Source organism: Manihot esculenta, chromosome 9, assembly GCF_001659605.2.
Source record: "Manihot esculenta cultivar AM560-2 chromosome 9, M.esculenta_v8, whole genome shotgun sequence".
NCBI classification, from domain to species: Eukaryota; Viridiplantae; Streptophyta; class Magnoliopsida; order Malpighiales; family Euphorbiaceae; genus Manihot; species Manihot esculenta.
In genome coordinates, this window is record NC_035169.2 from 3,973,151 (window position 1) to 4,045,239 (window position 72,089).

General features: G+C 31.1%; 6 protein-coding genes across 8 annotated transcripts; 2 read left to right on the forward strand and 4 right to left on the reverse strand.

Annotated features, from left to right (window-relative positions):
- Positions 1 to 2,918: 2,918 nt before the first annotated feature.
- LOC110622839 (CCAAT/enhancer-binding protein zeta) lies at positions 2,919 to 12,447 on the reverse strand. Its single transcript, XM_021767518.2, has 16 exons — positions 11,616 to 12,447; positions 10,680 to 10,755; positions 9,843 to 9,962; positions 8,823 to 8,898; positions 8,377 to 8,445; positions 8,164 to 8,244; positions 8,005 to 8,076; positions 7,396 to 7,488; positions 7,007 to 7,162; positions 6,640 to 6,723; positions 6,376 to 6,519; positions 5,482 to 5,571; positions 4,977 to 5,059; positions 4,501 to 4,872; positions 4,028 to 4,250; positions 2,919 to 3,885 (listed from the first exon to the last, which is right to left on the reverse strand). Exons 1-16 carry the CDS (start codon positions 12,403 to 12,405, stop codon positions 3,238 to 3,240), a joined length of 3,177 nt encoding a protein of 1,058 aa, XP_021623210.1. The 5' UTR covers positions 12,406 to 12,447; the 3' UTR covers positions 2,919 to 3,237.
- Positions 12,448 to 17,915: 5,468 nt separating this feature from the next.
- LOC110623536 (UDP-glycosyltransferase 79B6) lies at positions 17,916 to 19,527 on the reverse strand. Its single transcript, XM_021768520.2, has one exon. It carries the CDS (start codon positions 19,467 to 19,469, stop codon positions 18,081 to 18,083), a length of 1,389 nt encoding a protein of 462 aa, XP_021624212.2. The 5' UTR covers positions 19,470 to 19,527; the 3' UTR covers positions 17,916 to 18,080.
- A 6,558-nt stretch (positions 19,528 to 26,085) lies between these two features.
- LOC110623543 (UDP-glycosyltransferase 79B3) lies at positions 26,086 to 27,606 on the reverse strand. Its single transcript, XM_021768527.2, has one exon. The coding sequence runs from the start codon at positions 27,507 to 27,509 to the stop codon at positions 26,121 to 26,123; it is 1,389 nt and encodes a 462-aa protein (XP_021624219.1). The 5' UTR covers positions 27,510 to 27,606; the 3' UTR covers positions 26,086 to 26,120.
- A 10,144-nt stretch (positions 27,607 to 37,750) lies between these two features.
- Positions 37,751 to 38,313, forward strand: LOC122724517 (calcium-transporting ATPase 3, endoplasmic reticulum-type-like). The gene is made up of 3 exons (XM_043959688.1): positions 37,751 to 37,910; positions 38,013 to 38,118; positions 38,231 to 38,313. Exons 1-3 carry the CDS (start codon positions 37,843 to 37,845, stop codon positions 38,288 to 38,290), a joined length of 234 nt encoding a protein of 77 aa, XP_043815623.1. The 5' UTR covers positions 37,751 to 37,842; the 3' UTR covers positions 38,291 to 38,313.
- A 14,020-nt stretch (positions 38,314 to 52,333) lies between these two features.
- Positions 52,334 to 65,335, forward strand: LOC110623693 (calcium-transporting ATPase 4, plasma membrane-type). Of its 2 annotated transcripts, XM_021768708.1 has the most exons (7): positions 52,334 to 52,666; positions 56,331 to 56,385; positions 56,478 to 58,435; positions 58,521 to 58,679; positions 61,089 to 61,260; positions 61,358 to 61,656; positions 64,780 to 65,335. In XM_021768708.1, exons 1-7 carry the CDS (start codon positions 52,496 to 52,498, stop codon positions 65,080 to 65,082), a joined length of 3,117 nt encoding a protein of 1,038 aa, XP_021624400.1. In that variant the 5' UTR covers positions 52,334 to 52,495; the 3' UTR covers positions 65,083 to 65,335. The 2 variants fall into 2 exon arrangements, with proteins under 2 accessions (XP_021624400.1, XP_021624401.1); XM_021768709.2 differs by lacking the exons at positions 52,334 to 52,666; positions 56,331 to 56,385 and having other exon boundaries at positions 56,478 to 56,637; positions 56,817 to 58,435.
- Positions 65,336 to 65,666: 331 nt separating this feature from the next.
- On the reverse strand, positions 65,667 to 69,382 carry LOC110621924 (glycerol-3-phosphate dehydrogenase [NAD(+)] GPDHC1, cytosolic). 2 transcript variants are annotated; one of them, XM_021766224.2, is made up of 6 exons: positions 69,208 to 69,382; positions 67,941 to 68,595; positions 66,955 to 67,176; positions 66,550 to 66,797; positions 66,208 to 66,347; positions 65,667 to 65,949 (listed from the first exon to the last, which is right to left on the reverse strand). In XM_021766224.2, the coding sequence occupies exons 2-6, from the start codon at positions 68,593 to 68,595 to the stop codon at positions 65,826 to 65,828; spliced, it is 1,389 nt and encodes a 462-aa protein (XP_021621916.1). In that variant the 5' UTR covers positions 69,208 to 69,382; the 3' UTR covers positions 65,667 to 65,825. The 2 variants fall into 2 exon arrangements, with proteins under 2 accessions (XP_021621916.1, XP_021621915.1); XM_021766223.2 differs by having other exon boundaries at positions 67,941 to 69,108; positions 69,208 to 69,373.
- Between the last annotated feature and the right edge of the window lie 2,707 nt (positions 69,383 to 72,089).

Below are 72,089 nucleotides of genomic sequence, written 5' to 3' on the forward strand. Positions count from 1 at the left end.
ATGACATGGTTATATCTTCTGTAAGGTGGTAATCTTTGAGGTTCATAAAAAACTGAGTGATATTGTTGCATCAACTCTTGTAATTCTGCATTCTCACGAGTAATAGCAGCCCAGATAGTAGCAAAGTCCTTATCCTGAAACTCTTTCTATTGACCTGAAGTCTACTAAATACAGAAAATTGGAGTCTCCAAATCTATCCCATTTCTTTTAAACAAGTTCTCAGAATACCACAATCCGGATTGCAGGATTTCTTTTCCAATACCATGCAACAATACTGGTTTCTGCTTCCTAGTAATGGTAATTGCTAAAGCCTCAAAAGCCAAACAAAACAGGTTTATAAGTTTTCAACTAATCTATACCTAATATCATACTAAATCCTCATAAATCTAGTGTTTTTCCACATCAACTGGAACTCATGCTCCTGCATTTTCCACTTGAAACCAGGGCATTTATGATCATAGCTAGCTTCCTCCCATCAGCCACTGTGACAACAGTAGGAACAGTCACCAAATCCAATCTCATTGCCACCCTCTTATCCAGAAAATGGTTCACTACCATTGTTAATTAGGATTATAAACTATCTATTTTTATGAAACCCCAATATCCTAATTGTGTCCACCCCAAAGCTGCCTTCCAGAGCATGTATAGACAGTGTTGCTTTCCCAACATCCTCCTCTATTTCAGCTCCCTTCACTTCATACCACTCATCATCTGCCCCCTTCTCCCTCCTTTTCTCCTAAACTGGTTGCATTTAAGGTCTTAGGTTTGCATTGATATCCAGGAAAATATTTATTCCCACATCTAAAATAAGGTTTAGGTGGGTTTTTGACTAGTAAATGGGAAGTTTTAAATGTTGTGGTTGTGTTTGTAGAAGCTGAATTGGTTGCACTAGAGGTGGCTAAATTACTGCTGCTTACTGGAGGCCCTTTAAAATTGGATAAATTAAGTTTCTAGTCTGAATTATAGGTTTTAGAAGAGTATTAATATGGCTGGTTTGGTTTATTATAAGTGTTAGTGGAATTGGATTGGGCTGTTTGGTTAGTGACAGTGCTTTTGAAGTGAGACTTCCCTTCAATTTACGTTTACTCTTATAATTTGGCTATATTCACAACCTGAGAAAGGGACATAAGTTTCGTCATCTTCATCATGAGTCTCAAAAAGGAAATAGGATTCACCCAATTTCGATATTAATCCCTCCAATCTAATCCTCGTATCCTCAAACTCATCCTGGTATTCCTCTACAGAATTATCTTGCATTAATTTCATAAACCCCTCAAATATATCTTTGAATCCTTCCTTTCCAAATCTATTATAGATTTCCCTCTCAAATCCATCCCCATTAGGTTTCCTTTCTTTTATTCTAGTTATGAAACCATGCATGAGCTTTATCTATGCAGAATATACTTGCTAACTAAACTAGTTAAATAAATATATATATATATATAAATTAACTCATAAATTTATAAATATGAACGTTTAAATTTTAACGATTTAAATATATATAAATTTTAAGAGTATAATTAAATTATATAGAGCTGAACTTTAAAAAATTTAAATTTGGCTCATGAAAATATACGTAGAGTTTGAATTTATTTCTCTTGTAATATTAATATCAGACTACTTAATGAAGATATATTAATATCAGACTACTTAACGAAGATATTAATATCAGACTGCTTAACGAAAATATTAATATTAGACTACTATGAGTCTAAAATTAAGTTTATGAGTCTTAATAAACTGAATATCACAAAGTAAATGAGCTTAAAAATTAAGTTTAAATTAGATTCATTTAGAAATTCAATTAAGTTTGATTGAAATTTTATTGAATTAAATCTCGAATAATTCACGATGAACTTAGTTCATCATGGCAGAAATTTTTTTTTTAACCTTTAGTTTATCAATTTGTGATATAAATGTAAGAAATATAACTTTTAAACGTATCTTAATAATATATAAATATATATAGTTGATTAAAAATTACAATATTTATATATTTAGAGGCTAAATACATAATGTCTTTGGATGTCTATGCAAAAAATCAGTTGTCATTTTAATTTTCCCATTATTAATTTTTAGTATTAACATTTATAAAAGTATAATTACTTAACTATGAACTTTATAATATATTATTATTAAGCTTTTAAACTTTATAAAATTTAACTATTTATCCTTTAAAAATTTAAATTATATGTAATTTATGTCTTTGAATAAGAGTTAAATAATTACATTTTTATAAAAATTAAGCATTAAAAATTAATAATGAAAAATATCAAGATGTTAATTAATTTTTATGCAAATATCATGAATTAAATTACATATTCAACCTATTTAATTATATAAGATAAATCAAATTTTTTAATAATAATAATATATTAGTATCAGGATAAGTTGCGAGTCAGGTTCAGGATAAACTTCTTGTTTATGGAAAACACTCGTGCAATAACATCAACACTTTAATATTTATATATATATATATATAAAATTTCATTATGACTCGAGTAAATTCTTTTCTGTTGTAACTAGAGTGATTACTTTTCTATTTTACTTAGGGCAAAATATTATGGAAAAATCATTGTAATAGAAAAATTTATTAATTAATTTTTTAATTTTAAAAAAATTTACAAGTCACGTTAATTTTATCATTAAATATTTTATTATTTAAAAACTAAAATTTTTAAATCTTTACAATTGGGGGATTAATTTGTAGATTTTTTATAATATTTACTATAAATAAATTTTGTGCAAAATATTATTTGTAAAACAATCGGAACCTAAGATTTTATAATTACAATTCTATCTACTAAATAAATATCAGAGAAATTAATATTGGTGTTGGGTTGTAAATTTGTAATAGATCATTTTTAAAGGAAAAAGTTGTACAAATGGTAGTTCAAAAAAAAAAAGTTAGAGAAAGGAAAATGAAGACGTAAATTCAATTTGGAAAAAGAAATAATAATATTCAAACATTTCAACCTTTTACAATTAATATCCAAACCTTTTCTTTAGCTTAATTCAATTCCTTGGGTGGCTAAAAGCCAAATGCAAAACTTTCTAAAAGAACAAGACAAGATAACAATATATCTTTTAACATCACTTCAGCAGCCATTAGCTAACCTGAAAACCTAAGATTGTATAAATCAAATTTCTTAGAGCACTTCATTCAATGCTCATTCCCCACTAAACCAGGGGGAGGATTGTTGTAAACTGACCTTCATGAGATTGTGAACAAGGCACTCACTCTGATGACTTTCTCTTCTTACGTGATTTCAGCTTTTTCTTTTTCATTGATTTCTTCTGGGGACCTTCTTCATTTATCAAATGCTCGTATTCTTCCAGACTTGCAAATGGTGACGCACCAGCCTTCCCACCAGATTTTCGTTTTCTTTTCCTGTTATTGAATTTATCGTCTTCATCACTATCATCATCTACATCCCCTATGTCAACAGCTTCAATGTCGTCTTCACTGTTATCGCCATCAGCAATGCCATCAGAATCTTCTTCCCTAGCAATATCCGAAGGGGCATCCATTTCCACATCACTGGCATTTCCAATCAAGTCGTCGTCATCTTCATTGGCGACTTGATCTAAATCATCATAGTCATACTCCCCATCAGCATCAAAAGAAAGATTAGCAGAATCCAACAGATTCTCAATCTCTTCATTATCACTCTCATCAGCACCACCTACTTCATCACCATCACCCACATCAAAAAGCTCTTCAGCAGCCTCTTCTTCAGCTGCCTTTTTCTTCTTCTTCTTCTTTGGCTTTGTGCTATTCATTTTGTTTGTATAAAACTTATGAAAAACAAGATCTTCAGGAGGTACATCCACTTCAGCCAATGACAGAATCTCTGGTCCAATTAGATGATTGTTCATGTCGAGCTGAGGAAACAGAATATCAGTTCGCAATTAAAATAAAAGGGATCATAATTTAGCACTGGTAATTAAAATATCCTTCAAAAACAAATAAAAAAGCCAAAATCTGTAAATTACACATAAAAAGTAAAGCAGGGTTGAAACTAACCTTCTTGGCTGGTTCAATTTGGGAGCCACCATGCCATGCCGTCTGCTTTGGCTTCTTTTCCATGAACTTGTCCAGAAAAGCAGTGAGTGATAGATCATTTAATGGGTTACCATTATAAACTATATTGGCCCCAGAAAGAAGAGTCCTAGCCATGGTAGCAACAGATGGGTGCACGTGAGAAGCAAGTACCATGAGCTCCCACCAGCTAGCACGGTCTGCATTACTGTTGATTCACAAGATGCTAATTTAGAGGGGGAAAAAGAACAGAATATTCTATTATGTAAGCAACATAGAAGATAAATTGGTAGCCTCCAGCCACCCAACTATCAGGTATATTCTATACTTCTAAAAAAAAACAAATGACAAGAGAATTCGCTTCTCATTATTTTTTACTCCATTAAAATCCACGACTAGCATCTTAGAGAAACAATGCAACCATTTAAAGCAAAGCATTACTGAAAACCCAAACATACCAGTAAGATGGCTCTCTGTGCCGAGGATTGTATCCTCCAGGTAGGGAAGAACCAGTGGAGCATGTCTGAGACTGGTTACAATTATAAGTTGATAGAGGTTTGGATTCTTCAAATTCTTTTGAACCATCTTCTACAAGCAGTTCAGCTTCATCATCATCGCTGTCGTCATCGTCATCATCTGAGCTAGGGACAGGAGAATCATCTTCACTCTCTGAAGAATCATTTGCTGGATCGGATTTATCACCACTAGGAACAAATTCAAGATCATTTTCTGCTTTAGTAGCCGAGTGAGGATCAGTGTCAGTTTCCTCCACTATGTCTTCAAAATGTTCAAGATCTTCATCAACCGATTCATTCTGCATGACCATATTCCTGCACCACAAGAGAATTTTTAATTCAAAATCACTAAATCTTTAATTACCTATAAAGGGGAGAACATACAGAGTATTGCATGTGTCAAAAGAAAACAGAATTACCATAAAGGGGGCCTTGCTTTAAGAACCTCAGAGAGGAGAAATAAGCATCCACAAGCATATTGAGGTGGCTGCTGAAGGGAAACCTGTCCAAGAATCTTTTCAGTCAATCTCTTTTTAGAAGTGTAGCCCATGGAAAAATAAATGTCCCCATACTGAAAAACACAATGCTCAAACTAGCAGTTAAAGGAAAAATACACATCCATAGGCAAATTACAATGACATATTTTGTCATTTAAATGTCTCTTCCAATAAAAATTTAAAAAGTTAAAAAAAAAAGGGTAAGTGCAATCAATTAATGAAATATTATTGACTAAATATCTTGGTGAAGATGGAACTGCAGGAAAGAAATAGCCAACATTTCAATCATATCAATCTGACATATCTGGCATCATTATCACTGGTTTTGAAAAAGAAAACTTTCTCAGCTACTGAAAAAGAAACAGGAGTTCTTTCACTTTATTTACTAAAAATAAGTCACCACTTTACATACACAGGAGTTGCTAACCTGCAATAGTCGCTTTGCAAAAGCAGCGACACGCTTCAAGTTTACATCACTTTTCATTGCCCTCAAGATTAGCCCAATAAACATTTCTGCCTGAAACACATACCATTTTACAAGGGAAATATAGTCAAATGACAAATCTAGTTCAGGTGATTGCAAATGACTCTTCTAACAGCAGATAATTGTAGACAATAGACACTTAGAAACTACACATATTATCAAAATTTAGAGGAAGCAAAGGAAGTTAGACTGTTAGAGTGAGGACGTGCAATGCTCTTTAAGCTGCCATAAATCATCAAAGGGATCCAAACAAAAGAATGTAGCGAAACACTAAGTTCAAATTGAAATTTAAAACAGGAAGACATCATGCAAGGTAGCCAATTCTCTGAGCCCCAAATAACACTTCATAGTAGATGAGCTGTCTTACGCTAAAAGAAGAAAGAGGAAGGAAACCAAACTATCTCATACACATCTCATCTGCAGAATAAAAGAAATTTGAGGGCATCCCCAATATTGCTTATTGTTTCTGGCATGCTACAAATACCAACATATCTTGAGCTGCATAAACATGAATGGAGAAAATGCTGCCACCCATCCCCACAGAATAAGCTCATTTGAAAGTTTAAATACTACCAAAAGAGTTGCAAAACTCTAAAATGATGTCAACTGATTTTTCTCTCTTCAAAAAGTCATGCAATTACATTTACAGGTATAATAGGAAAAAAAAATTGGACTAATTCATTTTCTAGGAAAAGATAAGAAACTGGTCATAAGAAAAAAGCATAAACCATTGTCAAGCACATGCAATGACATTTAGATGTATAAAAAGAAAAAACATTTGGACAGACTCATTTTCTAGGGAAAAAAGCTACAAATATAAACACAGCTAAGACTTGCCTTGGAAGAATTCATGGCAGCAGGAAGTAAAAGTTTTGAGTATAAAGCACGATAGAACCGGTCACTAACAATCTGGTTTTTGGATGATATTTTATCAAGAAGCATTAAAGCCTGAACTCCAACATTGAAATTCTTTGAATGAACCTGTACAGTCAATATAAATGTTGGCACATGCTCCGTTAGAATGGCAATGTCTGTTGATAACAAAATTACAACACTAATACTCTGTTTGCAACCTAAAATAACAAATAACAGGAATATTACCAGTCGGAAGAGCATTGGTGTTTGGACCTCAATAATGTCATCAGCCTCAGTGCTTGAAACGTAAGGAAATGCTCTATTTATACCCTGAAAAGGCCAGAAAAAGTAAGCATGCGTTTTGGACCAGAGATTTAAAAACATGTCATAGAAATAATATAATAAGTAATAACAACAAAGTCTTAATCCAAACTAGCTGAGTGTCAGCTACATGGATATTTCTTGTCATTCAACTCTTGTTTGAAACCAATTCCATACCACATAATAGAGTTAGTAATGGTAGAAAAATTGAAAAAAGAAAACATTAGCTTAGTTCAATCTTATCCCATATCCAGTAATATTTATTTTAAAAAAAGAGAAGGTTTATACTGACTGTTAAAAGGGCCGATAGAAGACGTGAATCCATTTCGACATAAGATTCTGATGAACTTTCCACTTTGAGCTCCTTGACAGGACTAGAAGCATTTGTATCTTTTGCTTTGCCGCTTTTATCCATCTTTTGACTGTTTTCGGCCTCATTAATCAGCACCTGCAATTGTGATTTGTACACATTTTGGTTTTGCAACAATATTATCAACTGGCAAGCATGATTTGAAGTTTTAGCAATGTAACCATATGTCTAGTCAGAAGTAAACCTTTATCTAATAGGAAATAGACTCTTTAAATTAAGCAAAGTTAGGCAGATACAGAGATAAAACTTGGCATATATAAACTCATTGAATGAAGCAAAAATGTAAAATAAATGCAAAAGGCCATTAATACCTTGAATAGTGCAAAGTACACATCTACTAAACGTTTTGCAGCCTTTGGACCTTCTCCTTTATGAGACAGGCGAATCTGGCTCAAAAAGTTGACCTGCACATGTAGAAAGGAAGCTCAACACAGGTCACGGTGAAAACAAGTCAAATTGAATTTTGGTAGTAGTGTAGTTTGAGTTGAAAATACATATCAAATAGGACTAAAATATCATTTTATGCATGGCCAGAGAAGCCTACCACATAAACATGCACCTCCTAAAGCATAATTTTCAGGATCGGATAGCAAAGAGAAGTGCCTGAATTTTTTTGTACAATTTTATAAATCACTCTTAAGTACACATCTAGATCCAGATGTCTATACCTATTTATTACCTAATAAAGAGAAAAGAGGTGCAAAAGTTTAGGGAAAGACTATAAACACAAGGGTAGATAATCTGCTCATCTTCCTTTCTTCTTCCCCCGTCCAGGTTCCTTTCTTTATGAGGAGAAACAATGATCAAATTAAAACAGAAAGAGTAGAACACTAAACACATATGTTGTAAATGTGTTCACATATCTATGAACTAAGAATGAATTTTCTCAGTGCCATCACAAAAGCAGGATGAGGACTTACAGCATGGTATTTTGCTCTTAGTCCCAAATGAGGTCGAAAAAGAAAAGAGTCCACTTCATCGATTACCACAGCCTGTATTAAAATATAGATAAGTTAGTCAACTAAATAAAATTCACGACAAAAATATAGAGGTTTAAGTGGCTATATTAGAAGATGTACCTTCATATTTGGGTGGTCAGACAAAAGATTTGACAAGTGGAAGTCCGCATTGGATGCACCTCTATTTTGAGGATCACCTAGCTGCAATTAATCATAATATAAGAACATGCCTGCATGTTAACTTCAAGAACCATAACAAACTCTGAATAAATAGCTTCAAGGAAAAAAGTCAGCGTTCAATTTTTAAGGGGCCTAAAGCCAACAGTAACTTACTTTGTTAACAAGGGCAGAAAGCAACCTGCGCTCCTGCTCTGATTTACTTTTCAACAATGCGTACATGGTCTGTGATCACAATCATCAAATGAATTTGTTTCAGTGTAACATTATCATGCTCACTTGACCCAAATGTAATAAAAATTTTGGACGAATTGAAAGAAAACCATCATGGTTAATATTTGCTGATGAAGAAACAAGTTCGTTAAGGGTCATAAAGTACATGAATTTACATATATGAAGATGAGAATTGAGAAGGGACCCTGACGATGAGATGGATCAGATGGATTGGCCATATCTCCCCATCTGTAATTAAAATACTTGGAAAGAGGGACTCAAATGGAAAATCATGGAAAAGCTCCATGTCTGTCTTAAGATGCATCAATTAGTGACCGACTTTTATATGAGCACAAACACACAAAGAGAACTGAATGGCAGAGACTAACCTTCAATGCCTTGTCTTTTAGTATGGGTAGCATATCTCTTGATGCTTCTTCAAGTGCAAAAACAAAACGTTCATACCTAAGATAAGTATGCAAGTTCATGTAAGAACAAGTAGGGCTACATAGTTGAGATAGAAGACATTAATAGTCAGGAAGACCAACAGAAGCATAAAATCACTTTTATGACCCACAGTTTCATAATATATGCCAGAAACCCCAACTTTATCAGATCTACATCCTAGAAAACAAGATGACGTCAATGCCTGAAAATTAAACATCAAGGAAAAAAAAAGATATATTGTTTTGATAGAAAAGCTTAAAAATATGAGTAATGCATAAGGTCTCTCTCAGATTTCAACAATTCTATTTTTCCAAAATTTACATTTCATAAATTTAAATTTCATAAATTTAAGTAATTGGAAATCATAACGACAAAAAAGTATTTTGTAATTCAATCAAACACAAAGATTTTTTTTTTTTTTTTCTTTGATGAAATAAAGTTGCCATATTCCATCCTAGGATACCAATTTTCCACGGTGTGTTTCACCCGGTTAGTGCAACAAGATTCTGCCTCACTCTAAAATCAGCATATATCCAAGGACGAAAATAGAAATATTATTTAAATGTGGACATGTAACATAAAAAGGCAATTGTGGAATTTGCTTTAAGGTGCACTTGACTTGCAAAGACAATAAGGTATTACACTACAACAATCAATAATCAACAAGGAAGCATCTTCCAAAGAGTTAGACAAAAATATATACAAATGCACCTAACTGTGTCTGGTTGATACTTTAATAGTGTAATATGTAACTTCAAATTATTAGTTAGAATGAGGAAAAGGGCACATACATACACTGAGAGATCTACATATATCATTACCATAACCTCTGACCCATATGTAACAGAATATGAATGCTTAAATGAAATTAACCAAGTAATGCAAATTCTTGTGTAATTCAGGCCACAAACAGATGATGTGCAATTAGCAATTAAATAATGAGAGCAAATAGAAAACACTACCTCTGCTTCAAGCAATCCTCCCAATACCAGAAAAGTAGGAGAGAATAGCCATCTTTTGTCTCAGGGAGATTATTTACAGGCCGCTGCAAAAGGGTCTTCAGCTTGCGATCAGGTAATAAACTGGTTATGAGGAATAATCAGTATACCACTGAATCACATAAGCAGTAAATGTATAAAGGAAAATAGATACACCACTGAGTATTATGATTTATGATCAAACATTGAACCCGCTGAAATCCATAACTAAGAAGGAACACCTTATTATAGATTGTGGCCATGTCAGATCATATATCAGGATTTCAAACAAAAATCTCACCTACTATAGTTTGTGGCCATGTCAGATTATATATCAGGGTACCACAGAAAGAGACATTTTTACCTAGACACTCAAAGAGTGACTGTTAAATCGCAAGATAGTACCAACAGTCCAAAGTATCCAAAAAATAACTAATAGTGGATACTAACACTGTTTGTAAAGAAGTATTTGTTGGAGGTAAGATATAGGTTTTTTAAGTATAGAGTTGTTTGGGAAGAAAGCTTTTTTTTCAAGGAAGTAAGGTTTTGACGGGTTTTAAACCTCTAAAAATATCACTTTTTTTCAATCCAAGAAATTGGTGGGTTAGAGAGGTTTTGATACCTTACCCTACTTTACTTAAAAACAGCCCATATTCACTCCATCTAAACACACACTGTAAGAGGCAAGGGCTATTGAACATGAACAGACCTCACAGAAAAAAATATTTTATGAAGTCACATGCAATGGTAACCGCTTAACATCCAACATGTAAAAGAGAAAGCAAAAGAACAAGATGGTAAGACTAGTATAATAATGGTAACCTTGAAATAAAAAGCTCTTTTAATGCTTCAAATCCTGTCAAAGCGTGGCGCTTTCCCACTTTTGATGTTACCATTCCTGCAACAAATATTAATTTCAATGAGGACATGGAAAAAGCATTTGCATCTGTAGTCAACAAAGTAGAAGCATTTTTAATGTAAGGACACTATGCTCCTTAACAATTATCAAGTATAAATCAAGAACAAAAAGAGATGAGGTAATGCCACCAAAATACGGTGCATGGCTGTGGTACTCACAACAAATAGAGACTTCAACATAAAGGTGATTTGAGAAATCATCGAGTAAAATAATAAACCCAATTCCTTCCCCTCATAGAAACCCCAAATTAGGGAAAGCACCTTTAATGTAACAGAGGGTCCAAACCCCAATCTCCAATCCACTTCCCCTCCATCACAAAATTGATTGAAAAAAGAGCATATACCATAAGAATCTGGCCTTACAAGATGGTACTTGAATACTTATCTAACAGCACTTCCTCTGAAAAAACCCTTTACCACGACCCAAAAGAATATAGATGGACATACCACCATAGGTAATCAAAGACCTGTATTCTGTATCCTACCTTCAATTAAACAAGGTTATTGATCATGAGGATGTATCTAAATAGCAGACAGCTCCAGAGATTTAGTAACAGCATTCTTTCGCTAAATAGGCCTATACAGAATCGATAAGCTTTTTTTCATGAATCCTTCATCCATAATTCTCGTGTATTCCTTCTCTCCATAATCTTCAACATAACCAATAAACTACCGCAAAATTTAAAGCAAATTTTGTTATTCAAAACTTCTGTATCCATGTCAAACTGTAAGAAACAAATTTCCACCATAATTGAATCACATAGTTTATGACTGACAGGATCAAGAATTTAACTGCAAATAAATAAATAAATAAAAGATTAAAAAAAGAGATTCACTTACCTATAAGTGCATCAAGTGACCTTAAATTGGCAATGGGATTATCCCCAACAAGCACAGAAAAAGCAGACACCTTATCAGCAGCTGTGCCAGACCTCTGAGTAGTTACCACCATCTTAATATCCCCACTCTGCCCTCTACTTTGCTCATAATCTTGTGAATACTGCCACATGAGCCTCTCCCCTAATTCTTTCTTCTTCTCCACCACGCCCTTCCACTCCTCCACCGCCATCTTCAACTCCAACTTGCTCTTCCCTTCACCCAATACTTTCTTCTCAAACTCCATTGCATCCTCATGCCACGCACCCAATGCACTAGCCTTTACTAAAGGCAGCTTTGGGAGGTTCTTGTACTTGTCAAATGCTCTTGTACTGCTGTTGCTTTTGTTATTATCATCGAGTGATAAAACTGGAGGCTTCGGTACTGGATTTTTCTTGGGTTTTTTGTCAAACTGCGATTTCTTCTCATTTTTGTGAGATTTATCATCCTTGTTTTTGAAATTTCTGCCCTTCTCCGAGCTCTTATGGAATTGGACCTTGGGAGCGCTTTCGTTTTCATCACCATTCAGGGTTTTATCGAGTTTGGTTCTTTGCTTTGAGGATTTTGGTTTCTTCAAAGCACCTGATTTTCGAAAATCAGCATCGTTGAAACCAGATGAGGATGGGAGAGAAGAAGAAGAGAGGCCGAGTGAGGAAGCAAAAGTGGCGACCTCAGATTTCAAGAGCTCCACATTGTTTTTCTGCCTAGCTTTGTCGTTTGATGGCTTTGAAGTTGAAGGCTTTGATATCGCCATTGTTGTCGCTGCATACGGGCAGGAAAGGTTTTGATTTTAAGTAGGGTTTTAGCTTAAAATCCAACAGAGAAGACAAGGCTAATTTTCATCCCAAGTCCCCCTACTTTGTGTATATTTTAATTTGGCCACCTAAATTCAAGTTATTTATTAAGACTACCTCGCTTTCAATTTTACTATTGTTAAAATACTTATTTAACTATTTTAGGATGAACACAAATAAATTATTTTTATCTCTTTTTCTATTTAAATATATTTTTTATTTACACTGATAAATATAGAAAAATTTACTATTTAATTTTGAAATATTATTATTATTATTATTATTAAGTTAGTTTTTATATTTTTAAAAATAAATTAAAACATCTTTATTTTTTTTAAATTTATTAAAATATTTTTATTATTTCTTTTTGTTAATAAAATAATTTTTTTTTTCATCTTTCTCTTTATAAAAGAAAAAAAAAAGAAGAACAAAGGAAAAGAAGACGATGATAATAAAAAAAATTGTCTTCTTCTCTGTTTTAAAAAAGAAAAAAAACTGAAGTAAAAGAGAAAGGAATGATTTGGTATTTTATTATATTTTTAATAGAAAAAATATATGGAAGAATAATTTCGTTAATAAAGAAAAAATATAATAACATTTTAATAAATTTTTAAAAATATAAGAATTGACTTGTTAATAATAATAATATTTAATTATTAAATTATAAATTTCTTTTAAATAAATATTAATTAAGTATTATTAAAATTTTAATAATTAATTTATTAACTTTTTAAAATTTTTGATATCTTTTTTATAGGCAGTAGGTAATAGATTTTTGAAATATTTTTATAAATTAATTTATTTTAATTTTAATATGAATTATATCTTATTAAATACTATTATAAATTTTAATATTGTTGTTATTGATTATAATAAGCAAAGGTTATGAATAATAAAATAATACAAATGAACCTACATAATTTTAAAATATTTTTTATTTTTATTCATTTATTTAAATTTGGGTAATTTTTTATAAGGGGAAAAGGAGGAGAAACTGATTGGATGAAATATGGAGGTGAATAAATAATTTTCTTTTTATTTGGAAGGGAAACAAAAGGAAGAAAAAGGAAGAGCAAGCAGTAAAACAAGGAAGGAAAGCATTCATATGTTGTGGGTGGGCTGAATATTCAATCTGATTTAGTTTAAAATCGTATTAAATTGAAGAAATAAAAAATTAAAATGTTAGTATTTATAAAAATTAAATTAAATTAATTTTAAATAGAAATTAAATTAATTTAATTCGATTCAATTTAATTTAATTGGTTAGATTTTTTAATAAAATTTTTTATTTTTTATATATTATTTTAATATTTTAAAATTTAATTAAAATATTTTAATTTTAATTATGATTTAATTTATTGATATTATTAAAAATAATATATTATTATTATTAATCAGTTCGGTTTAATTTTTTTAATTTTTTTATCAAAATCAAATTGAATCGAAATAATCTAAATTTTTAAAAACTAGATTAAAATATTGATGATCGTTATAGGTTAGAATATCGCTTTCATGTTTTTTTCTTTTAATTTAAGGTCTCCAATGATGCTTCAAGATTTTTTTTTTTTTTTTGCTGTTAATCTAGTTTTTATTTTAAGCGCTGGTGCCCTTGAAGGCCGCAGAGCGAGAGTCTTTGGACATGGGCACCATCGCCTGAGAAGCAGCAGGGCAGCAGTTTGGCATGCTACAGTGGGGAAATGGCATGCTACAGTGGGGAAATGGCATGAAAAATCTCAAGGGTCACGTCCGCCACTAATCGACCAGCCTTGAAGGCCTCCAGCGTGGCATTCATGTTCTCCCTGGACATGATAAAGTTCCTAGAAGGCTTGATTTTATCCATCAGTACAGAAGAAGTTGAAAAGACAAAAACAACTCAAGTTAAAGCTAAACAAAGGAAAAGGAAAAAGAAAAAGGCCGAAGAAAAAGGCAAAACATCAATAAACGAATATCAGCTTCCTGGCAATCTCGAAAACTAGATACGAACAGTTTGTTTTGGTCCATCAGGGTCAGCCGAGGAAGGTCATTACAACCCTAGGGAACCTCCCTCCAGGAGAGATCAATATCCCAATTGATCCCAGAGCCTTCCTTCAGCTTTACCACCACAAAAGCCTCAACCCAGCCCTTAATCGAGTCTTTGTACCCTGAGAATAGAGACAATTTCCCCAAAGAGCAAAGTAGTAGAATTCATGATTTGCCTGAACCAAACAGAAAAAAGTAGAAAACAAAGCAGCAGAAGGGGCAAAACCTAGTACAAGCTAACTGACTCAAAGGAGCACATGAAGAGGATGAAATTTGGAGAAAACATGTGAGGGGTCACTCCAAAGTGACAAAAAACCTCGATAAAGAAGGGAGAAAAGGAAAAGGTTAAACCGAAATCGCGTTGCTTGACATAGAAGATCAAGCTATGATCTTGCTGGGTCCATCAAATCCGCCGGCGGAGGAACAATAAGAACAATCCTCTCATTGCGATATGAAAATCTAATACTGTAGATGGAGGTGTCTAAGTAGTCGGGAGAAAAGAAATTGGTAAGAGTGGTAGAGGTAATAGTGGACCTCAAAGCCACGACATCGGGAATTCTAACGGCAGACATTAGGAAAAAGAAGACGTACCTTAGAGAAATTTTATAGACGAAAGGAAAGACGGAGTAGAGAAAGCATAGCGAGAAAAAGAGCCTGGAGAGAAATGGAAAATTCGAATTTGAAAAGAGTAAAGGTAAAGAAGAAACGTTTTGACAGAAGTCTCTATCTAGGGTCATGCGATCATAATTGAGATCTAGGGATTTGCCCCCTCAATAATGGAATAACTACTGAGGAGGTAAAGGGGCACTTGATGACTGCTGAGCCTCTGGCATCCGAGCTTAAGTTGAGCCCTGAAGAAAGATACGGACCCAGAGCCCTCTGGAGCCCATTAAGTAGGTCAATTCGCCAACATCATGCCCAACCCGCGCCTAAGGCAGGCTGGGCTGCCTGAAAGTTCGGACTTGCTAGAAGGGAGCCTATCTCGCATAATGTGACGGGGAACAGGAGAGCAAGCCCAGTTATGCTACGGTCCTACCACCATGCACGCCGGAAGAAAATTAAATGGTCGTCTAACGAGTGTAGGCAGGCAGGTACCGTACGTATGGCTCTGCGTGATAGGGACAGGTGACACTATAACAAGGTGGCAGTTATACGTTAGTAGAGGACAAGAGAAAAATGAATAAAAGCGGGAAACGTGACCCTCCACACTAAGCTTACACACACTCTCAGAAACCCTATTTTCTCTGGATCTCAAAACATCATAGAATAAATAGGACATTTCCCAGGGTGATAAATCCTATCTCAATCATATAAATATCTTTATATAATTTCTAATATATTCAATTCATCCCCATTTGTTACTCATGAATCAAGCAACGTGTAAAATGAATCAAAACATAAAAGTCCCTATATAATATTATTTATTGATTTCAAGTCAAAATATCACTTATACAACCATCACTTGAATAATCCATAAACACATGCTATTTTCTATATATTTCTTAAGCCGGTCCGTCCAGTGCACTTATCATTGCCCAATCATGATAAAAATATCAACCAGAAATATTTAGAGATATTATTTAAATGCAATTAGAATCTCACAATTATAATCACATTATAATTTTTTTTGTATAATAATAGTCTCATGAATTTTTTTATTTAAATTTCAATTAAATTATTATTAAAAATAAATAACTGTCTTTATAAAATTGTATTTAAATACTTAAAATACACAAAGAATAATATCTAATTACAACCAACAGATTTTTTGTACGGCATATTACTAATATGTTATTATTTTAGGAATTCAAGAGATTTATTGAATATCATAAATAGACAATATATTGCTAATTAATCTAAGTAAATACGTAATTATTTAATTTGGTTAATATAAATATTAATTAGCATATTTATTTATATTAAAAAACTAATTGATTTGATTTAAATAATTCGCTTGTAATTATTGATCAAGTTTGGATTCATCTCTCCTTGAAGCAATTAATTACTTAAATCTACACGCTTGATGGGATTATTAATTCATTAAGAATTAATTTAAGACTATTTGGATTAATTTAATCTTAAGAAAAAATTGATGAGATTTACTTGTTTGAACACTATAACCAAATAATGGACAATTAAATTAACCATCTTTTAAATTAATAATGAACCGAAAATCTCTCAATTTTAATTATCTTCAGCTGAGTTTTTTATTTGATTATTTATTTCATCATCCAATTACATTATTTTTCTTTAGTCTTTCTTAAAAATAATTTATTCAATAAAAAATCTTTTGTTTCTTTTTTTATTTTAAACGGTTCTTTTTTTCTTACTTGTTATAAAAATTAAACAATTTTAAAATTTCTGTAAAATCGACATTTATTTACACTATCTATAAAAACTATTAAATAAAAAAAAAGAATAATCAATTTTAATTATGGATTCAACGCCCATCAATATCATTGGTTATCAAATTTAATATTCAGGATATGACCATACTGTCTGACATATTCCATGTCTAAAAGTCAGAAGAATCCTCCTTGAGTAAAACACATTTTCCATTTGCAAAACCTAACTTGTCCTTAGCACTGCTACTATGAGCATTGATCTAGTCCAGGAAAGGTAATTTTCATCGATTAAAGAAGCACTAACTAGATTCATGCCTAGATTATCCAAGCTCTGCAATGTCCATTCTTGAGAGTTGCATTTTTTCTAGTCATTCTTACTTGATTCACAAGGAAGGCAATCGCCTGAGCTCTAATACCATGAACATAAACGGTTGCAAGATGGAACAGTAGATCTAACAGAACTTAGAGAGAAAGTTATTTTGGAATTTACAAAGAAAACATGACTTTTATTGATACATTTCACAGTTACTATCTCGTATATATACAGGTACAAAGCTTCTATATTACTTTAGAATGATCTATGCAAGCTAAGCTAACATCTTCCCACCAATCACAACTATCTTCAACTCCTAGTTACTCCTTCTTAACAACCATCTTCAATTGCTTATAGAACACAAAGACTGGGCTCTTCAATTGATTTGATTTAAAATATTTTTTATTCTCTTCTTAAAGAAATTCTATAGTTGTATAGAATTTCATTGGTTTTATATCAATCTTGAAATCTGCCATATTCCTAACCAACAACATAGTGGACATAATTTCTTAAAAAACAATGATCTAAGTACAAAGTATTTTCTGTTCTTATAGTTATTTGTTCTAACATTAATCATAGAAGTAAAAATATATATATATTATGGTAAAATCACTTACAAAGCCTATCCAATTGGTAGTGCAAAACTCCCATAGAAAACTACATTATATGTTAAAATAGAAAATATTTATCTAAATCGAATCTACATAGTGAAATTCACATAAAATTTTATATATTCACGTTATACATTTATATCAGAGTTCAAATCTTCACCCTCTATCTTCATTCTCATTCTCTTATAAAAAAAATTGATTTATTATACGTCATATTACATTAGCATTTTTGAAATATAAAATTGAAATAACATAAATAAATTATTAATAAATTATTATATATTACATAAAATTCACCATAATCATTCATAATATATATCTGGTAAATTTCTCCCAATGGCATGGAATCATACCATTACTTTGACAAGTTGTTGCATATCTTGTACAAATTTATCAACGTAACCACTCATCAACTCTTTGTTTATCATCTTCTCCCTCCACTTCCTGTGATTCTGTTTAAGCATTGAACCAAATTCATTGCCTTTATCCATCACTGAGTGAATGGCTTTGCTCACGTTCTCCTTGGAAAACCACCCACTTTCGTCTCTCTCCACCTCCACTGCCACCTTTAACTCTTCAGCCATGAACCTTGCGTTCAAGATTTGATCACCTAGGTGTGGCACCAATACTACTTGACAATCACTAAGCAAAGACTCCCACATCGAGCCAAACCCACAATGGTTCACAAAGCACCCTACCGATGGGTGATCTAAGATCATTAGCTGTTGTACCCAGCCACCCCAGACGACTCCTCTCCCTTTAACCCTCTCTTCGAACCCCTCCGGCAGCGCTTCTTCCACTGTTGCCGCGCCTGCTGGAGGTTTTAGGGCAACTAAAAATGGCAGACCTGTTAACTCGAACCCTAAAACCAGCTCTTGAAATTGATCCTTTTCCAGTATGATTTGGCTTCCAAACGCACAGAACAACACTGAACCTTGTTCAAACCCACTTAGCCATTTACACCACCGATCTTCTAACGGTGTCTTAGCTGGCCCCGGCAAGACAGGTCCGGTTAGAAACACTGGCTTTCCATATTGACTTCCAATGTAATCACAAAAGTTCCCTTCAGTTTCATTGCAAGTTCTTATAGCTAGTGCATCACTTTCTTTCATTGCTTTGAACATTCTTTCATAAAACGTTATTCCTTCACCAAAAGGTTGGGATACAAATAACAATGAACGCACTTCATGGGCACGAAGCACAGTAGTTGTCGATGGATAGCCAGTAGGTGGCATTAACATTTCAGACTCAGTAATGGGCCTATCTTCAGGCACATTTCGTGCCGGAACTAGTACTATTGCTATGGAGGCTGCTGAAACTACGGTGTAGTGTATGGCCTTAATGCCAAGAGCTTTTGTTATCTCCGGCACCCAGTGAGCCATATCATAGATAACAAACTTAGGTCTGGTTTCATGTATTACCTTTTCGACTTGGTTACGGGTACGATCCAGGGCTATAGCGAGCAAATGGTTTAATTCAAGGGGGATATCAGAGGCGGTCTGGGTGCCAATGGGGAGGCCGTCGACGTGAGGGACGGTGAGAGATTGCAAGGTGATGAGATGAGGATAAAGATTGAAGTGTTGCAATTGTTGTATAGCTTTGGTTGGCAGCAAAAAAGTGGTGGAGCAGCCTCTCTCTGCAAGGCTGTTGGCGAGATGGAGGAACGGCGTCATGTGACCGACGGCAAACCATGGGAACATCAACAAGTGAAGATCTGAGCTCTTGGGGTTGCTCATTTTTTTCCGTAGATTGCTTGGATTGGATTCTAGATTTTATGCAGGTTCCCTTTTCTTGGTTGGATTTATATAAAGCTCATGGATTTTGTGATTTGAAGATAAAAAGAAAATTAATTTGTCAGAGTCGGTAGAGTAGGTGGGATGAGTGAAACTCCATTAATGAAAAATTAAATATCCAAGAAACATGAGGCGAATAAATTACATATAGAGATCTACAGCTCATCTATGTTAAATATTTGGAGGTTGATTCCCACGTTGATTTGTCATGCACAAATTTCAACATAAATATTTAATTTAAAAATTATTAAACTTGTTTTTTTATGTGAAATTGATTTTATACACAGTTATTTAAAATGGATTTTACAATAATGTGACAGTTTTAATTAAATGGTTAGTGTGGAACTCTATTAATAAAGAAACTAATTAATTAATTAAGAATTTTGAATCTTAATAAGTTTATAACTAATAGATTTAATATTTACATGTTGATTCGTATTTTAAATAATTAAACACAAATTTTGATAGAAATATTTAATTTAAAATTCTTATATGAGATTGATTTTATATTGAACTTAATTACTTCGTGAAATGGTTTACAATAGTTTTAAATGAATAGGGTAAGTGAATAGTTAAATTAAAATTTCGAAATCATATAAAATAATATATTTAAATTCAATAAATATAAATTTCGTATAGAATTATATTCATAAAAAATAACATTAAAAATCTCTTATTAAATACTAAAAAATTAAATTACAAAAATAAAAGAGAAGATTTAATCAAGTGTAAAACTAATGTAAACAAATAAAAAAATATTAAAGAAAGTAGTAATCTAACATGCAACTGAGGAAATTTCGGAATGGTTGCACAATAAATATCATTAATATTCTCTCCCCGTATTAGAGGTGCCCCATGCACAGATCCTTCATAAGAAAATGAGAAGAGAAAAATCCAACAGAAACATGATTAGTTTTGCACAATTTGGCTACATAAATCAAATTTTGCATAAATTAGGAAGACACAGAACATTAGATGAGGAAAGTGGTCTATGAACTATATTGATATGTGCATAAATAGTATAAGAAATAGAAATAATTTTACCATCACCCAAGAGAATTTCATCTGGACCTCCATAATTAGAATTTCCTTGCAAAGCAAACGGATTCAAAGCCACATGATGCAATGCTCCACTGTCAAACGACCAAGGCTGATGTGTTTGAGTGGACATAGCAGTAGTAGCATTAGCTACAGGATTAGAATGCACAGTTGAAAACTGATTAAAATGGATAGTGATATTGTTCTCCATAAAAAATATAGCAAGCTTCCTATAATTAACAGTATTGTGACCTGCAATTTAACAAAATTAACAAAAATCATCTACTCTATAACCTCCATAATTACTGGTGTGATTGTGGCGATAAGAATTCCCATCATAACCTCCATGATTTATGTGAAAAGTAGAATTCTTATTTGATTGAACAAAATTCAAAGTACACTGCAAAAAGGGTTGTGCCTTGGTGGTTTGCTTATAAGTTGCATTCACAGTAGCAATGACAGGTGATAACACTTACTCTTTGTCTTTCAATAGTCTTTTAAAATCTATTAGTTTTTCAAACAATTCTGAGAAAGGAATGGGTGATTCATGAACCTTGATTGCTACAACAAAATGATTGAACTCATCTCCTAAGTGAGCAATAATATGAACAATGAGGACTTCTTCACTCATTGGATTTTGAGTGAGAGCTAATTCATTAGCAATTGATCACATTTCATTTAGAAATTCAGCCAACCAATTTGGAACCTTTAGGAGTTTGAAGTGTTGGCATAGCTAAGATTCAATGGTTTCCAAGCTTCCTTGGACAACATAGCTAAAGAAAAAAGCGGCTGAATAGCATCTGAATAACTATCTAAAATTGCACCTCGTTGAAACCAGAGAGTATAAGTTGGATTGATGGTTTTTTGTTACTGATCAAGAAATTCAGATGGTGCAGCTAGTATACATCGATAGACCCTAACAAATCCAATCCAATGAGAGTGATTAAATTTGCCCCCGGCAAATAGGAAAGTTATTCTCAAGGTAAGCTTGATCGGAAATGGGTTAGAGCATTTAACTACATAATATAAGATGTAGTTGAAGTGGTAATTACCATAGTAAACAAAGTGTGAATTGAATCAATAATCTATTCATAGCAGAAGGTTACAATTTATACAAAGAAGAAGCTAAAGATACAAAAGCGTTACAATTTATACAAAGATGAAGCTAAAGATATAAAAGCCTATTCAAGATATAGTTACGGCTAACTAAGTTTAAATTAAGGAACTTATCGACAATATAAATTTTAAATAAGATAAGAACAACAAAGACTAAGTCTTAGACTTATCTTTTATATATATTAGTCTTATTGAACACAAACAAGAATCATCTTCTTTGTCTTTTGAAAATACCTCTTATTCACTTATAAACTTAGCTTCCTTAAAGATATTACCCAGCTTCATTACTCTCATTTACTGTCCTCCTCGCCAAATCTAGTTCATTTACTCTCCCCAAATCGAGTCATCCAAGTCAAGTGTCACGATCTCATAATCCCTAAATCTTAGAATCATCAATGAGTAGATAGTTTAAACTTGTGATCATTGATTTATTGATTATAGAAGAAAGACATAATTATGGACGCAACCCAATATTGAGATAATAAACCACCTAAATATTTTTGTTTTAGTTAGTTGCTTTATTTTTGTTTTTGTGTTTTTATATGATTTTACAACCTACTATATGCATATTTTATATGTTTCAATCTTGCAAAATTTATATTACCAAATAAGAGAAATTATTGAGTATTCTAAGTGTATGTTGAAGTTTACGCTTTTATAATATACAACACACATATTTTATATTATTCAATCAGATAAATTTTATATTATCAAATAAGAGAATAAGTTGAATGTTCTAAGTGTATAATAGGTGGTATACCAAATCAATATATAATATTAGAATAAATAATTAAAAATAGGATTTGCGTTGAATATACATATTAAGAAATTAAACATTATCTTCTAAATTTTTTAAATTATTTTATATTTTAAATTTAAATTTAAATTTTTTAATTAAAAGTGAAGAAATATGTGATATTCAATTTCACGTGAATAGTAATTAACAGGCAAATAATTGACAATAAAACTACTGGAAAAACTACCGGAAAACACCGGATACCAATTCAACTATAAAGATATTTTTTCTGATTTATAATTTTTTTTTTTTTGTTTTTAAAATAGGGGAGGGGGAGTCGAACCTTAAACTTTTTAAGATTATAGGATGCACTTTCCACCAGGCTAAGCCTTAGAGTGCTGATTTATAATATTTATAATTGGAACTTTCATGCATTGAAATTAAATTCTTTCTTCGGACGATTTTAAAAGTATATTTCTCGGTATTAAATGAATAAAATGAAAATAAATAATTATAAATGATTCCCAACGAATCAAATACTCATCTTTTCCAACATTTCAAAGTTGGCACTTATTGGTGCTTGTCTTAATCGGGAAGGAAAATTAATAAATGAGTTGTCTGATAATTATCAAATGTCTAAATTTTTCATTTCAATTGATTTTGTTAGTGATAATTATCGGTGAGTGCTGGGAAGTCACCTTTCTTTCATACGGGCTGTTTTTTAAGTGTTCGCAAGTTAACTTTTTCTCGAGGGAGCCGTATTTAGTTGAGATTTAAAAAATTAATTAAATTGAATTCATTTAAAATTTTAATTTAATTTTTTATATATTTTAATTCAATTTAATTTTAATTTAATTTAATTTTAATTAAAAAATTAAAAAATTAAAAAATTGAATTGAATTAATTAATTATAATAGTATATTATTTTCAATAATTGGAAGAGATTAAATCATATTAAAATTAAAATATTTTAATTAAATTTTAAAATATTAAAAATATAGGATAAAAAATAACAAATGTTAAAATATTAAAAATTAAAATATTTTAATCAGACTGATTTAATTCGATTTAATTTTTAATTAAAATTAATTCGGTTTAATTTGTATAAATATTAAAATTTTAATTTTTAATTTATTTAATTCGATTTAATTTTAAACTGAATCGATCGAATATTTATCTCAACCTTTCTTTAGAAAAGTTACATTTAATATTTAATACTTAGCGTTAGTCTTTTTATTTTAAAATTTAATATTTAAAGTTTTTTTTATCAACAAAACAACCATATAAATTAAGATATTTATTTATAATTTAATTTATTTCTACATTTTTATAATTTTTTTCCTTAAATTTATTTTTTTAAAATAAGCTCCTTTGCTATAAATTAATCTCATGTTCATCAATTTCAATGTTATTTGAAAAAAATAATAAAATAAAAATTAAATCAGCTGTTCACATTTGCCCTAATTTAATAAAAAAAATTAAATAAATTGAAGAAAAATGTTGGACTAGAAAAGATATTTTGTGCTTGAGTAATGATGTGTGTTGCTTTTGGATTCTTGACTTAGTTTAATTGTATTTTTTACTTTTTTCTACTGAGATAGATCATCAAAAAAAGAAATATTACAACACTATGCTGTTGGCTTAGTGGTCTATTAAATATTTAAGTGATTATAAATATTAAATAAAATATAAAATTATTTACAGTTTTAATTTAATAATAAGTGTATTTAAATAAATTTAAAATATTTTAAATTTTATTTTTTAAATTTTTGATTCTATTTTAAAAAATTAAAATATAAAATAAAATAAAAATAATAATAGTATATATGATTATCGAGGTGATTGACTCTAAAAGATAAAATTCAGACGAAGGTGATAGCCTTTTGTCCCTTAGGGCAGACAAGTGCCATAAAACAAAAATGTTCTAACATTGTGTTGCCTTTGACTGACTCGGTGGGCATTGTCGTCTACTTAAGATTTATCTTTAAAAAATAATATATGTTGAGAATCTATTCAACAATTTCAATAAACAATATAATAATCCAAATTTTGGCTTCATGTAGATCTGACTATTAAATATTCATTTATCAACAAAAATCTAAAAATAACATATTATATTTGTGATTTTCAAAAAAAAAAAATTATATTGGCATTTTGAAATTTTTTATGTGAGCATATGTACGCACATGCGTAGACGAATTTAATTAAGATTAAAGTTATAATTTAAAAAAATAAATTATTTAGTCTTTAAGATCTAGCAACCCTCATTGAATAATTCATTAATTTAAAAAATTTATTAAAAATATTTTTTATATAAAATATAGTATTTATAAAAAAAATTATAATACTTCATTTGTTTATAAAAAATAATTTATATTTTAAAAATATTTTTTATATAAAATGTTATTTATAAAAAGAAATTATAAAAAAAATTATTTTTTGTTATTTGATTGTAATTTAAAAAATAAAAGATATTAATCAATTTATAATAATAAGATATTAATCAATTTCCCTAAATTCTAGAAATGGACTTTGTTCTTAAAAAAATGATATTTTTCTTATAAAAAAATACTTGATTTATTTTTTGATCAATATTTTTTAGTATTTCAAATATTAGAAATGTGGAATTCAAATATAAAAAATGATATTTCGTCTGTGTTGAGAATCTGAAATATTTACACACTTTGGCCACAATATTCTATCGGAGCCTTCATTGGACATATCAAGACATAAAGAAGATAATAGACAAGCCCTCAAGTAAATTTTTTTCCCCCACAAGCTATCTGGATACATAGTTCTTTCTTTCATTTTAAATTAAGAAAACGAAAAAGCATGAACTTGACCTAATTTTATATTGATTTTTCACAGACTTCTCCCACACCGTATTAAATTTAAATTAAATTTAATTCACTCAAAAACTAATTTAAAAGAAATAGTATCTAAAACTCTACTCCTATTCTATTTTAAATTAATGTGAAATTTAATAACTACTAAATAAATTAAATATTTGTATTTAATTAGAAATTCATCACTTTATAATTAGGAAAATTATAAGATATTCAAATTATAGCACCTAAACTCTAATAGATACTTTGATTTGAACCATTAGTGTGATTTGAACCACTAAGACTCGAGATACTAATCTATTAGTGTGATTTGAGTCATTAAGATTCGATATGCTAATCTATCGATTCAAGTACTTAGATTTTTTATCGACCTAAATCACTAAGGTAGAGAAAGTGAATAAAATTTATAAGATATGAATTCTCATCCATTAATAAAAATTTATTTTCTAGGTAATTGAAGTGTTCTTTATGTTGTATAATATAGTTGAAGTGGTAAATATATTGAGCTATGTACAATAAATAATTAATGAAAGGGATTAACTAATATATTTATTAAGAGTAATTTATTATGAGAGATTTATCTAAATCGAATCTACATGAATTTATAATATAAAATTATAGTGAGATTCACATAAAATTTTATATATTCACATTATATGTTTATATCAGAATTTAAATCTTCACTCTCTATTTTTTATTAAAAAAATTAATTTATTATATATCATATAATAACATCAGCATTTTTAAAATATAAAATCGAAATAACATAAATAATTAAATTATTAATAAATTATTATATATTACATGAAATTCACCATGATAATATATATCTGGTAAATTTCTCCCAATGGCATGGAATCATACCATTACTTTGACAAGTTGTTGCATATCTTGTACAAATTTATCAACGTAACCACTCATCAACTCTTTGTTTATCATCTTCTCCCTCCACTTCCTGTGATTCTCTTTAAGCATTGAACCAAATTCATTGCCTTTATCCATCACTGAGTGAATGGCTTTGCTCACGTTCTCCTTGGAAAACCACCCACTTTCGTCTCTCTCCACCTCCACTGCCACCTTTAACTCTTCAGCCATGAACCTTGCGTTCAAGATTTGATCGCCTAGGCGTGGCACCAATACTACTTGACAATCACTAAGCAAAGACTCCCACATCGAGCCAAACCCACAATGGTTCACAAAGCACCCTACCGATGGGTGATCTAAGATCATTAGCTGTTGTACCCAGCCACCCCAGACGACTCCTCTCCCTTTAACCCTCTCTTCGAACCCCTCCGGCAGCGCTTCTTCCACTGTTGCCGCGCCTGCTGGAGGTTTTAGGGCAACTAAAAATGGCAGACCTGTTAACTCGAACCCTAAAACCAGCTCTTGAAATTGATCCTTTTCCAGTATACTTTGGCTTCCAAACGCACAGAACAACACTGAACCTTGTTCAAACCAACTTAGCCATTTACACCACCGATCTTCTAAGGGTGTCTTAGTTGGCCCAGGCAAGACAGGTCCGGTTAGAAACACTGGCTTTCCATGTTGACTTCCAATGTAATCACAAAAGTTCCCTTCAGTTTCATTGCAAGTTCTTATAGCTAGTGCATCACTTTCTTTCATTGCTTTGAACATTCTATCATAAAACGTTATTCCTTCACCGAAAGGTTGGGATACAAATAACAATGAACGCACTTCATGGGCACGAAGCACAGTAGTTGTCGATGGATAGCCAGAAGGTGGCATTAACATTTCAGACTCAGTAATGGGCCTATCTTCAGGCACATTTCGTGCCGGAACTAGTACTATTGCTATGGAGGCTGCTGAAACTACGGTGTAGTGTATGGCCTTAATGCCAAGAGCTTTTGTTATCTCCGGCACCCAGTGAGCCATATCATAGATAACAAACTTAGGTCTGGTTTCATGTATTACCTTTTCGACTTGGTTACGGGTACAATCCAGGGCTATAGCGAGCAAATGGTTTAATTCAAGGGGGATATCAGAGGCGGTCTGGGTGCCAATGGGGAGGCCGTCGACGTGAGGGACGGTGAGAGATTGCAAGGTGATGAGATGAGGATAAAGATTGAAGTGTTGCAATTGTTGTATAGCTTCGGTTGGCAGCAAAAAAGTGGTGGAGCAGCCTCTCTCTGCAAGGCTGTTGGCGAGATGGAGGAACGGCGTCATGTGACCGACGGCAAACCATGGGAACATCACCAAGTGAAGATCTGAGCTCTTGGGGTTGCTCATTTTTTTCCGTAGATTGCTTGGATTGGATTCTAGATTTTATGCAGGTTCCCTTTTCTTGGTTGGATTTATATAAAGCTCATGGATTTTGTGATTTGAAGATAAAAAGAAAATTAATTTGTCAGAGTCGGTAGAGTAGGTGGGATGAGTGAAACTCCATTAATGAAAAATTAAATATCCAAGAAACTTTAGGCGAATAAATTACATATAGAGAGCTACAGCTCATCTATGTTAAATATATATTTGGAGGTTGATTCCCACGTTGATTTTTTTTTTTGAATAAAAAAAAATTTTATTTATCTTGTAAAATAATAATTCAAGAGATAATCAGGAATGTCAATCAAAATCTTAAATCTATCATGATGAATAGACTTTTTAGCTAATAAATGGACGGCTCTATTTTCTGAACGCCGTACTCAACAAACATAAATGTTACCATGAGACCGCATAGCATCCTTGCAATCAGAAACAACTAATCCAAACTCCGAAAAGTCATCTAGAGGAGAGCGAATAACCAAAGTTAAGGATTGTTTAAAAATTATTAAACTTGTTTTTTTATGTGAAATTGATTTTATACACAGTTATTTAAAATGGATTTTACAATAATGTGACAGTTTTAATTAAATAAATCCAATAATGTGACAGTTTTAATTAAATGGTTAGTGTGGAAATCTATTAATAAAGAAACTAATTAATTAATTAAGAATTTTGAATCTTAATAAGTTTATAACTAATAGATTTAATATTTAAATGTTGATTCGTATTCTAAATAATTAAACACAAATTTTGATAGAAATATTTAATTTAAAATTCTTATATGAGATTGATTTTATATTGAACTTACTTAGTGAAATGGTTTACAATACTGTGATAGATTTAAATGAATAGGGTAAGTGAATAGTTAAATTAAAATTTCAAAATCATACAAAATAATATATTTAAATTCGATAAATATAAATTTCGTATAAGATAAATAGGATTCTATTCATAGAAAATGACATTAAAAATCTCCTATTAAATACTAAAAAGTTAAATTACAAAAATAAAAGAGAAGATTTAATCAAAGTGTAAAACTAATGTAAAAAAATAAAAAAAAAATTAAAGAAAGTAATAATCTATAGAAGATTTATGGTATTGAGAATTCTATGTGCTTTTTGTATTTTTGTATAGAATACATTTATATAGTATATACCGGTGGTTGAGTTGGATACAAATTGTATGAATAACAAATATTATCTCAACTAACTCTAAACCTTATCATAACTCTAAATCTTATCATAACTCTAAATCTTATCACAACTCTAACCCTATCATGACTCTAAACCTTATCACAACTCTAAGTCTTATCACGCCCCCTCAATTCGTGCGTTGTAGGGACAGGACGAATTGTTAAATGTTGCATTAGAGTTTGATACCGCATTTTGGATAATGGTTTAGTCAGAATGTCAGCTAATTGATCTTTAGAGCAAATAAACTGTAATTTGACTTCATTCTTTTGCACCTTATCACGAACGAAATGAAAATCGACTTCTAAGTGTTTCGTTCGAGCATGGAAAATAGGATTGATAGAAAGATATGTTGCGCCAATATTATCACATCACAAGTTAGGAGTTTTGGTGGAATGGAAAGTAATGTCACGCAACATTGACTGAATCCAAGTTAATTCAGTGACAGCAAGACCAATAGCTCGATATTCAGCCTCTGTTGATGAACGAGCAACTGTTTGTTGTTTCTTGGAATTCCAAGATATGAGATTTGTGCCCATGAAAATAGCATAACCTGTGGTAGACTTGCGATCATCAATGTCACTCGCCCAATCAGCATCAGTATATACATTCAAATCTGTATTTGCCGATTTGGAGATGTAAAGACCATGACCAACAGTGTGCTTGAGATACCTCAATATACGCTTAACCGAACACCAATTATCCTTAGTAGGTGCATGAAGAAACTGAGAAACCTTGTGAACTGAATAACATACCTCGGGTCGGGTTAAACTCAAGTATTGCAATCCACTTACTATACTCCGATATAACATGGGATCACTCATTGGGCGGCTTTGTATAGCAGGCATCTTATCTTTTGGAGTTACTGGTGTGGAGATTCCCTTGCAGTCTCCCATCTGTGCTTTGTGAAGCAAGTCAAGGATATACTTTTGTTGAGTTAACAAAAGTCCATCAGCGGTCCAAGTTGCCTCCATACCAAGGAAATACTCCAATGTGCCCAAATCTTTCAACATGAACTCAGATTTGAGAGAGGAAATAATATGATTTAAAGTATAACTGCATGTACCGGTCATGATAATATCGTCCACATATACAAGGGTAAACAACTTGATATTGTTCTTGTCATAACAAAATAGAGAGGAATCGGCAGGAAAGACTCGAAACCCTTGATTGATTAAGGCTGAGAACAGACGTTTATACCACTGACGTAGAGCTTGACGGAGACCGTATAGTGAATGGCGTAGACGATAAACATGATCTGGTTTAGATGTATCAGTAAAACTTGGAGGCTGTTCCATGTAAACTTCATCATCCAAATCTCCATGCAGAAAAGCATTAGAAACATCTAATTGTTTCACTAACCAACCATTTGAGACGGCTAAGGACAAAATTATTCGAATAGTAGTTGGTTTGACAACCGGTGAAAAGGTTTCAAAGTAATCAATGCCGGGACGTTGATGATATCCTTTAGCAACAAGGCGAGCCTTATATCTATCAATACTGCCATCAGATTTCTGTTTAACTCTGAACACCCATTTACAACCAACTATATTCTGTGCCTTGTCCCAAGGGACGAATTCCCAAGTTCCAGTTTGAATTAAAGTATTAAGCTCTTGAATCATGGCATCACGCCAATTTGGATCTTTGACAGCTTGAGTATAGCAACTAGGTACTGAGAAAGAAGCAGTCACATTATTTAACTTTGGAGACCATGGAGTTTGCGGTTTGAGCTTGCCTGTTTGCTGTCTAGTCACCATGGAATGTGTTTTAACGTGCAAAGGAACAGGACAAAAATTTATCAGCTCGATTTGGTTAGTATTTAGTGATACGGTGCACTCAGGTGATGGGCTTGGTATGTGGGCCTGACTTGTGTCAGTTGTGGCGTCGTTTTGGGTAAGGGCTGGAGTAATGAAAGCAGCAGCATTTTGATTTCTAGGAGAGATTTGTAAGTTGCGTTTTGGAGCTGCTCCTAGGATACCAGGTTGTGTATTTGACAAAGGTGAAATGGGTGGTAATGGAATGGACGTAGGACTCACTTCAGCCACTGAGGTAGTGCCATTATCATCCAACTTCTTAAAAGGAAACTCCTGCTCAAAAAACAAGACATGGCGTGAGATAAAAAGACGACCAGAAGAAATTTCGAGACAAGTATACCCTTTATGAAGTTTACTATAGCTAAGAAAAATACAACGAGAAGACTTAGGAGCAAGTTTGTGAGATGAATAAGGTTTCAACCAAGGATAACACAATGAACCAAACACACGCAATTCATCATAAGTAGGTTTCTCATGAAATAAAATTTCATAGGGAGTGCATTTGTTATTGGATGAAGAGGGCAATCTATTTATTGTGTAGGTAGCAGTATTGAAGGCATAGGTTCAGTAATTATAAGGAACTGAAGCATGATGTAATAGAGATCGGCCTAACTCAACAATATGCCTATGCTTTCGTTCTGCATATCTATTTTGTTCAGGAGTGTGAGGACAAGAAACCCTTTGTGAAATCCCATGTTGTTTCAAGTAATTGGACAAAGACTGAAATTCTCCCCCCCCCCCAATCCGATTGAAAGTTTTTGATAGGTAGTCCAAAATATTTTTCCACTAAATACCGAAATTGAACAAAGATAGATAAGACATCAGATTTTTGTTTAAGAAAATATAACCAGCAATACTTACTAAAATGATCATAGAAAATCACATAATAACGAAAACCATCAACAGAAACAATAGGGGCAGGACCCCAAACGTCAGAACAAATGAGTTCAAGAGGCTGTTTAGCACGATAAAGAGAATCGACAAACGGTAATTTATGTAATTTACTCACATTACAAGCATGACAATGATGAAATTTATTACTAGAAACAAAAGAAATTTTATTAAATCTAAGAACATCATGAACAACTCGAAAATTTGCATGTCCTAGTCGCTCATGCCATAATGAAACTGTTGCTGGGAAAGCTTTTGGAGAGAATGACCGAACTTGCTGCAAAGGAAAGAGATAAAGGCCATTATCACTCGGGCCTTGATATAATACCTGCTTCGTGGGGATATCCTTCACAAAATATTTGTCAGGAAAAAATTTAATTGAAGTATTATTTTGTGAGGTAAAAGCAGAAACTGACATTAAATTGTTAGTGATAGCAGGTGAATAAAAGACATCATTCAAACGAAAATTATGACCATTAATAGAAGTAATTGAAGAACCACGAGATAAGACAGAAAGTGTTTTACCATTGGCAATTGTGAGAGCGGTGGCATCATTGACAGGAATAGGATGAGCTATAGTTTCCTGATTAGCTGCTAGATGATAATTTGCACTAGAGTCCACAGTCCAAACCTGAAGAGGTTCAGTTTGAGTTTTGGCTACATTGGCTTGAGGATTGGTGCGAGGTGAGGGACATTGTCTTGAAACATGTCCTGTGCTATTACAATTAAAACATGTTAAAGTAGAAGTGTCACGACCAGAAGCATAACTAGACTACTTAAAATTGCGTCCTTGGTATGATGACTGTCCACCATGCCCACGGTAACCACGACCATGCCCTCTACTGCCTCACCCAGAATTTGCATAGTGAGTAGTAGCAAGAACGACATAAATAAGAGTGAGAGAATCAAACTTCAATTGGGATTCTTCACTGAGTAGTAATGCATACAACTCGTCAAAAGTAATCTAAGTATTTTGTGCTTCTATAGCACGCGTAAAAGGACGATAATCCGAACCCAATCCTTTCAAAACATCGCACACAAGATTTTCCTCGGTAACAGATCCTTCTAATGCACAAAGCTGATCATAATACGATTTCGCTTTGCGCATGTAATTGTCAATCGAATCATTACCTCGCTGCAGATGCTTGAATTGTTTACGCAGCTGCTGAATTCGCGTTTTAGCACCGGCGGAATATATTACAGTGAGCTTGTCTCAGGCATCCTTGGCAGTGGTGCAACAAGTGATTTGATGAAGAATAGATTCAGAAATGGAACAATTGATCCAGGTACAAACGATCTGATCGTGACAGAACCAATCCATAAATGCGGGATTTGGTTCGCCAGTGGATAAAAACCAATCTGGTGTAATAACAGTACCATCGACATGAGAAGCCAATCTGTATCCATGAAGAAGAGGCATGATTTGTGCATGCCATAGCAAATAATTAGCCGAAGTGAGTTTAATGGTGAGAAATTGAGTGACGTTTGGAATCTAAATATTGGGAATAGATGATGTGGAGTCGATAGTAGTTGAAACAAGAGATTGCTCAGTGTAGGCCATTACTGGTACGAACAGAAGGAAGAACAAGATGAGAAAAATGGAAAGGAAAAGAGAAGAATTTACTGTAAAGCCTTTATAACTCTGATACCATATAGAAGATTTATGGTATTGAGAATTCTATGTGTTCTTTGTATTTCTGTATAGAATACATTTATATAGTATATACCAGTGGTTGAGTTGGATACAAATTGTATGAATAACAAATATTATCTCAACCAACTTTAAAGCTTATCGTAACTCTAAATCTTATCACAATTCTAACCTTATCATGACTCTAAACCTTATCATAATCTAATAAAAATTTAAAAAATAAACTTGAGAAAAACTAATACAAATAAATTCTAGTTTAAAATATGATTCATTTCAATGGTGAGAATTGATTATTAAAGTAAAGATAATATTTTTACTCATTTCAATAAATTCATTCTAATAAAAATAATATTTTTATTCATTTCAATAAAATTTATTTCAATAAAAACGCTCTCACAATTAATTTATCGTAAATTAATTAAGAAATAATCACTAATTAATTTTAGTCAATATACAACTAAAAAATGTATATTAGATTTAAATGTATATTAGATTTAATTTATTGAATGCCTGAAAAATTATAGAGATTTAATTTTAACCAAAATATCAAACTAAATGCTAAATTTAAGATAAATTATGCAATTACTTAGCAGATTATATTAATCGTTACTCATACTTGAATAATTCAAGTAATTACAGACTCAAATATCTAAACTAATAATATATTTACCTTACTAATAACAAAGAACTTTATTAATCAATTAACAAAATAATAATAATAATAAAAGCTGCAAATATATAAATATTGAAGGAAACAAAGTTAACGATTAAATTTAAATCTCATAATTCTTTAAAAAAATGAAAATTCAATCTATTTTCAATTAGAATTAAAAAATTCAACCACTTATAGCTGCTAGAAAGCATAAAAATCCGGAGAAAATTCGGTTAAAAATAGAGAATGAGTTGATATAAATAAAAGTGTACTTAAACAGTAAAATCATAGAAAAGTCTTACTCAAAATTCGCTTCTGAAAGAGATAAAATCTAAATTTTCCAACTAAAATAGAATGTTTATTCATTTCCTAATGAGAGAGAAGGTTTTCTAAACTTGTTGGATAACAATCTTATGATTTGAAGCTAAAAGTTTTTTAATGAGAAATCTCAAATTTTCCACATTAGTTGTATTTATGCGGCTATTTGGAGCCTTACTGTTATGTGTTCCGCATTACTTGTTCAGAGACTTAAGCAAAGTACATAATCAGTTTCTATTTTTTTGAATTTAACTATCTTTACCACCTTTCACCGTTGTATGAAATCCAAAAAATTATTCAAAATAAATAATATTTAAATTTTATTTAACTAAATATTTAATTAAAATATATGCAGAATATATTTCTTATCAATGTTATATAAATATTTATTTTCTTGATTGAATTCAGAGGCGAAGATGATAAATAAAAATAAAATATATTGAAATAGGTGGAGTAATTTTAGAATATAAACGTTGTATATACAATCTAATAATATTATAACATTTGAAATAAAAATATAAATTAAAAAAAGAAAATAAAAATTATAATTTTAAATAAATAAAAATATGACATCTTTATACATGTGAGTTTCACAATTTTTCGAGAGTAATTTTAAATACCTATTTAGATATATATACTCTTTCAATGAATAAACTATATATTAATTAAAATTATAATAAAATTTGTATTTTAATTAATTTAAAATTAATAAAATTTTATTTAATGGATGGACATATATTCTAGGAGACCACCTCGTCCGACAGCTCGATGATGACCCATGGTAGGGAAGAAAAGTGATGTGGTGTATGGAAAGATAACAACCATACACTCCCAATAAATTTGGAAAAGGTTGGATTTGTTGGCCCTCTGTTTCATGCATATAATAATACTGAAAAGGAAACAAGAAGCATAAACAAATAACAAGTAAAATTGATAGAATACCAAAGATAATTAATAAGCCGAAAATAAAGAAAGACCCGGCCTCGATCGTGAAGAATTGGACCCCAATGTTGTTGGGCTTCAATGGTTTCTATAGCAGGATTAGGGATGACAATAAGTTAGGTTTTTTTCAAGTATTCGACTGAATTTTTGTGGAATGAATTTACGGATTTAAAATAATTTCAAATTTAAATATTAATTTTCTTTCTCTCTTCTTCATGATTACTAGGGATTTTCTCTCCTTTTCTTTCCATTTTTCTGTTTCTTTCGCCATTCCTTTTTTGGGCAAATACAACACTTCAGGAATATTTTATCCTCTTTTTCTCTGTCACTTTGTTGCGCTTAGTGTTCTAAATTTAGGAGATGAGATATGGGATTTTATCTGTATTCTTAAAGGTTATTAGTTTAGCAGTTCTAAAACGAGAATAGGTTTTGTCTCTGTCCCCTCTGTTTTCATTGGGTTTTGTTTTTGTAACTTGATTGAATTCTGCAAAGCTGGAATTCCGTTGGTGGAGCTTTTCTGAGGTTGATTGTTAGTTCACAATCCTGAATCCTCCCCTCCTTCATAATGGGTTTGATCCCATTTGCAGTGCCTTGCACCCAATTGGATGTGTTTGCTCATTCATTGTGGTTTAAACAATCGTAGCAAGGGGGAAAAATGGCATCTTCTCAGGTTGAGATTGCTTCTTCTTCGCTGTTTGGCTGTATCTTGAAGGTCCTTCCATAATATTGATATTGTATCAGTGCAATTGCTTCAAAAATTTTCTTTCTCCTGTTCCGAGTCTTATTTCCTTTGTTCCAGGTCTTCTCTCATTCGAGAAAGAAAATCGTTCTCTATCTCGAGTTCTCTCTTTTGAGAAAGAAAACCTGTTCCCGAGATTTTTCTCATTTGTCCTCCGTGTTTTTTTTCTTTCGTTCTGAAAATTTTTCATCACAAAGTTTCTCTCATCAATTCTGAGTATATTTCTTTAGTTTCAAAATTTTTTCTTGCGAAGTTTCTCTAATCCATCTCGAGAGTTTTTTTTTATTATGAGTTCTTTTATTTCCATCGCAAAAGTTTTTCTTTCACTTGAAGTTTCTTTTCAAGAGTTCTTTTCTTTTTCTTTCCTTATCTTCTGCTTTTATCCATAGCTGTTGAATCATCTCCTACTAAGAACACAAATTCGAATACAAATTTGAATAGTAATTATTTCACTAATCCTTCAAATCCATATTTTCTTCATCCGAATGAAAATTTGATATTAGTTTTGGTGTCTCCAGTCCTTTCTGTTCTGATCTATCACCCTTTGAAAGCAATAAAAATAACATTACAATCCAAAAATAAGATTAGATTCATCGATGAAAGTCTAAGAAACTAGTAAAAGGCGATTCTATATTTGCTGTGTGGGATAGACGCAACACTATGGTTCTTTCATGGATAACAAGATCTCTTTCTCAGTCAATTGATCAAAGTATAATTTAGATCGATAGTGCTGCCGATGCATGGAAAGATCTACAAGATCGCTTCTTACAAGGTGACATGTTCCGAATCTCTGACTTACAAGAAGAAATTTACAATTTCAAATAAGGTGATCTATCTGTTATCGATTATTTTACTCATTTTAAAAGTCTATGGAATGAGTTAGATAATTTCAAATCTATGCCACAATGTGTCTGTTTAAATTCTTGCAATTGCGATGCTCTTAAGACTCTGAAAACGCATAAATAGAATGACTATGTCATTCGTTTCTTGAAAGGTCTTAATGATTTCTTTAGTCATGCCAGATCTCAGATTATGATGATGGATTTCTTACCATCCATCAATAAGACTTTCTCTCTTATGGTACAACAAGAGAGACAGTTGAATCTAAGGCTAATTGCTGAACTAGAGCCCTTACTGTTAAATCTTTTTAAAGTCTGCTACAGAAATCCTCTTATAGGTGAGGTGTCACAGTTTCAGATTTTAGCACTTGCTTGAAATTGTGTGACACTTAGTTTGAAATCTTTTCAAATCAAGTCAGCCTGAATAATCACCTAAGAATCAGTAATAACAAGCAATCATGTTACCCGAGATTATAAAAGCAAACAGTGAAGCTAACAAGCAACACATACTCATAAGCCTCACAAGAGTCATCGAAGAAACAATTAGACATGAGAATTCATGAACATGCTACTTATTTTATTTTAGGGGCAAAATAGTATTTATATATTATCAGCAATACTATTGTTACAATAATTCTCACCTAGGGGTGAGCACTGTTCGGTTCAAACCGAAATAACCGACCGAACCGATTTAATTTAATAATTTAGTTCGGTTTTAAAATAAAATCGGTTCGATTCGGTTTTAATTTTTAAAAATTTCGGATTGATCGGTTCGGTTCGGTTTTAGAGTCAAAATAGTTCGGTCGAACCGAACCGACCGATTTTAATCTTAAACGCAGCGTTTTATTAGGGTTATATCAATTCACTTTCCATCCCACGTCCTTCTTCACGCGGCGTATACCTTCACCCCTATCTCTCAGACCAAATCCCTAATCTGAAATCTCCATCCTTCGCATCTTCAGTCCCGTAGCCACAGCCACACACCCCAGCCGCCAGTCCCACAGCCACCCACCGGCCACCGGCCACCCACCCACTCGCCACCAGAGTCTCTTCTCTCCATCCTTTGCCGCTTCAGTCCCGCAGCCACGGCCTCCCACCCACCCAATCGCCAGCCCCACAGCCACCCACCGGCCACCCACCCTGCCACCCACTCGCCAAAGCCAGAGTCTCTTCTCTCCATCCTTCGCGTCTCTCTCTCACGGCCATCGCTCGCCTCTCTCTCTCACGGCCATCGCTCGCCAGACTCTTTTCGTCAACAGTCGCCATGACTGTGCTTGTCGTTGTTGAGATGTTTAATGCTTTGAACAATCTCAGTGAAAATCAATCACTTTTGTGAGTGCCATCTTTGATTGAGAATTCCTGCATATTTAATGCCTTTTCAGATGCCATTAAATTTGTGTTTCACTTTCAGTGGATTTTTGTCCCTTTTCTTAGTGTTATCCCTCCCTGGAGTAATTTATGGCTTGTTACTTCCATCATCCTGACTATGCTGTTTTACATACTAATTCTGTATGTGCATCCACTCTCTGTTCTGTTCTCTGTAAGTTGTTTTCCTTTTTCCTTTTTCTTTCATCTTGTTTACTATTTCTCTTGAGAAATACTTTATCCACTGTCATGAGGCACTTGTTGAAAGATGAAATATATTGTTGCAGGTAACACCATTGTCTTGGGCTGAGTGGACTGTTGTTCTATATCTTTCATTCCCTGTATGAAGTGAATCTTCACCCTCTCAGTTTACTAAACTGTCAATTAATTTATATATTATCATTCATGATTCAGTTATTTTATTTGGTGCAATATCTTTTTTCAAGAAGATATCTTTGAATCGAAAAAGTTGAATGCTACTTTCCCTCGACAAGGTTTGTCTGTTAGTTTCTTTCAAAAATACTTCGGAGGCTTAAGTTTTTTGACTTGCGTTTTACCCTATCTAGATTTTTACTGGTCTTCACCTTTTTTCTGCTTTTGAGTACTATTTTTCTAATTATTTTGGTACTATGTTGCATTAATAAAATTGTTGGAAACTAGGCTCACCTGAAATTTTGAGTTTCTAATTTTTCTAACTCAAAAATCGATTTCGAACCGAACCGAACCAGTTCAGTTCGGTTCGATTCGGTTTTCCATCTTATTTGGTTCGGTTCGGTTTACAATTTGAAATAATTTGGTTAAATCGGTTTTGGCCGGTTTGATTCAGTACCGAACCGAACCGACCGATGCACACCCCTATTCTCACCTCCTTGTAGACAGGGGGCGGTCAACAAGGAGTGGAGGCACAACTCAGGAATTTCATAGGCCTACGGTAGCCAATTGGGTCCAGCCTTCACTAGCGGCCAACTAGTCATTTCCCCTTAAAGAGCCTTAGAAACAAATAGGCTTATGACAGGAGGAGATATCAACATCTTTCATATGACACACCCCCAAAAATAAATACACAAAAAGGTATTACAATGAATTGTCTCAACCCTTAACTTCCTACTAATTTATACTAATTTATTCCAATATTGCTTCATAGAAATTCTAATGTTGAAAAATTACAGTTTTAATCCCTGAAAACTCTATGACCTTGACACGAGGCATGGTTATTCCTCCTTTTAATCGTGATCATAAAAAATTTGCTTTTCAGTTCAAAATTAAGATCTGCACTTTTTATCGTAGAATGAGATATATTGAGAAAACTTGTTAGCGTAAATATGGTTTTCCTCCTGGTTTTAAGATTAAGAATAATTTGTTGTTGGTATTACTAACCTTTGTGCAGAGAAGGTTGAGACTAAACCTAGTACTGGTTCTGTTCCATCTCATACTGAGCATTCGGTACTGATCTTCACACAATATTAACGAATGCTCGCTAGTTCTATTCTATCTTATACTGAGCATTCAGTACTAGTCTTCACACCTGATCAACATCAATAATTGCTCGCCCTAATTCAACATGAGAAGTTTCAACAGGAGATACACAGTGCAAATCAAGTTGGCACATCTGTCTCAGCACAACTTCTTGTTCTAACTCAATAGGTAATTCCTCTTTAATTTTTTCTTATGCATTGCAAACTGAATCCCTTAATAATTCTATTGCAGGAGCTAGTTCGACAAGTTTGGTTCTAGCTACAATGAAATCCCATCATCAGTTGCTAAAGAACCACTAAAACAATTTGATGTAATTGACTCTGATGCGAATGAGGAACCAATGGCAGATTGTGACTCAACTGCATAGAGTTCATGTTCGTCGGTGAATTTCAAGAACTCAAATGTAGGAGAGAATGAAAGAGTTAGAATTGCAGATGAGACCACTGATCATGAATAGGGGAGTAGTGTTGGCGACCCACCATCGCGCAGACATTCTTACTTCTCTGATCAGGTAGAGGTGAAATGTAACATTCACCTATTAGCTTGTGGGAAAGCATTCCACATCGATGGATTACGGCAATTCTGAATTGTATATAATAACTAGCACGAAACTACTAAATAATTTGGGTTAACCATTTTGGACCAAGTGGAAAGTGGGTCCAAAAATTATTTGGGTCGGACTGTTTCAATTAGTATCAGAGTCACTCTGGATCAGACAAATTGTGCGGAGCTAGTGGACCAACGAGGAAAGGGCTACCCGTGTGAGACGAGGTGGAGCTATCCGAGGTACTAGCGAACCATAATACCCAAAGGTCCGGTCCTCGTTTAGTAATTGTATTCGTCCAGTTGCGACGAGAACGTTACAAATTTAGCAGGGGAGAGTGTAACATTCACCTGCTAGCTTGTGGGAAAGCGTTCCACAACGGTGGATTACGGCAATTTCGAATTGTATATAATAGCTAGCACGAAATTACTAAATAACTTGAGTTAACCATTTTAGGCCAAGTAAAAAGTGAATCCAAAAGTTATTTGGACCAGTTTGAGCCGAACTGTTTCATGAAAGCCCTCACACATGTTATAAGTTTACTAAAGATAAAAGGAAGATAAGCCACTCACACATCTTTGACGTGGCAAAATTTTTTTTCTTTTTTTTTTAGCCACGTAGGACATGTTACGTGTGTATTTTATCAGAAAATCCACCGAAAACTCATCTGAATAACTATTTCAGATAAGTATTTAAACGTTGATAATTTTTTTGAAACAAATTAAAATTTAGTGATTGTAATGAAATAATGACTTAAATTCAGTGATCGTAAGTGAAAATTATCTCAATTTTGTTCACTACTTCTTAGGAAATTTAATGTAGATTATTCTAATTTTTTGTCCAAATTTATTCAAAGATTTTAATGTGAGCTTAATTTAGCTTAAAAAATAGGAAAATTAAGTAGTTAAGCTCTTTACTTTTAGACTAAATTAATTAAAGAAATCAATAAGTTCAGTAAAAATTAATAATGAAACTGAATTTCTTTTATTTTTTCTTCTAAGTTAATGTAACACTCAATTTTTGGAGAAATAATGATAATAATAATACAATGATATAATGTATTAAAAAATGGAAATATGATTTACTAAAAATTGAGAATGACATTTGATTTAAATTTAGATTTAAAAAATGAAGTATTGGGTGAAGAAAAAAGTTTGAGAAGATTCGAGGATCAAAAATGAAAATTTGCAATTGACCGCGTGGCAGACCATGCTCCACTCACTAAACCAGCGTGAAATCTCCAACTGAATTTTTTAAAGTTTATGAAAATGTGAGGATAAAATTCAATTTATTCAGAGTATAATAATACCAAATAAACTTTACAATTAATTTAAAATTTAAACGTTATTTGAAATGATAATCGAACAAAAGTAGGCTAATAAATTTCTTTTTTTAAGCTTTTCGACATACAGACAATTAAATTATTTAAAATTAATAAATTTTTTATTTAATAGGCTATAGCCTAGACAAAATATATGGGCTAAGACTTAAACTTCATTAAAATATAGGCAAGTCCAATTAAAAAATTGAATTTTTTTTTATATATGCATCAGTTTGATATATTTATCAAAATAAAAATCAATTAAAAATTAATCGAGTAGAATCTCAAAGAGAAAAATAAATTAATAAAATTAAATTGATTTTATTTTATTTTTCATTAAAATATGGGGTATTTTTTCTTTTAATTAAAGCTGTAGCTTTGGACTGAAGCCTTCATCACTTTTCCATTTGTTTTTCCTTAATCCTGAATTTGGATTTCGATTTCTTGATGTTTTATTAACCTCTTTATTGACTTGAATTTTCAATTTCAAAAGTTTGCCAACTTTTCTATGCTAGGTTGGCATTTTTAAGACTTAAAGCATCAACTTACAGATTTTACGTATCTTGCTCCTGTGGGTTTTCAAAGTTCATCTTTATTCTTGATTTTATTGAAAATAAAATAATTTTTTTATTAAAATATGTTACTACATAATAAAAAAATATATATTTTTTTACAATTTTAAACTGCCGTCAAATTATTATTTTAGTAGTATTAAGGTAATAATTTCACAATTGCTGTGAAATTACCATTGCCTAAACCCTAAAATGTAGTATTGTAATTCTTGTACATAGATGAAAGAGGCTATTGCTATATGGTTGAACACACTCTCTGAGGAATAGGCTATTGTTGTATAGTTGAACATACTCTTTTGAGATATATAATGCAGTTAAATTAGTAAATATATTGATAATGTATAAAACAAAATAAGGGGGACTATATAGTTACCATGAGCAGTTGATTGTGAGAGATCTATACTTGGAATGATGAGTGATAATATATAAAATATAAGCCCGAGATAAGAACACATATACTAGGTCTCTAAGGCATGACTTAGAAGACTTGATTAGTCTTGATCGAGCTACTCCATTTATGCATGACTTTTCATGGCCTTAATCTGACACCAACACCTTGGACTTCAGGGTCCTCATTGAATGAGTGTCTGATCTCCAATTCCTAGCATCGGTACGAGGTCTTAAATGCGTGTACTATAATAGCCCTGCGCAAAGTGTATCAGAGCCGACTACGCGCTATTAATGAGCCGCCTGAAAAACATACTAAAAAAACAATTGTCCTTTCAAAAGAGACATGATATAGACGTACTATGTACGACCACAAGCATATATTATAGAGAATGTGAATTGAATCAATAGTCTATTTATAGTAAAAGGTTATAATATATATAGAGAAAAATCTAAAGATACAAGAGTCTATTCAAAATATAGTTACAACTAAGTAAGCTTAAATCAAGGAACTTATCACAATATGAATTTTAAATAAGATAAGAACAATGAAGACTAAGTCTTGGACTTATCCTTTATACATCCCCGCAAGATAGAGGATCCATTAGAAACTCCAATCTTGGACCGAAAATGAAGAAATTGAGCATGACCGAGAGCTTTGGTAAGCATATCAGCCACTTGATCCTTGGAGCTGATATGGAGAACTCGTAAAGTAACTGCAAAAACTTTTTCACGAACCAAATGATAATCATGAGCCAAATATTTTATTCATGTATGATAGACCGGATTAGCACAAAAGTAGGTTGCCCCTGTATTATCACAAAATATAGTTGGAACTTACTTAAGTGATAAACCCAAATTAGATAACAAACTTTGTAACCATATTACTTTAGTTGCTATATTTGCTAATACTTTATACTCGGTTTCAGTTGAGGATCTGAAAATAGAATTTTGACGAGTAGATTTCCGTGAAATTATAGATACAAAATATAAGCAGTTATTGACCGACCTTTATCATAAACACCCCCCAATCAAAATCGAAAAAGGTTGTTAAAGAGTGCACTGAATTGTATTTTAGAAATAATCCATGATGAATTGTTCCTTTCAAGTAAGGAAAAAACCCTCTTCAAGGCAGGAAAAAACCCTCTTCAAGGCAGGAAAAAACCCTCTTCAAGGCTTGCATATGATTCTGTGTAGGAGTATGCATAAATTGAGACAATTTATCTATAGCAAAAGAAACATCAGGGCGAGTAATTGACAAATACTGCAATGAACCGATAAGACTATGATAAAACCTAGCATCTATATTAGGAGAACCATCACCTAGCACATATTTTTCAATAGTAGCCATAGATGTAGTAACCTCCTTAGCATCCATCATATTGTATCTACTTAACAAATCAGTAATATGACGATGTTGAGATAAGAAAAGACCAGATTTAGTAGAATTAACTTCAACAGCCAAAAAGTGATGTAGTGACCCCAAGTCTTTAATTGAAAATTGACTCGCCAACTTGCTAACACAAGCATCCAAGAACTTTGAATTTGTTACTAGTAAGCACAATATCATCCATATAAATAAGAAAGTAAGTAATGACACCATGATGATCATAAATAAACAAAGAAGCATCAGTGCAAGACTTCTGAAAACTAGTATTAACAAGAAAAGTGGTCAATTCAATGTACCATGCTCTTGGCGCCTGTTTAAGGCCATAAAGTGCTTTCTGGAGCTTGCAAATATGAGTGGACGGTTGCATCATGTAGACATCTTCACCACGCAAGAAGACATTACTCCCATCTAATTGTTGCAGCTGCCAACCATGAGAAATCACAAGACTGAAAACCACATGAATTGTTACCGGTTAAGTAATAGGACTAAACATTTCAAAATATCTCGGCTTGGCTCTTGTGAGAATTCCTTTACTACTAACCATAATTTGTAATTGCCAATAGTATCACCGGGCTTCCATTTAATCTGAAATACCTACTTGGAACCATTTAGCATATGATTAGATTTAGGAACTAACTCCCAAGTTCCATTCTTGAGAAATGCATTGTACTCTGCATCTATAACTTATCTCTAAAGACGATCCTTAACTGCTTGAGTCACAGAGTAAGGTCCTAGACTTAATGGTAAAGGATGTTTAATGGTAAGGATGACATAATGATCACCAAAATACCTAGGATTGGGTTTTCATATTCGGTTTGGGCGAGATTATATGGGCTAAGAAATAGATTGCGATGGAGCCAAAGTCTGAACCAAAGTGTGAATTGGTAATGCAGTTGGTGCAGTAGAAGGAGAAGAGAAAATCATTGTTATAGGGAATAGAACAGTTACAAATATATCTGTATTTGGAGATAATAAACCACTTAAATATTTTTGTTTTAGTTAGTTGCTTTTTTTTTCGTGTTTTTATATGATTTCACAATGCAATATATGCATATTTTATATGTTTCAATCTCGCAAAGTTTGTACTACCAAATAAGAGAAACTATTGAATATTCTAGGTGTATGTTGATGTTTACGCTTTTATAATATACAATACACGTATTTTATATTGTCCAATCGGATAAATTTTATATTACCAAATAAGAGAATATGTTGAATGTTATAAGTGTATGATAGGTGGTATACCAAATCAATATATAATATTAGAATAAATAATTAAAAATAGGATTTGGGTTGAATATACATATTAAGAAATTAAACATTATCTTCCAAAATTTTTTAAATTATTTTATATTTTAAATTTAAATTTAAAATTTTTAATTAAAAGTGAAGAAATATTTGATATTCAATTCAACTATAAAGATATTTTAGTTAGTTTCTTTATTTCTTTTGTGTTTTTATAGGATTTCACAACGTACTATAAGTATATTTTGTATGTTACAATCTTGTAAAGTTTATATTACCAAATAAGAGAAACTATATAGTGTTCTAAATGTATGTTGATGTTTATGCTTTTATAATGTACAACACACATATTTTGTATTATTCAATTAAGTAAATTTTATACTACCAAATAGAAAAATATATTAAATGCTTTAAGTATATAATAGGTGGTATGTCAAATCAATATATAATATTAAAATAAATAATTAAAAATAGAACTTAGAAGTAAAGCATTACCTTTCAAGTTTTAAAATTATTTTATATTCTAAATTTAAATTTAAAATTTTTAATTAAAAAGAAGAAATACATTATATTCGATCTCACTTGGATAGTAATTAACAATCAGATATTTGACAATAAAACTACTGGGAAAACTACTGGATACCAATTCAACTATAAAGATATTTTTTCTCATTTATAATATTTATGATTGTAACTTTCAGGCATTGAAATTAAATTTTTTTTCCGGACGATTTTAAAAGTATATTTCTTAGTATTAAATGAATAAAATGAAAATAAATAATTGAAATGATTCCCAACGAATCAAATACTCATCTTTTCCAACATTTCAAAGTTGGCACTTATTGGTGCTTGTCTTAATCGTGAAGGAAAATTAATAAATGTGTTGTCTGATAATTATCAAATGTCTAAATTTTTCATTTCAATTGATTTTGTCAGTGATAATTATCGGTGAGTGCTGGCAAGTCACCTTTCTTTTATACGGGCTTTTTTTAAGCGTTGGCAAGTTAACTTTTTCTTGAGGAGCGGTATTTCGTGTAAATTAAAAAAAATTAATTAAATTAAATTAATGTAAAGTTTTAATTTAATTTTTTATATATTTTAATTTAGTTTAATTTTAATTTGATTTAATTTTAATTAAAAAATTAAATTAAATTAATTAATTATAATAATATATTATTTTTAATAATATAGAGAGATTAAATTATATTAAAATTAAAATATTTTAATTAAATTTTAAAATATTAAAAATAAAGGATAAAAAATAAAAAATTTATTAAAAGATTAAATCGATTAAATTGAATTAAATCAAATCGATTTAATTCGATTTAATTTTTTATTAAAATTAATTCGATTTTATTTATATAAATACCAAAATTTCAATTTTTAATTTATTCAATTCGATTCGATTTTAAATTGAACCGATCGAATACTCATTCCTAACTTTCTTTCTCGTTTATAATATTTAGAAAAGTTACATTAGCGTTAGTTGTTGTATTTTAAAATTTAATATTTGAAGTTTTTTTATTAACAAAACAACCATCTGATTTAAAATATTTATTTATAGTTTAATTTATTTCTATATTTTTATAATTTTTCCTTAAATATTATTTTTTTTTAAAATAAGCTCCTATTTTGCTATAAATTAATCTCTCATGTTCATAAATTTCAATGTTATTTGAAAAAAATAATAAAACAAAAATTAAATCAGCTGTTCACATTTACCCTAATTTAATAAAAAAAATTAAATAAATTGAAGGAAAATGTTGGACTAGAAAATATATTTTTGTGCTTGAGTAATAATGCATATTGCTTTTGGATCCTTGACTTAGTTTCATTTTATTTTTTACTTTTTTCTACTGACCATCAAAATAAGAAATATTACGACACACTGGACAGTTGACTTAGTGGTCTATTAGATATTTAAGTGATTATAAATATTAAATAAAATATAAAATTATTTATAATCTTAGTCAAATAATAAATATATTTAAATAAATTTGAAAAGTTTTAAATTTTATTTTTTAAAGTGTAAATTTTATTTTTAAAAAATTAAAATATAAAATAAAATAAAAACAATAATAGCATATATGATTATCGAGGTGATTGACTCCTAAAAGATAAAAATCCGATGAAGGGTGATAGCAACTTTTGTCCCTAGGACAGACAAGTGCCATAAAACAAAAATGTTCTAACATTGTGTTGCCTTTGATTGACGTGGTGGGCATTGTCGTCTACTTAAGATTTATCCTTAAAAAATAATATATGTTGAGAATCTATTCAACATTTTCAATAAACAATATAATAATCCAAATGTTGGCTTCATGTACATCTGAATATTAAATATTCATTTATCAACAAAAATCTAAAAATAACATATTATATTTGTGATTTTCAAAAAAAAAATATTATATTTGCGTTTTGAAATTTTTTATGTGAGCATATGTACGCACATTCGCCCAGCACAGTTTCAATTGTCAACATCAACTAGTGAAATCTCTCCCTAAATCAGTTGGCCGACCATCACACCCCAAACATTAACAACATTAAACAAAACAAAATAGTAACCACAGACATAAAATAAAACGAAAGAAAACAAAACAGGTAAATAGACGGAACTGAAGGCCAAAACCTCCCTCCGTCCAGCAATAAAATACAACACTAACTTCTATTGCTATTTATACTTCATAATAAATTTTAATTAATATCATTTAGATAAAACAATATAAAAAAAATTAAAAAATAAAAAATTTTATTAAAATTTTTAAATATTTTTAAATATTAAAAAATGAATTTCTAATAGCCGAAAAAAACTATTTATAACAGAAAAAAATTATAATATACAAAATTAATCTCATAAATGATAAAATTTTCATATTAAATTTTATAATAAGTCTGCAACTCTTGTCACACTTTTAAAAATTATATGTCTCAAAATTTTCTTTTCAAAAAGTTATTGTGGATCTCCATAAAATATAATCAACAAAAATTAGATCCGATTTAAATATACCGTACAATCTAAACTTAGTTGTTCCATATCATTCTCATCCTTTTCTCTTTTCAAAGTTACTCACTATTCTCCAAAACTAAAGTTTGAAGCTTTTACCTGTCTTTTGACCTTTTCCTGCATTTTTTTTATTGCAAATTTGTGTTTAATAAAAGTAAACGGCATTACCTACTGCCTTATTGCCATCCTTATAAATATGATACATAGATAACTTGGATTTGTTGTCGTTGATTTACTCGTAGTAGTACAAGAAAAGTATGGTCACAGATGTAGCTTATGTGATGATAATTTATATAATTATTTACATAATTTTAAAACTATACGTTCATTTAATTTCATTTTTTTATTTGTTAGATATTTATATTTAATTTTAAAATTTTTGGTTTTATTTTATTATTTAATATTTTTAATATTTTTATAAAATAAAATAAATTAAGAAATAATTATGTATGACATGATTCCCTGCGAAATCAACTACTCATATATTCCCACAGTTTAAAGTTGAACTTATTGGCACTTATCGTAATCGTGAAGGAAAATTAATAAATGAGTTGTCTCACAATTATGTGTCTAAATTTTCCATTTTCAATTATTTCCTCACCGAGTGCTGGCAAGTCACCATTCTTTGATTGTGGCCTTCTCAAGCGTGTTGGACAATTTATTTTTAAGCTAAAGTTTTGAATTTTCATAATCAAAATATTAGTATTTAAATATTTAAAAAATAAATATAAAAATATTATTTCTGTTAATTTTTATAAAACTATTATTATAACAACTAATAATTATTAATATAATTACTTAACTATTAAAATTTTTAATATTATCTAAAATAAAATTAATATACGAATAAAATATCACTTTCAAAATAAAAAATATTACAGGATTTAATTTTTTTAAATCTCGATATTAATTACTATTTAATTTTTATAATAAAAAAAATTTATTAATTAATTTATCGATTTTAAAAATATATATATTAAAATATATATAATATTTTTAAAAGTATAGTAATTAATCTCTCCATTAATTTTATTATCGAATATTTTATTATTTAATATTTATGACTTTGATTTTAAAAAATTTATTAGTTAATTTTTTAAAATTTTAAAAAATTTACTAATTAGTAAATTTATATTAAAAGTATTTTAGATTTTTTTATATTAATGAAATGACTAATTAATAAATTTTTTAAAATATTAGAGATATTTTAATATATTTTTAAAATTTAAAAAATTAATTAATAAATTTTTTAATAAAAACTAAATAATAATTTTTTTATTTAAATTGCGATAGAAAATTTGTGTTTCCACTCCATAGCAAAAGCGAGGGCCTTTTTCTGGTATTGTTAAATATTGGTGAGAAATTGCATTTAATCCTTGATATTTAGTCTTTGAATTTTTTTTTAAAATTAAGTAAACAATCATCTAAATTAAGATATTTATTTATAATTATAATTTATTTCTATATTTTTATAATTTTATTCTTAAATATTATAATTATTTAAAAAAGAACTTTTTGTATTTATAAATTTCAATATTTTATATTTGAAAAGAAAGAAAATAATAAATAAAAATTAAATTAATAATCCATAGATTCACGTTCCAACCCCTTTTTAAACAAAAACAAATCAATTAGAGGAAAAAGAGAGGAAAAGGTTTTTTTATTTTTTTTCTTTGTTTTTTTTCTCTCTTTTGACGATTGAGCGATGTATATTGCTTTTAGAGTCTTGATTTAATTTAATTTTATTATTTTAATTTTCATATTACTTTTACATTCTTGACTTAATTTTATTTTATTATTTTAATTTTCATATTCAAAGTATATAAAAAATATATGAATAAATTTTAACTAAAATAACTAATGTTATTAAAACAAAATTGATGATATGGCTGAAATAAAATTATATTCTGATTATCAATTCTGTAAATAAATGAATGTGAGATGGTTGATATTTAAAATAGTTATTTCAACGTTTAAATGAAGAATGAAATGAATATAAAAAATTATTTAAAATTTAAAATTTACATAAGAAATTATATATTTTTTAATATTATACATAAATTTATTTATGTAATCATTAATTTTTATACCGTAAACAGTAAATTAATTATAACATTTTGTGAGAATTCATCTTTATAATCGATTCATTAATAGAAAATTCCACCGGTTAATTAATTAATAACTCTGTATATCAGAAATCCGCTTAATTGTATCTATTAATAATAATATTATAGGAAGAGCCTTAATGAAAAATCCGGTGTAATAGTGTATAAATTTTTTTTCTCACAAATGAGACTACGTATCAATTTATTATATTTTTATCATATATTTCTATTATGCAGTTATAATTCATGAAATATTTAGAGTGATTATTACGTTATATTAATAATTATTTTATTAATAAAATAAAATTTTAATAATTTAATTTAAAAATACTAATATTAAAATGTAAGTTCCGCTAAACTTCAACAATTAAATTGTTTATTTTAATTAAAATTATTTTTAATATAATATCAAATATTATAACAACATTAAATAAAAATATTAAATGAAAAAGTTATACTTTACTATCTGCATGAAAGCATATGAGATTTTTATTATAAAGTAAATTATAACATTCCACTTAAAAGGATGCTAAATTGCAGGTTAGTTTTTTTTTACTTATATTTTAAAAACATAACTTTAGATTTCAATAAAATTTAAAATAAAAATAACTATTTAAAAAATAAATAAAATAAAGTTATTCAAAGTTTAAAATTTTTTCTAATAATAAATTAAATAAATTTTAAATTGAAGATTAAAAAATTTATTAGCCAAATAATAATTTTTATTTTATAAGTTTAATATAAATATTTATAAGTTCCAAAAGAAGAAATCCAACTATGCTAAATAAATTTTATTTTATCTTTGTATTTTGTAAAATTAATTATATAATTATTTTTTAAATATAATTAAAATGCCTTTATATTTTATTAAATTAATTTTTTTAATTCTTCTGATAAATTTTTATTAAATAAAATGTTAGTTAAATTTTTTTTAGCTATAGTCAAATAAACTATACAATATAAAATTATAAAGATTAAATAATATATATTTAAAAATATTAAAACTAATGAATATAAATATTTAACATTAAAAATATTTTTATTAGTAATTTTCATTTAAAAAAAATTATATTTTTAAATTTATATTAAATTAATTATTTATATACACAATTTTGGGTAATAGATATCTAAATTTGAAATCTACTCTTTACCATCGCGGATATTAATTTTAAACGTAAATATATTTCAAACTTAATTATATATTACTCAAATTTTATTTTAATAAAATTTAATTAAATAAAATAAAATATCCAATCCATGATCATCTCCAAGCATCTCTCCCTTTTGTCAGACCAATTTTTTTTGCAGTTCTTTCTCTACGTGAGTTCAATGGATTTGAATTCTTAAGCTTATGTTTGGATATCTAGAAAACAGGAAGGGATTGAATGAATATTTTCCCTTTACTTTGCTTGGAAAGAGAGGAGAAAATAAATGGGGAAGAAAAATAAACCTTTATTTTCCTTTAGTTATTTTCTTCCCAATTTGGAGAGAAAAAAAAAAAAGTGTACTCTTTATTTTAAATTACATCTATATCCCTAAATAAATAATAAAAAAAATTAAATAAAAAGGTGTAATAATAAGTTTATAAACATATTATTATTTTCCTTCTGTATTATTTCTTTCCAAGCAAAGAAAAATAAATATATTTTCCTTTTTTCTCTATTTTATTTTCCATTAATCCAAACCAACAAAAGAAAAATAATAAAAAGAAAATATTATTTATTTTTCCTTTTTTATTTTTTTCCCTCTAAAAAATGATTGGATCAAAGCCTAAAGGACTTAGCTAATCAATCCACACCGTTTTGATGATTTGAGCTTGCAAATACGTATTTTATGTTATTTGTTGAATTTTTATTTACTTGTTTTATTTTTGTTGTTTGATTGAAAACTCTAGGACAGTTGTTTAATTAGGGTTATATTATTTAATTAGATTGATGTAGTGTTTGATAAAAATATTAAAAAATATTTTAGAATAAAAAAATTATTTTTTAATATTTAGTTATAATATTAAAAAATAAAAGATATTAATAAATTTATATGTAGATATTAATTAAATTTTTAAAATTTAGAATATAAACATTTTTTTTCAAAAAAGAAGGAATGTAACTAAAATCAAGGCAAATATCAATAATTTTAAATTTAATTTATTTAATAAATAAGCTGAATTTTAATAGAATTAAATTTTATTTACGGCTTAATTGCCTTAAATGAATTTAAATGGATAATTTTGAATTTATTTGGAAAAAAAATAAAAATTATAATTCCTCTAATAAAAAATTGAGGCGATGATTTGAATTTTTAATCAGAGTACATTATAATAACCTTGCAGATACGATAAGAATAGGCGCACTGAATAACGGCATGTGCGGCCATTAAAGGCCCTTGTTTTCTTTGTCTTCGCATATATAGTTTTCTTCCTCCTTCTCTTTCTTCTCTTTCTTTCTTTTCCTTCTAACAAAACACACTCTTAGTCCTATTGGCCTCCTGCGCAAAAGTTTGACATACAGAATGGAGAGCTTTTTGAAGGACTTCGAAGTGCATCACAAGAATCCCTCTGAGGAAGCTTTGCTTAGATGGAGAAAGGCTGTCTCCATCGTCAAGAATCCACGGCGGAGGTTCCGTATGGTAGCCGATCTCGTCAAAAGATCCGAGGCCGAGAAGAAGAAACGGAGCATCCAGGTTTTTCTTTCCCTCTATATTGAGATTTTTTCTTTGCTTTTAATTTGCATTTTGGAATTTTCTCAGTCCTACAGTTCACCAAAAGATGAAATAAAAGAAAAGTAGTATCTTGTGTTCGAGCTAACAGGCATCAGTTAGCGAGATCACTAACTGTAGAAATCAATTTCAGTAACCTAGAGAGCTAATGCTTCATATTTGATTCCTTGGAACCATAGCTGTGTTCGAGCTCCATTGTTGTGAAAAGGGCTCATAGAGCTTCTTTTTCATTTTTCTCGGAATGCGGTCCTAACGCGGTCCTCGATTTTTTCTGAGATCACAACGTGGCAATAGGGAGGTCCGGAATTTTTTTTTTTAATTTCATTTTCTTTTGTTCATTTGTGCGTAATCGGAGGGAGTAAATTATGTACTACTGTCGTAATGCCGTGTTAAAATAAATTACATTTGACTAAGTGTGGCAACCTTTTGCGATGGGGCGGAGATGTAAAGATGAGCCGTTGAAGCTTTAGATCTTTTAATGGAATGATATTCTATTCTTATCCTCATATCACGTGGCGCCTGTCCGGCTGTCCCACTTAGCATTTCCTCAGCCAGTGGAAATAAAATAAAACAAATTTTTTTAGCTCACCTTACGTAGGTGGGTTGGGAAGATATGTTTGGAAAGTCACTTCCCATAGGTAAGTTACTTCCCCTGGAGCTAAGAAAAACCCTTGATTTCACTTGATTTCGTGGGAAGTGAAGGAAGAGAAACAGTTTTCATACTTCTTCCCGGAAATTTCAAGATCCTTAGCTGAGATACTCCCAATAAAACAAGGCCTAAGATTTAATTTCACACCCCACCCCAAAAATGTCTATGGACAAAAACCTTTTTTGTTTTAACTGTAAAGTTACTCATAAGTTGTGAATTTTATTATTTTTATCAAGGAAAATTACTTTTTCATACGCTAGATTTTAATTTCAGTCACATGAGGCCATGGTTGTAAGATAATAAATTTACTTGGAGAGAGAATAAATTTTAGGAAATTATTATCTAGTTCTTAGGTTTTATTACTAGTAATAATTTGATCCCCATATCTGAGAAATTAGACTATTTAGTCCCTTTGCTTTTACTTCCTCACACACTTGCCTTTAATTTTTAAAATTAAATTACTATTTAATCTTTAAATATTGCAATTATTTACATATCCATTCCTCAATTTTGTAATTTAGGGATTTTCTGTTCATTTTTCTGCTTCTATCTCTCTTTGTTTATAAAATCTTTAGTTATAATTTCATCCATCATATACAACTCCAAATCAGTGTCTCAAAACCCATTACACCCAACTCCATGAAAAATTTTACAATGTAACCGTTGTGTAATATCCCCCTTTGTTATAAAATCAAATTCTTAATTATAATTTCATCCATCATATCCAACTCCAAATCACCATATCAAAACCCACTGCACCCGACTCCATGAGAAATTTTACAATGGAACCATTGTATGTACAATGCTTTTACTAACACCCATTGATCATGGTGAGTTCCATTTATAGCGTTGCATGATCAAATGTCAACTTCTAATTGTTGTACATACAAATTATACTTGTACTGTAATTGTTGTACCTTAAAACACTCTGAAAATTATTGGAGGAACAGTAATTGTTATGGAATGACAGAGTTAATGTCAAAAAAAACTTTTGATTTTGTTGCAATTACACCCTATACTTATTTTTTTGCCAATTAAACCCTAACCTTTTAAAGTTGTTTCAAATGCATCTAACTGATACTTGTGCCATTAGAAACTAACGAATTGTCACATCCCTTGCCACGTTGACACCATGTCACCAAACCACAGCAATAAAATTTAGAATTAATCGCCAAATAACTATGTATTTTACTTTTATTACAATTATACCCTATACTTTTATATTTTTGCCAATTAAGCTTGGTCCTTTTAATGTTGACCAAATGCACCCTATTCTTACCTATATAGTTGGAAACTTACAAAATTATCAAGTTATCATTTTTTTACTATTAAATGTATTTAATAAAAAGGGTAAATTATACTTTATTTTTTGAGTTTTAGCATAATTAAAGGATTGATCCTTATATTTTTAAAATTGAACACTTAAATCTTTCTATAATCTATCTGTCCAAATTAGAAGTCCCTCCCTCCATTTTCTCCCTCCATTTTTGCCGTTAAAAGTGTGAAAATATTTTTATTACCATTTCTAAATGGATAAACTACACTTGAGTCCTTAAATTTTAGTACAATTAATGGATTAATTCTTATATTTTTAAAATCGTACATTTAAATCTCTCTATAATCGGTCGGTCCTCGTCTATTATAATTCAAACATTTTGATCCTTTTTATTTGAAAGGACAATTAAGTCCCCTTTAACTTTTATCTATAATATCTCATTTAACTAATTTTTAACACTTTTTGTTCTTCAATTTCCATTTATTAAAATATTTCAATACTTGTAAGCTCAAAACTTTCATAAAATATTTACAACTTTAGTTATTTTTTAAGTGGCACCAATTAACCTTTAAGTTAGGTTGTAAACTTTTATAAATAGTATTTTAGGAAAAAGTAGTACTTTTAGAAGAAATTTGACTATCAATTAGTTTTGAACTAATGTCATTAATAGATTAAAGAACTGCAATTTTAAGTGGATTGAATATAGAGGGATTTAAGAATTTAATTTAAAACATAAAAGGACTAATCTATCAATTACGCTAAAACTTAGGGAACAAAGTATAGTTTATACAATATATAAAATTTTTCACGTATACTAGAAAGAATTTAAGTGTTTATGAGGATATTTTAGATATTTGAAATGTTTATTCTCCGTTTGGCCCGTTGACTAACGGAATTATGGATAGAAAGACTTTCAATTTGAATGGATTGATTATATAGGGGTTTAAGTGTTGAATTTTAAAAATACAGGGATCGATTCGTTAATTACGTTAAAACTACGTGTAATTTATCCTAATAAAAAATGGATCAACGGACGAGACACATGGCAAAATTTTGGTTATATAATTTCATGTTCCTATGCCATGGCATTGCCTTGTGGAATTCAAAGTTCATTTAGTGAAGAGGCATATTTAGATCAGCTTTACTTATAATTTTTTGTATCATTAACTTCTATTTTCAAGATTTAGTTCCAAATACTAATGGATGGCAGAGCTTTTGGTCTGAATTTTGAAGTAAAATGTTCTAATCAGGAGTTAGATTATTTTTTGAACTTCATCTTTTAGTAAGACCCACTAGATGGTTGCTTTTTCATTTTAACAGACACAAAATCTAATGTGCAGATCAACTTCCTAGAAAATGAGGAATTGAGGATGCTATATGATTTTCCTTTTCGAATAGTGTCCTTAGAAGTGAAGGAATAAATAGACAGCTGGATGCTTATAACTCTGTAAACCATTATTGATCGTCATCTAGTTGTATTTCATTAGTTTTTGTGTCAATATTTATTGAAGTGTTCTGCATGGATATGAACACAAATTAAAGACACCACTATTCTTTAAAAAAAAAAAAGAAAATTACAAAATATGAGATGTCAGTATTTCACTTTTGAAGTTCTGTAGCATCACAGAAGTGAGTGAATGTTGTCATCGTATCTAACCTTTTTTGCTTCTCTTCTTTCCCCATCCTCTCTCTCACTCAACCAGGAAAAGATACGAGTTGCTTTGTATGTCAAAAAAGCAGCTCTGCAGTTCATTGATGGTATGATCCTCAAATGTGTTCTCTAAGAGATATTTGTGTCCTCTGATTTGATCCTTATGCTTTTTTTTCTTGCTTGATTTTGTATTCTGTAGCTGCTGCAGCAGCAGCTGGTGGTTTGCCAACTGAACGCAAGCTTTCAGATGAGGTCAGAAAAGCAGGTTTTTTAATTGAACCTGATGAACTTGCATGTGTTGCTCGTGACCATAATATTAAGGCTTTGAGAGCCAATGGTGGAGTTGAAGGGATTGCACGGCAAGTTTCTGTCTCATTGAATAATGGCATCCATGAAAGCAGTGTAGCTACCAGGCAAAAGATTTATGGATGCAACCGTTATACTGAAAAACCTCCTAGAAGTTTTTGGATGTTTGTTTGGGAAGCACTGCAGGACGTAACACTAATAATCCTTATGGTTTGTGCTGTGGTTTCTGTAGGTGTAGGAATTGCTACTGAAGGATGGCCAAAGGGCGTGTATGATGGTTTAGGAATCATACTCAGTATATTCCTGGTAGTCATGGTCACAGCTATTAGTGACTACAGGCAGTCTTTGCAATTCAGAGACTTGGACAGGGAGAAGAAAAAGATTTCTATCCAAGTAATAAGGGATGGGAGAACTAAGGAAGTCTTCATTTATGACTTGGTTATCGGAGATGTTGTTCAATTATCTACTGGAGACATAGTTCCAACTGATGGGATTTACATATCAGGGTATAGCTTAGTGATTGATGAGTCAAGCTTGACAGGAGAGAGTGAACCTGTGAATATAGATGACAAAAAACCTTTTCTTCTTTCAGGGACCAAAGTGCAAGATGGTTCAGGAAAGATGCTAGTGACAGCTGTTGGTATGAAGACTGAATGGGGAAAGTTGATGGAAACTCTGAATGAGGGTGGAGAAGATGAGACCCCACTACAGGTGAAGCTGAATGGTGTTGCTACGATTATTGGAAAGATTGGTTTGGCTTTTGCTGTACTTACATTTTTGGTGTTGACTGTAAGGTTTTTGGTGGAGAAAGCACTTCATAATGAATTCACACATTGGTCTTCATATGATGCATTTGCACTTCTGGACTACTTCGCTATTGCAGTAACCATAATTGTTGTTGCTGTTCCTGAAGGATTACCATTGGCAGTGACTTTGAGTCTTGCATTTGCAATGAAAAAATTGATGCAGGACATGGCGCTAGTCAGACATCTTTCTGCTTGTGAGACAATGGGTTCTGCTAATTGTATTTGCACAGATAAAACAGGGACGTTAACCACTAACCACATGGTAGTTGATAAGATATGGATATGTGGAAAAGCTAAAGCTATTAACAATAGAAATGGTGAAGGCATTTTGGGATTGGAAATATCTGATAGTGCCTTGAGCTTCCTTTTGCAGGTTATATTTCAAAATACAGGTTGTGAAATAAGTAGGGATGAAGATGGACAGATTAAAATTTTGGGAACACCAACAGAAAAAGCATTGTTTGAATTTGGCTTGCTTTTGGGTGGTGATTTTGCTTCACAGCGAAAAGAGGTTCAGATACTCAAGGTTCAGCCTTTCAGTTCAGACAGGAAAAAAATGTCAGTGCTTGTAGCTCTTCCTAAAGGGGGGTTGCGGGCATCTTGCAAAGGTGCATCTGAAATAGTATTAAAAATGTGTGACAAGGTTGTTGATGACAGTGGAAAACCTGTTCATCTGTCTGAAGAACAAACGAGGAATGTCTCAGATGTTATAAATGGCTTTGCCTCTGAAGCTCTGAGAACCCTCTGCTTGGCTTTTAAAGATCTAGATGACACTTGTGAAGAAAGCCGCATTCCTGATTTTGGCTACACATTGGTAGCCATTGTTGGAATCAAGGATCCAGTGCGCCCTGGAGTCAAGGATGCAGTTCGAACTTGTTTAGAAGCTGGAATTACCGTTCGTATGGTAACTGGTGATAATATAAATACAGCTAAAGCTATAGCCAAAGAATGTGGCATACTTACTGAAGGTGGCTTGGCTATAGAAGCACAAGACTTTCGTAACAAGACACCTGAGGAGATGAGAGACATCATACCCAAGATTCAGGTTTGTGAACAACCGCATGAAAGTTGTCATCACTAAGTTATGTTTTTAGATGCACAATTTTCTTAATTGCTTCTCATGGAAACAGGTGATGGCTCGGTCTTTACCTTTGGACAAACACACCTTGGTAACTAATTTGAGGAATATGTTTGGAGAAGTTGTGGCAGTAACTGGTGATGGGACCAATGATGCTCCAGCTTTGCATGAGGCAGACATTGGACTTGCAATGGGCAAATCAGGAACTGAGGTTTGAGTTTTTGCTTGTTTCTAATCAACACTGCTGGATTCTGACAGGCTTTGATGTGTGGCCCACCTTATCTTATAGCTTCTAGTTGCTGTCCTTTTTTTTTATTGGTGCAATATTGAAACATATATTTCCATCCACTAATGAAATTTTACTATGATCTCTCTCTCTCTCTCTCTATCTCTTTTTTAAATGCTGTGCTTTATTTGGCTCTTCATGCTGTTTAGGTCTTGAATAACAACCTTTTGCATATCTGGACATAACACATATCACACTTTTGTCTTTTAATATCATATGCATATCATCTCAAATTTAATTGATGTTTAAGTTAAATTCTAGATTTTTCTGCGAGGAAAAGATGAAAATTCATATTCCTTCTAGTCTCATTTCCGTTATCCATTGTAGTACAAGGGTCTGACTTATTTTCTTGTCCCTTCCATTATAACACGCTTGCTCATGATCATTTCTAGTCTCTGCTAATGAACTTAAAAATGAATTATTTTTTTTTTTGGAATGATTTCTGCATCTGAGGAGGCGCTCCCAGATTTTCTTCCAACCTTCAAGTTTGGATGTTGGACATTAGAAAAATAAGAAAGATGAAAACTTGAAGCTCATTGCACACTGCACAGTCCTTCAGAGTAAATCTTATTATTTAACTAGCATATTGCACAACAACAACCTTTTTTTGAGGATCTAATTTATATAACTAAGCCTCCATTTGTTTCATAGAGAATATTAAATGCTAGAAAATGTGGAAAATATTTTTCTGAAAAATATTTTCTGCAAAACAAGCGGAGCCTAAATGTGTACAAACTTTAATCTAAAAATGTTTTAAATATCTTCCTTTTCACCCATTTTACATTTTCAAAGCCTAATATTCTCTTATAGATGTGGCAGCAGTTCAATGCCAGCACATCTTGAGTAGAGGTCTGAGGTTTATGCAGCTTAGTTTATTCTTATATCAGACAGTAGTTTTTACGGTTCCATGGTTTCAAATCGCGGTCGTGGGTAACGGAAACAGGCTGTAACGGTCATAATATTACGGTAACGGCCTGTTGCTACACATTTCTTGAAAAATTTGCAAAGTTCATGAAATTAGTAAATATTTAAAGATATAATCAAAAGTAAGTTATACAACTTAATAATAAGTACAAATATATCTAATAAACACAAATTCTATAAGTTTTAAACATCATATATAATAATGACTAATCTCAATTACTACTAGAATATGAACATTTAGTATTTACATTATGCAGAATAATTTAAAATATTTGAAGAAATTACATTTTAAAGTCATGTTCTTTTTTATACTTCCTACATATTTTCATAAATTTTTAATCTTGTAAATTTTATATTTTATATTTTATATTTTATACTTACTATTTAGTTATCATTTATTATAACTTGTACGAGCATAAGTAAACTCATTTAATAATTGGTATTAATGATATTATGTTATAATATGAACTTCTAAAATTCTACATTTTTAATCTAGCATTCTAACTTTTAATTATTTTTAATTATGCATTCACTAAAAACTGATTAAAAAATATCTAAAAACTTGTGAAATAAATAATAAAAACTTATATTTTGAATTTCTAATATAAGTTATCTAACATTATAACTTCTAATTATTTTTATTTATGCATTCACTAAAAAATGATTAAAAATATTTAAAAATTGTTGAGAAATAATAAGAACTAACTTTTTGCTCAATAGCACTTCAAAACCACTTTAGTATCTTGGATGATTTGAGCTCTTCAACTTCAACACAAGAATTTCTAAAGAAGTTGATTAATAGCACTTCAAGAGTCCGAGAGTTGATAGAAAATTTAGAGAAAATTGAGAGAAATAAAAAAAGGGTAAATTTTGGCTTGGGAGGAAAGTGGAAGGCTTCAAATGTGAAGAAAAAAGTGTTTTCTACCTTCAATAATTCATACACTACACTGCAAGAGGTCTCTTGCAGCAATTCTAAAGATTTCTATCCATCAAATGAAGGTAATGACCTTTATAGCCGTTAAGTCGTGGCTAATAACGGTCGTGTCCGTTACGTAAGGGCCGTAATGGCCATTACCAACAAAATTTTTAATCGCCGTGAAATAACAGCCTAAACGGTAATGGCTCCTTGGAAAACCTTGAAATAACGCAACGGCCGTCATTTAAAACCATGTATGGTTCATACTTCATAACTACTTTCATCTTGAGTAGAGGTCTGAGGTTATTCTTATCTTAGACAGTAGTTTTTATGGCTCATACTCATAGCTACTTCGAAATCACATGGACATGCATATTTTTTTTCTCCTCTTCAATGTACCGGATTTGCATTTTATTTGTCTGAAGCTTTGATGCAAGCTTTATCATGTTGCTGTCACCCTTGACCTTACCTTTCTGTATGGATGCTATTTGCAGGTTGCTAGAGAGAATGCAGATGTCATTATAATGGATGACAATTTTACAACAATTGTAAATGTTGCTAAATGGGGACGTGCAGTATACAAAAACATTCAAAAGTTTGTGCAGTTCCAGCTGACAGTTAATGTAGTGGCTCTTGTTATCAATTTTGTTTCTGCATGCATCTCAGGTGTGCTGGTTCATGCAACTTTTATTTATGGAGGCTAATATGGCTATGCGAAGTATTATAGAAATAGTTGTTACCTTTATCTTTCACGTTCTTTCAGGGTCTACTCCTTTAACAGCTGTGCAGTTGCTTTGGGTTAACATGATAATGGACACTCTTGGTGCATTGGCACTAGCTACTGAACCTCCTGTTGATGAATTGATGAAAAGAACTCCTGTAGGCAAGGGTGATAGTTTCATTACAAGGGCCATGTGGAGGAATATATTTGGCCAGAGTATTTATCAACTGGTTGTACTTGCAGTTCTCAATTTTGATGGGAAGCGCCTATTAGGACTTAATGGTTCAGATGCTACTAAAGTTGTCAATACTTTGATATTCAACTCTTTTGTCTTTTGCCAGGTATGGTTTTGAATATGCCTCTCTCTCTCTCTCTCTCTCTCTCTCTCTCTCTCTCTCTCTCTATATATATATATATATATATATATATATATATATATATATATGTTCAAACTTGAGATATCTTTCCTTAATTATATCGTATTATGTGTGTATCACAAATTAGGGACTTAGGTATTAGCCTGGAATCGATTTTCTGTTATGAGTCTTTGTAATTTGTATAACTCCCCAATCAAGCTTGAGGGGATAATCAAGCTTTCTTTCTCCACAAATCTCTTCTTCTTTTCTCATGGTATCAGAGCCTTTAAAAGGCCTGATTTTTTTCCTTTTCTTCCTTTGCTTTTCTGTCCCTATGGAGAAATGGTGCTGCCGTTCTTTGCTGGCCATCTGCCAGAGGGAGGTGGACTACACCACCAGTCCCAAATGCTTCCATGACCACTAGTAAGTTAGAACCAAAAAGGTCAACGCCAGAATCCTGGCCGTTAGATTCCATCCACAACCACAGCCTTTTTAGTTTTTAGCGCCATTACATGCCTCAGCTTGTGACGCTTTCTTCGGCGTCCCCTCTTGCTGGATCTTATCCCATCTGACTCACCTCAGGTAGGCGACTCTCCCAAGCTCTGACTCATCCTATAGTTTTCTTTCCTTCTTTTGTTAAAGGCCATACAATATACTTGGATTCCTATTACGATAATTTTCAAGTGCTAACTCTTCATCACTTGGCTTTCAAAATTTAGTGCCTTGGAGATTTTTCTATTCTTTTCTTCTCTCTTTTTGGGTGTTGTTGCAGAGTCTACAATGAACAATAATATTGTTACCTTGGCTCTAGTTGAATGTGATCAATCTTATGGTACAAAGCCACAAAACAATGATCATCTTCATTTATTATCTCTGCTGCCCAATTTGGTAATTTCTCTTGTATTTCTTGATCTTCATGATTCTGGTGCTTTTGACTATATTCTTGGTAATATGTTTTCAGCACTTTTTCCTTCTTCCACGGTTTCCGCTATCATATTGGCTAATATAAGGAAAGCATGACCTTTTCCCTTTATTCCCTTAACCGTTGTCATTTTTGCTCCTAAATGTTCTTGGTAATATTGTTTCTGTTTCGAGTCTTTTGAATTTCTATAAATCCTCAATATTCTTGAGGGGAATAATTAATATTTTCTCCCTCAAAGTCTCTTCTTTTCTTTTCACAATATACTTTTACCTTACCGTGTTATTTTTCTTTTTCCAGTAATTCAGAAAATATTTGAGGGGCTTGTCAGGATTTTAGCAATTGACCTGCGTTAGTAAGAACCAACTAGCCCAATGACATTTGTACATGTTATTCCTTTAGGTATTGACATTCTGAAAGGAATCAGTAAAAAGAAGTTCATTGTCAAACTTTGGATCAAGTGAACTATAAAGTAGCCTACCTTTTCATATGCAAAAACTACATATTTAGTGCTAGTAATTGTTCAAGCCTACCGTTGCAAATCAAAATCCTGCACTGACTTTTGACCCGAAAGTCACCTAAGATGCAGCTGTTTGCTGACATTATCCCTAAAATGAAGGTAAATTTTGCGTTGTGTTTTGTGACAAATAACTTCATATTTGTTCAGCCTAATCCTAAGGTTTGGTGGGAGGTTTCTTTTTTTTTGTTGGGGTGGGGGGATTGGATGGAGATGAAAGCATAGTTATTAAAAGCTTTTGAAGCTGATGTGAGGCACAAAAGTAAAATAAATAAATAAATGCAGATAATTAATTAATATTCAACTAACATAAGATAATTATCTATTTACTCTTATGCTTATAGAATTTTGGTGATATAACAAAAATTTATTATAAATGATATACATTTAATTGTGTCTTCTACATAATATATTGTTCTGTCTTATACATAATATTTACATAATATATTTGAACAATATTATAGTTAATTTAATGGCAGCAAATATTTATAAATTCAATTTATTTCTATAGATATACAATGTTATAAATTTTTAATTTGAGGGTAAAAGGAAAAAATAATATGTTAAAAAGTAATTTAAAATGTTTTAATTACACAAAAAAGAATAATTTCTGCTTATTTTTTAATATTATAAAAAAGCATGAAATAAGAAATAGTCTGCAAGAGGATTGGCAATTGGCTCAATTACTCAGAGTCGGCAAAAATTGGGCAGCCTAAATTCAACAAAAAAAAAAAAAAAAAAGAGCATGAAGCCCAGAGTTGGAGCAGAGGAGCATGAAGATGGAAGTTAAAATATAAAAAAAATCCATATCTAAAGGGGAGGACCAATGAAAATGAGGGCTGTTAGAGAGATAAATTAGGCCAGATCTTATTTTCTTTCCTTTTCACGGCGGCTTTGCATGGCTGTGAACAGCCATTTTTGATTCGGCATACTTGTGGCGTACCCAGGCGCACCCGGAGCCTTGGTGTGCCTGGAAGCGCCTGGTGCGCCTTCTTGATCTCACTCACTCAACTCTGACCAGGAGAGGTGCCGTCATCCTTGCCCAAGCGCCATGCGCCTGAGGCGAGCCTCCTTAGTAACAGTGGATGGAGAAAAAACTGGAATAGATTACCACTCCAGTTCCCTTTGTATTTGTAAAATGGGGGCTGCAGCCCATAATTTAGTTTCTGAAATGCATGGAATCCACACCTTGTTTTAATTCCCTTGTCATGCTAGTTGCGAAAGACCAGAATTATTCATTACATTTTGAAAACATTCTTCTATTCCTGTTTTCACTTTTGCAAGTTGGAACTCAGAGAGCAGATCCAAGTACTCGCATGAGAAAACCCGTTGCCCTCTGTTTTCCAGAAAAGATGTCATTTTGCTGTTAATAATGAAATTCATCATCCAAAAGTAAAGTAGATCACACTTCTCTTTGATTGAAATTTTAGCGGGTCGAATTGATGATTTTTATGCTCTCACAATGATAAAGGTGATGTATTAACCTTGTTAAACTTATCTTTCAGTGTATGTGCATTTAGCTCAAAAGAGTATACAAAGTACAAATTCTTGTTTGTGGTGCTCAAATATTTTATGACAAAAGCCAGCAGTTAATGTACTAATTCTCTGGAGAGCATTAAACTTACAGGGTTATAATTTCTGATTTGTTTGTTTGATTTTGGTTTTCTTCAAGGTCTTTAATGAAATAAACAGCCGCGACATCGAGAAGATAAATATTTTCCGGGGCATGTTCGACAGCTGGATATTCATGGTTGTTATCGTTGCAACAGTGACATTCCAAGTAATCATAGTGGAATTCTTGGGAGCTTTTGCAAGCACTGTTCCCCTGAGCTGGCAACTGTGGGTTCTCAGCGTTGTAATCGGAGCAGTTAGCATGCCTGTTGCTGTTGTTCTCAAGTGCATACCTGTCCACAGAACCACTGCAAAACACCATGATGGTTACGATGCTCTTCCCACCGGTCAAGAACTAGCTTGAAATCTAGCAATAATAAGGTTGGTCTCTCATGATCCAGAGGTTAAAAGGGTTCAAAGCTTTGAAACTATAGTAGCCTCATTGCCAGGCTTGAAAGAGACTTGTTTTCAAATTTTGCGGAAGCTTAAACAGCTGACTGCTTTTTGCTCTAAGACACCATTAGGTTTCATTTTCTTTGTTGTCGTTGTTAGTTTTTTTTTCTTTTTTTTTAAACAGAAAAATTTAACTAATTCTATTCAGCTTGATTTTTCCCTAAGCCTAATATAATCAACCACTTAGATTTTGAATAAAAATTTAGGTTTTATTATCAAATCCATAAATTAAAGTTATTACTAAGATAAATTATTCTTTTTATGGGGTCTTCCGTAGATTGCACTTTTAGAAATATTATCATTAACTTTTATTTAATTATTTAAAAAATAAATTTTAGAATTAAAGTAATCCATCATTTTCATTCGTTTTTCATCTCTAAGCCCAAGGAAAACCTATATTATGAACCAGAATTTGGCCTCTACAATCTTCAATGATTGCATCCGAAAGCATCTAAAATGATAATTTTTTACAAAAGATTCTTTTATAACTCAAACTCAATGCCAAACATGGCTTTACTATAAGCTTTTCATAATATTAGATGATACAGTAATCAATCCAAAACAAAGTATTTCATCCTGTTGACATAAAAATTTCTTTATAGATATAATTAGTAATTCATTCCTTCGTAACCATTTTCATAGCAATGAAAAATGTCAAGGCTGGCCAAGAAGAGAAGGCCTGTAGAAAGCATGGCTCTGTGCAATCTCAATGCGTTCCCGAGGATCATTCAAAGTTTCATCCCTTAATGCTTGCAAAATAGCTTGTGATGAATCTTCCCTGTAAGATCCAAAATCAAACCGTAAGCAAAAGGGGCTAGAATTAGATGCATCAAAGTATGTAGATTTTTTGACCCGATAATATTGAAATCTTCTATAAGATATCGAGTTTTCAAGTTCGAATTTTAGTTAGATCTAATCAATAAATAAAAAAGGTAAACTATACAAGCTTTTTGCGTTGTAAAATGAGATTTGGGAGAGTCGAGCTAATCTTCAGCTTGTCGTAATTGGGGATACTTTGTTGAAAGGAAGAACTTACCTTGATATAAGGATTTTATATAGTGTTTTTAAGATGGGACAGAGCTCAACAGGTGCAACAGGCTTATTTTCATCAGGATGCAGTACACTCAAGCTTGGCTGACTCAGGAGTTCATAGAAAGCTTTAACTGCAGAAACACCCTACAACAAAAAGAGAGGCACAATGGAGGCTTATCGTCAAAAAAATGATTATAACTTCTGCAGACAAAAGCTACATTCTTCTTTACAACACACAAAAATCAGAATCAACACTTAAAATTCCATGTCTAAATTGGTAAGCTTTGCACAGGATTTGATTAATATTGTTTGCCTACTAAGAATCTGAAATGCAAAATAATTCTACCTGAATCATTCCTTTGCCACTGATGCTATCACCCATGTCTCTGTTCAACTCCCCTTTGGCTAACATTTGGCCGTACCATGCGTTTCGACCTTTTAACAAGGTTACATAAGTGTCTGCAAGCAAAGGCCCTGCGAGCTTCTCGGGTTCTTCGGCCAATAAATGAGTGATAAATATCATCTCTGAAGTACAATGTGCAAAATATACTGACTTGCTTGTAGCACTCTCATTAGCAAGAGCTGCTACCATTCCTGAGAAAATCAAACTGGAAATTAGTAAGCACATAAAAGATGTCAGTATGAGCAATTATCGCTTAATAACTAGGAAATCTCATAGCATATAAATGTTGGTTGGTGTAAAAATCATAAGACTACCGATTATTTCGAGCAAGAAAACACAGAAACTCACCAGCTCCAATGGCATAGACATTCTTCAGACCACCCATGACTTCATGAGTGATAAGGTCACTGTTGTCCCATACAATGAAATGTGATTGCCTTAGAAATGTAGCAAGAGGCTTTCTCCACTTTTCAGCTCCACATATTCGAGCATTAGCGTATTCCTTGTTATATATTTCTGAAGCAATATTTGGTCCACCAAGATAAAGTACATTCTCCATACTCGCCCCAGCTGCTAGGCACAAAGAATGAAGCTTATAAAGAGAAACAGATTTGCAGGGCAATATTTGGTAATAAAAGAAGAACCGTGTAAATATTACAACAAATATTAGAATTAACAATAAAAGATTTTATAAAATATTAATTTTGGTGCTATATTGACTAATAATGACTCTCGGACATTTTACATCCAGAATGAGGTCGGACATGGAGAAGAATATAGGCCCAAAGGCCCATCAGACCACTCTAAAGCGGACAGGCCCAACCTCGTATGCAAGCAGGCCGGACTGACAACACGTGCAACACATGCAGATCCACCAAAAGATAGCATAGCCCAATAACATGACAAAAGATAGGAGAGTAGGTCCAATTACTCGCAGCCCTATCAGAGAGGTTCGCTGTTACATCGTAAATATGAATCCAAGTGACAGAAATATGTAGCAGGATGGAGGTTATGTGTAACTAGAGGATAAGGGAAAAATGATAAAATATGGGAGAAGTGATCTTTCTGTAAACCCTATTATCAAACTAACATACAATAGTGATATGAATAATTGTTGCTAATGATATATAAAAATATAGAACAACAACAAAAATTGTGGACATTGATAAAAAGTTTGTTCTGATAGCAATGTGTTATTGTTAATAATTACTCCATTTGTCTTCACACATATTAAAAAAAAGATAATTTTTAGCAGAAAAAGATAAAATTCTTTTCTATTGATTTTAGCATTTCTCGTAGTGAAAGGTATCGAAACTTCAGTAAGAAGAACTTACTCGCTCTGTTAATCATCTGCGTGGGAGTAATTATATGAGGAACAGGTTCTAATGCAGCTTCTATGCCTTTTGCTAAAGAGATAATGATAGGCATGGTGATTCTTTCCTTCCAATAATGGCTAATCTCTTCGAAAACCTCCCGAGTTTCTGTCGAAGGCACACCATTCACAACAATATCTGCATCCCAAACAGCTTCTTGCAGATTAGTCACAACCTTCAAAGGACAAAGTGGAGTATCAATCATGTTCAAGCAAAACCCATCTTTCAAAATCTCATCTGCATAAAGAGTCCTATCACCAAGCCTTGCCTCAACATATTTCAAATATGCACATCTCCTTATCAACCTCCTCAATACATCTTCCCTGGAATTGATCACTTCAAAGAGATGTTCTGCTGTGGCTCTATCAACTGCTCTTCCTGGCCTTCTCCAAATCCTGATTTGGAACTTCTGTCGAAATTGGCCGTAACTATCTTGCAACATAGCTGCAAAAACACTCCCCCATGCTCCTGCCCCAACACCAACAATCCTCAGAGGATCACCATCAGCCTTTCCGAGAAGGCATCTAAGTTCATCAAGCTTCTCTTCTAGACCATTGCCATTGTTATTAGACCATCCATTTTGATGAACTTCCATTGTCTCGATACTCCCAACCATCTTGTTTCAGCAAAAACAAACCACAAATCAACCCAAATCGAATATAGGAAATCAAACCTGATGAATACTTCAATGTTCGATTTTTTCTTCACTTTCAGGATTCCTAAGTCTAATCCAGCAAATAAAAGCAACCCAACTCTGATTTTTATACTAGTTTTGCTGACACAATCTCAAATTCCTTAAATCTTTCCCGGAAACAACGGATTTCGGCCGCCCAAGTTGTCTCCCAGCATTAAAAGAATCAAAATCTTTATTGGTAGAACTTACTACCAACACCAAAACTAATATTTCAGCTCTTTACTAATAAGATTTTCAAACCAACTAATTAAGATACTTCTTTGAGTACCCTCATTTCATGGCAAAAGCAAGACAACAGTACAAAACTCAGAAGGGAACAAAGCAATATTATCTTCTTAAATCAGAGTTTCTAAGGAAATGACAAATGGGAAAAGTTCAAATATTCAAATCCTGTATAGCTTTGTTTTCTCCGCTTGAGTTTGTTCATCTACCCAACTAGAAATATCCAAGACAACAAAACAGGCAAATAATATATATTAAAAAGAAAGAAAATAAAAGGAAAAAAAGCTGATCAAGTCAAAATAATACACCGACCTTTAACGTATCGTTAACTACAAAGCTCCTTTACATTCAATTCTCTGAGTTAACACCCACAAAAAAATTTCCAAGATTTCAACTTGCATTGTCAATAAGCATGGGAAAGAGAGAGAGAGAAGTCAGAGAGAAACAAAAGTGCAAAATTTGCAAGCTAGTAGTGATTGATAAGAGAAAGAGATCGGTGAAAGAAGAAGAGCATTGAATGATGTGTACAGTCGAGAGAGTTAGGCAGAGGCATTAAAGATTCAAGATAGCGCCCAACTTCCCCAACGGTCATTAAATATTTAATCAATTTGGTTTGCCACCTTTGCATTTTTGCACCTTCATTAGCCTCCAATATCAACTTTCTCCTCTAAAAGTTTAATACAAGGTCAAATTAAAAAAAATATATGAAATATTTTTAATTTCAATTGTCTTTTTATTTTATTGATTATTACATTGTTGTATAATCTTACAACTCTGGATAATAAAATCTAAAGGATAATTTACTTTATGTTTCAGAACGTCTGCGTTAAAATTAACTGTTTTAACTAAATTAATAAATTGTAGTGATGTTATGATTTTAGTATATAGTTTTAATAATTTAATAATTATAATATTATAGATTATAGTTTAATTAATTTAGGAAAAATTACTTTTTAGTATCTGAGGTTTAACGTAATTAACACTTCTGTCCCTCTATTTTGGCGACCCAACACTTAAGTCCCTCACTTTTTCTTCTGTTCAAATTTGTAATCCTTCCGTCCAAAATAGCCGTTTGGGACATGTGAATTGACAAAATTGACCCTCACTAAAAGTCCCGCTATTTCAAAATCAAGAAACCCAAACCCAATACCTCTTCACTGTAAATTCTTCTTCTTTTTCTTCATCATAACTCCTACCCTTTCTACAACTCTCAAATAATGTTTTAGAGAGAAGAAAGATGGAAAAGAGAAAAAAAAAATCAATAATGTGAAAAGGAAATAGAGAGAATATGAGGGAGAATAAAGATGAAAAAGAGAAAAAAAAATCAATAATGAAAAAAAAATAGAGAAAATATCAGGGAGAAAAAAGATGAAAAAGAGAAAAAAAAAAAGAAAAATCAACAATGTCAAAAGGAAATAGAGAAAATACGAGGGAGAAGAAAGATGAAAAAAAGAGAGAGAGAAAAAAAGATAGGAGAATTAACAATGGATAAAAAGAAACGTAGAAGATATGAAAGAGAAAAAAAATAGGGATTTCACATTGAAATGAGGGTATTTTTATAAAAAATTATCACCTTTCACCTTTGAATTTTTTACCAAACGGCTTAAATGGACGAAAGGACTATGAATTTGGACGGGAGAGAAAGTAAAGGACTTAAGTGTTGGGTCGCCAAAATAGAGGAACAGAAATGTTAATTATGTTAAACTTCAGGGACTAAAAAGTAATTTTCCCATTAATTTAACTAATTTAATAATTTTATAGTGATTTTGTGATTCATGTATAATTCTAATAATATATTTTATATGTCATATAATTTTAATAAAATTATACATATTACAATTATTAAATAATTCTTACCATTTTATTAATATATTATAGTTATAGATTAATGGATTACAACTTACCATTTTATAAATAGATTTATAATGATATCATTTAACTAATTTAATTAGTTAATTATAGTTTATTCTATCTAAATAGTTTATATTTCTATATTAATAAAATTATACTAATAAAATATAAAATTTCATTTAGTTAAAGCTTGTTTTTCACGAAACATTGCAATAAAATTTTTAAAAATTCTGTTTGGAGGTTTTTTTGAATTTTTTTAAAATTTTAAAAATTATATAATAAAAATTATATCATATTTAATTATTTATTTTAAAATATTTTAGATGAAAATATTATATGATATTATGAATATTTAATATTATTTTTGACGTTGAAATGTGAATCTTGTCAGTAGGACCGGCCATGTTGAAACCAACGAGGCATGGCCCCTGAAATTTTGAAATTTTTTTAGAGATATTAGTGCTATTTCACATTAATATCCAAAAACCTAAATTCTTCTCGACTTCTTTATTTTTTTTCTCACTTCCACAGCAGCCCCGACCTCCCATTTTCTTTTATTTTTCAATTTCTACACAATAAATTTTATTTCAATTCATAAATTTTATTTTTTCAAATTTATTATCCATCTTCCTCTTGTTTTGAAGGCGAGTTATTTTCTGATTTTCTGATTTTATGTTTTTACATTGTTGTTAAGAATTAATTTATATTTTTTATTTATTTCATTATATTGTTAATTTATTATTATTTATTTCACTTAATTATTAATACTATTGTTATGGATAGTAGTTTAGTCTATTTAAAATTTAAAAAAATGTGTAAATTTTAAATATTATTTTTATGGATAATAATTTAATCTAATCAAAATTAGTAAAATAGTATAAATTTTAAATAATATTTTTATGGGTAATAATTTAATCTAATCAAAATTAAATTTTTTTTGTAAATATTAAATATTATTTTTATAGATAATAGTTTAGTGTAATAAAAATTAAAAAATTATGTAAATATTAAATATAGTTTTTATGAGTAATAGTTTATGTCTAATTAGAATTGAAAAAATTAAATAAATTTTAAATTATTTTTAATTGGTAATAGTTTAAATTTTAGTCGAATATGATTTTATGGATGAATTAATAAAATATCATTTAAAAAAATACATTTTAATAATAGATATTGAATTAAATTATTAATGTATTGAAATTGTGTATATTATTATAGGGATAGAGCAATTTTTTAAAAGAATATCAACAAATGTATCATCATCATCGTCGGTGAATCAACTTGTTCAATTAATTTTATTTAAGCAAGTAACTATTGAGTATTGTGAAGTTGATATTGAAAAT

Bases quoted from the DNA above. Each gene is read 5' to 3' on its own strand.
- LOC110623543 (XM_021768527.2), bottom strand. From the start codon at position 27,509: ATGAGCAACCCCAAGAGCTCAGATCTTCACTTGGTGATGTTCCCATGG.
- LOC110623693 (XM_021768708.1), top strand. From the start codon at position 52,496: ATGGAGAGCTTTTTGAAGGACTTCGAAGTGCATCACAAGAATCCCTCT. The intron at 52,667-56,330 runs GTTTTTCTTTCC...TCACTCAACCAG, and splicing joins AGAAGAAACGGAGCATCCAG to GAAAAGATACGAGTTGCTTT. The intron at 56,386-56,477 runs GTATGATCCTCA...TGTATTCTGTAG, and splicing joins AGCTCTGCAGTTCATTGATG to CTGCTGCAGCAGCAGCTGGT.
- LOC122724517 (XM_043959688.1), top strand. From the start codon at position 37,843: ATGACTGTGCTTGTCGTTGTTGAGATGTTTAATGCTTTGAACAATCTC. The intron at 37,911-38,012 runs GTGAGTGCCATC...CCCTTTTCTTAG, and splicing joins AGTGAAAATCAATCACTTTT to TGTTATCCCTCCCTGGAGTA. The intron at 38,119-38,230 runs GTAAGTTGTTTT...ATATTGTTGCAG, and splicing joins CACTCTCTGTTCTGTTCTCT to GTAACACCATTGTCTTGGGC.
- LOC110622839 (XM_021767518.2), bottom strand. From the start codon at position 12,405: ATGGCGATATCAAAGCCTTCAACTTCAAAGCCATCAAACGACAAAGCT. The intron at 8,446-8,822 runs GTTAGTCTCTGC...TTGTGATCACAG, and splicing joins TAAAAGACAAGGCATTGAAG to ACCATGTACGCATTGTTGAA. The intron at 6,520-6,639 runs GTAATATTCCTG...TTGACTGTACAG, and splicing joins CACCAATGCTCTTCCGACTG to GTTCATTCAAAGAATTTCAA.
- LOC110623536 (XM_021768520.2), bottom strand. From the start codon at position 19,469: ATGAGCAACCCCAAGAGCTCAGATCTTCACTTGTTGATGTTCCCATGG.
- LOC110621924 (XM_021766224.2), bottom strand. From the start codon at position 68,595: ATGGTTGGGAGTATCGAGACAATGGAAGTTCATCAAAATGGATGGTCT. The intron at 67,177-67,940 runs GTAAGTTCTTCT...TGTGCCTAGCAG, and splicing joins GCAGATGATTAACAGAGCGA to CTGGGGCGAGTATGGAGAAT. The intron at 66,348-66,549 runs GTAGAATTATTT...TTTTTGTTGTAG, and splicing joins GTGGCAAAGGAATGATTCAG to GGTGTTTCTGCAGTTAAAGC.